The sequence below is a fragment of the Triticum aestivum genome, chromosome 3D (assembly GCF_018294505.1).
Source record: "Triticum aestivum cultivar Chinese Spring chromosome 3D, IWGSC CS RefSeq v2.1, whole genome shotgun sequence".
In the NCBI taxonomy this organism is placed as follows: domain Eukaryota; kingdom Viridiplantae; phylum Streptophyta; class Magnoliopsida; order Poales; family Poaceae; genus Triticum; species Triticum aestivum.
The window spans coordinates 288,113,990-288,185,745 of record NC_057802.1 but is presented as its reverse complement, the minus strand read 5'-3'; the positions used below and the strand labels follow the sequence as shown (position 1 = coordinate 288,185,745).

The 71,756-nt window shown below is 46.6% G+C and overlaps 3 protein-coding genes across 3 annotated transcripts; 2 read left to right on the top strand and 1 right to left on the bottom strand.

Annotated features, from left to right (window-relative positions):
• The first annotated feature begins 21,410 nt into the window (after positions 1 to 21,410).
• LOC123076270 (uncharacterized) lies at positions 21,411 to 25,425 on the top strand. The gene is made up of 3 exons (XM_044498611.1): positions 21,411 to 21,548; positions 22,119 to 22,495; positions 24,965 to 25,425. The coding sequence occupies exons 1-3, from the start codon at positions 21,411 to 21,413 to the stop codon at positions 25,278 to 25,280; spliced, it is 831 nt and encodes a 276-aa protein (XP_044354546.1). The 3' UTR covers positions 25,281 to 25,425.
• A 16,262-nt stretch (positions 25,426 to 41,687) lies between these two features.
• On the bottom strand, positions 41,688 to 51,567 carry LOC123076268 (DNA damage-binding protein 1). Its single transcript, XM_044498610.1, has 4 exons — positions 51,495 to 51,567; positions 51,151 to 51,203; positions 42,372 to 42,656; positions 41,688 to 42,248 (listed from the first exon to the last, which is right to left on the bottom strand). The coding sequence occupies exons 1-4, from the start codon at positions 51,565 to 51,567 to the stop codon at positions 41,688 to 41,690; spliced, it is 972 nt and encodes a 323-aa protein (XP_044354545.1).
• A 10,325-nt stretch (positions 51,568 to 61,892) lies between these two features.
• LOC123078469 (uncharacterized) lies at positions 61,893 to 62,855 on the top strand. Its single transcript, XM_044500994.1, has 2 exons — positions 61,893 to 62,202; positions 62,324 to 62,855. The coding sequence occupies exons 1-2, from the start codon at positions 62,074 to 62,076 to the stop codon at positions 62,762 to 62,764; spliced, it is 570 nt and encodes a 189-aa protein (XP_044356929.1). The 5' UTR covers positions 61,893 to 62,073; the 3' UTR covers positions 62,765 to 62,855.
• Positions 62,856 to 71,756: the final 8,901 nt, after the last annotated feature.

The following is a 71,756-nucleotide window of genomic DNA, read 5'->3' as shown; positions in this document are numbered from 1 at the left end:
ATATAGGTTGTTCACCTAGTTGCATATCTAGACAACCTAATTTGTTAAGAAAGGCTAAAAATTGGTAGTTGCCTATTCATCCCCCCTTTAGTCAACCATATCGATCCTTACAGTAACGATAGTCTCAAATAAACATTGAGAGTATGAAATTAGAAGACCGATCATATTGAATCAACCCAAACTTGTTTTTTATACTTTGAGATAATATCGTCATGAGTCAATTGCTATAGCACGGTGTGTTAACTTGTGATTTTAGTTCCTAGACCGTGAGAGTATCGTAGTCACTTCTTTCCGTATGATGAGCTTTGGGTTTGCTCAAACTTCATTAGTAACTTGTCGATCAGAACGACAACTTACAGGTTCATCAAAAAGCTTGACAAGGGACATGATAGCTCGAGAGTGGAATTCGCTCCTTTGACGATGGAGAGATATTTTTAGGGCCCTCTCGGTGTGATGGCATCCATCATCATCTGGCCAGACCCAGGTGAGTTCATCACGGGAATGCCAGAACATGACAACGAGAAAGAAGAAGAAAACCGATAACGAGGAGACTAGTATAGTAAGCATGTGTATGACTCGAGGGGATACCGATATATCTCACCTCAGGTTTTGAAAAGTATTGCGAAGCAAAGGGAACATTACACAGTAACCAAATGTTCGCTCGAATGCCATTTGTGTAATCATAGGGATCGATATGGACGTCCATGGTTCCGCTATCGGTCATTGAACGAAGGGGTTTTGTTCATGTGTATGGTTTACCAAACCTACAGGGTCACAAGCTTAAGGTAATCATGATCTACTGAGTGTTAGTAGGATGAGAGCATCGAGGATTTATTTGTGAAATAGTTACATTAATCTTTGGAATAGTTCCTAGAGAATCCGAAAGCGTTTCGGGGTCACCAGAAGGGTTTCAGAGTTTATCGGGCAATACCGGGTATTACCGATAAATAATATATAAGTGGAAAATGTTTTCAGAGGTGTTAAATTGTATAAAAAAGGCTCTAGTGATTTCAGGGGACTTTTATATTTAATTTAATATCAACGGGCCTTAAAAGGCCAAGTGGTGGAAGGAGTATTGGGCCATGAAGGCCCAATAGGAAGTGGTGCCCCCCTTTCCTTGTGTGTGTGTGGGGGGGGGTGGCGCGAATTGGACTAGGTGAGGAGTCCAAATCCTCCCCCTTGCCCAATGCCCCAAGGATGGACTTTCCCTCCTTGGTGGCTGCCCTCTTCTCCCCTTCTAACCTATATATAGTGGATGTATTGGCCCTTTTCTTCAGAAAAGTTTTAGGTGCCTCCTCTAGCCAAATACTAGTAGTTCTAATTGAGATAATTAAAGCTCGTGCTAGTTCCTCTAATCCTCATAATTAGAAGCCTCGAGTGGCTCTAATCTTCTCCTCCAATTCTCCAGCGACGATTAGTTCTGGACGGCAAAGCGCTGCCAGATCGTGAGACTGTATGCTTGCAAACCGTGTAGTTCGTGCTTTCGGTCTTCTGTTCGAGGGATCGTTCGAGGGCGGTTCACGGGATCGTGCATTGGCGGTATGTGGGACTCCAAGTACGATCTACACGGACCCGTCTGCTTCTGCCACATACTCGAAGTTGGTAACAATCATGATCCAATCCCCTAATGCACCTTCATATTATTCCTGGGTGTTTGTAGGCCGATTTTTGTTTGTTTTCTACTATGTTTCCCAATAGTGGCATCACGAGCGGTTTATGAGTAGGTGGCGGTTGCGATCTAGATAACATGTGGATGCGAGGGCTGATGTTCTTGATATGCTTCCCACGAGTGTTGCTATGATTCAGTTCATTGACGGCATGGTGTAGCTTTTGACAAAGTTCTGACAATCGACTCGGGGGGGGGGGGGGGGTCAGGTGTATTGACGAAGTTTAGTGTGGGGCTAGAGATTTTTAATTAAGTATCTTCCCTCACACACCCTGAAAGTTAATCTAGCAACAAGGATTATCACCTTTGTTTGTGGACGTAGGTAGCTAGTGTTGTGCGTAAACCCTAGCAGATTCATACTGTTCCTGGGTGGTCATAGGCTAGATTTTTTTATGTTTGCCAACAACGTGTGCCTTCCAACTAAGATTCTATAGGACTTCTCTTTGTTTTGTCACCTTTATAGGTACCCCCCAAGGCATGACTTTTTTTCAGACTCAAACCCAACCTATAAGCACTCTCACTGTGAGTAAGCCATTCTTATCAAAATTCCATGGGACATGGTCTTCCATTGGTCTTGATGGAAGATTAGTTTTTAGAATCTCCTCCGCATCAAAGCTATGAAATAGTGACTCAATCAGCGGCTTGTTCCAACCATTTGTTACACTTGAAATTAGTGGATTCACCCAACGGATTCTGGTTCTACCCTTTAGAGAGATTACATATAGACCAGGTTGCTAGGGAAGCTATTTTTCTATCAGAATATGGATGCTTCTACCTTTGCCTACACGCCAGATTATTCATTTTTAGTGGCTCAAGTCCAAATTTGATACCTCTCTAAACAGAGGAAGTTTCAAGACTAAAAACAGTGTCAAGCAGGTTTCCCTTCAAAAAATATTTAGGCTTGAAAACACGAGCACAAAGGTTATCCCACCTCTATACTGATCGGTAGGCTTGTCTGGCAAGAAAGGCTTGACTGGAGATTCTCATATCTCGGAAACCAATGCCACTATCATTCTTCTGTTTAGTCATATTGTCCCACTACATCCAATGGTCCTTTGCGCTGTTCATCTCCACACCAAAAATCACTAATTAATATTTCATACCATTCATAGAACTTTATGTTCATCCTGAACAAAGTTATAGTATAGGTCAGGATAGTTTGGGACACGTGCTTGATAAGATTATCCTTGGCCCTTCATACCACCCTATGTGGTGGGGAGGCCTCTCCAAAATTGGCTGGAAGTGTTCACCCTTCATATGACCCTTCAGGGTGGGAAGTCCTAAGTATCTTTCTTCAAATGTGGCAGAGGTGATATTCAATCTATTCTTGATGCAAACTTGAGTTTCTTCCAGAAACATTGCTAAAAATGATTGAACATTTACTCGGGCTAAGGAGCTGGCGGGTTCCTTTCTTAAAAACATTGAGAGCATTTTTCACACTTTTGGCTTTGTTTTTGTCTATGAAACATTTTTTTATTGCTGAATTATAATTGGTAGCATTTAGTCTTTGCCCTTGGATGTATTTGGGTTTTGTAACATAATGTTTCTTCTCGGTATCAGGAAAAATCATATATTTTTTCTATTCGTATGGAATATATCCTTTCCGGTCAAGTACATAAGTGTATGTACAATTGTTTATATGAAAGTTTTATCTATGTTTACCACATTATCAAATATAAGTTATACAATATATTATTTGTCTACATCATATCTTGCAAGTGGCTTTGTCAAGGGAAGCTAGTGCAAAGCAGCCCATGGACATCACTATGGATACGACACCAACACCCTAAGCACCAATGGGACCAATGACTAGCGCACACATGCTATTGAAACCGAGGTGAACTCGCTCATCTCCGAACTTAGAATGGATTCACATGAGACATGGCTACTACCTCATACGTGGATACTATGCATACTCAGGTGCCAAGGAATCGATCATGAAAAAGTGAGGAAGAAGTTCAAGTCATGACGGAGGAGTAGCAAGAAGGCAAGGAAAAGGGGATGCGAAAGCTACAGCGGTCGGATGTCCGGCCAACAACTCGGATAGTTTGACCACAACTCGGATGTAGGCTACTAGCCCGGACGTCTTATATGAGAGGCTCACGACATCAGAACCTGGAAAACCAAAGTCAGGTGTCGAAGCTCTGTAACTTAATGTTCGACCCTTCTCCGCCCTTGGCCCATATAGTCTGGCTTGGAGTCCAGATGTCTGGCCCCTAAAGATCATGCGCTGCCTAGAGCGTGCCTCTACAGGAACCAGGCCTACATCAGCCACCCGGCCCAGGCCCTGCCTGCGTGCAATAGGGGTCAAGTGGCCCTGTATCCCTCTCCTACTGTATTTCTCCCCTAGACTATATAAACCATCCCCCTCTCACTTTCTAGGACCAGAAAAGCATATTAGAACGTCTTAATAGAGATTTTCTAATCTGCCCCTTCTCCATTAGAGACCAAGACCTCCATTAGGAGAAGAATCCTAGGGGATTTCCAAGACCTCCATATCCATAGGATTGGGGAATGTCTATCTCTCAAGACCTTGCTTGGAGAGTTATCCAAGGAGACATTTTGCATAACTCTTTCATTGATCTTGGAGAGTTATCAAAGGAGACATTATGCCTTTATTCAAGAACTTACTTAATGGGGGACTTCGGTTGTTTCAGTTGAACTTTGGAACGATTTCCTTTTTTACTTAAGAATGAAAAGACTGTGCGAATTGAGAAATTTAGGCCATGTCCTCCCAATGTTAGCTTTAATTTATTTACATAGTGAGTACAAATACACTAACTATGGTTGCACATAATCTGCATGTCCAACTTAGTCTGCCTTCATGCCCTGATGGCAAATTCTACAGGGGGTGGTTATCCTGCTTGAAAGCATTCATGACTTCACTCGAAGCAATCTAACGAGTTATCTTTAAAGTGGATTTTGATTCAGCCTATGATAAAGTAAAATGGCCTTTCTCGCAACAAGCTCTACATATGAAAGGTGGTGATCATGCATGGAGGAAGAATGTGAGACTTTTTTTCTGGGTGGTAGGATTGGGGCTAAAGTTAATAATGTTACTGGGCATTACTTTCAAACCAAGAAGGAAATTTGGCAAGGAGACCTATGTCGCCAATTCTCTTTAACATAATTGCATATCTGTCGATAGTCTCATAGAAATGACTAAGGGGGGAGATCAGTTGGGTGGACTAATCAGGATTTGGTGGACAGAGGTGTGTCCATTCTCTGACATGTGGATGACATTATTATCTTCATGGTTTTCTATCTCCTGGAGCAACAGTTGGGGTCTAAAAATAAACTTTCATAAGAGTGAACTCTTCTGCCTGAGATGCGCCAAAGAGGAAGTGCATAATTATAAAGAACTTTTTGGTTGTGAGGGTGGTCAGTTTCCATTTAGGTATCTCGGGATACTTATTCACTTCCAAGAACATCCTAACAAAGAGTGGTAGTCTAATCAAGACCGAATTGAAAAGAAGCTTAATTTTTGGAAAGAGAAATTTATGCCTTACCAGGGATGTTTAATCCTTGTCAATTGTGTGCTCATGTGCCTCTCTCTCTCTGAAACGCCAAAAAGGGTCACAAAAGATTATCACTGCTCCAAATTCTTCTAGTAGAGTGAGGAAGTATTGCTTGGCGAAGTGGGGTATTCTCTGCAGTCCAAAAGACCAAAGAAGACTGTGAATCGAAGAACTTGGGAATACAATTAAATTCTTATTGAGCAAATGGCTATATAAGATGCTGAAGGGTGTATGCCTGGAGTTGTTGCGCAATAAAATGTCTACACTCCAAAACTTTGTCCCATGTCATGGCAAAATCAATAGACTCTCCCTTTTGAATCACTTTGATGCGGGTAAAGTTTCTGTTAGTTTTAAAGTTGGTGACGTGCGTAGAGGCTCTGGGATGATACTTGATCTTATGACATGACATTAGGTTTGCAATACCCACACTTTATAATATTGTACAAGTACAACGAAAAGAAAATTTGTTTCTATAGTATGAGGGACTGATCATTTGAATGTTCAGTTTCGGCGAGCCTTCATCAGAGATAAGTGGACTGTTTGAGTCGATTTAGTACGTAGGTTAATAGGGATCACCTTAAATAACGAACCCGATTCTTTGAAATGGTTTTTACATCCTACGGATGTTCTCTCGGTTAATATGTATGCGGATCTAATTAAGATTGGGCAATATCTTTTGGAGGATGTATATTTGGAAAATGAAGACCGTGTGCGTCGCAATGAAGCAGAGGTCGGGGTTTTTTATTCTCCTTTTATGGAAAAGAAAAGAAAATCTTGCAAGTAATGGTCACGTGCATAGAAAAATATGCAATGATTAAAATTAGGGTCCCGATAACGCCCACACGTGTGGGCGTTCAGGGGTCTGGCCACACGTTTCGTGTGGTATCTAAGAAAACCAGTCCACATGTCTACGTGTGGGCAAAACAAGTAATGGCCACACGCCTGGTCTTTTGCCTCGCGGACCCTCCCACATGCTTACGTGTGGGAAAAATAGATAACGCCCACGCGCCCGTACGTCCGGCCTCCTACCTCATGGTCCCGCACACCCCGCGTGACAATCACCAGGCGTCCCGGCAGTTGCCATGGTCCGGACCCTCTTTCATGTTCATTTAACTACAGTTGCCATGGTTGCTCAACTGCAGTTGCCATCTCAGGTCAAGTGCCAGATGCCATTTTTGGACAACTGCAGTTGTTGCCATGTATGGTCTGGTCTACTACAGTTATCATGATTTGAAAACTTTAGGAGTTTCCACCTACTAACACTAGGCAGTTGCCATGTAGCACTACAAAAAGACATTTTTTTCTTGGAAATGGAGGCGTGCCCCCGGCCTCTGCATCATAATGATGCATGCATCCATCTTATTAAAAAAGTCTCGAAGTAGCACAAAGTCATAAAGGTATTACAGCTCGCAAGCGGAGCAAAACAAAGAAAATAAAAGTACATACTCAGAATCACAACCGGTAAAGCAAAATAAAGGATAATCTCCCTAGACTCCTATCTTGTTATGCGACCGCCATCCGAACCGGTTGAATATAGCCCATGCTACCATCTTCCACTGGTTGCACCCAGTAACCAAAGGCTCCTTGGAGTCCATAGGAGTGAGTAAGGACCACGTACGGATCCATGCGGTAGCTCTGAAGAGAACCTGCAAGAAAGTTAAAGTGTGTTGTCTGTTAAAAATCAAATCATTCCTACAGTTCCATATAGCCCACAAAAGCGCACATATTCCAATCCGAATACGAACTGCAGTATTATGTTCAACCCCAGCTAACCACGTTCCAAACAACGATTCAATGTCAACTGGAGGATTAATGTTGAAGGCTATATGAATAGTTCTCCAAAGCAATTTAGCGAGAGGGCATTCAAGGAATAAGTGTTGTATTGTTTCATCATGATCACAAAAACAACAACGTGAACTACCTACCCATCGCCTCTTGATTAAGTTGTCCTTGGTGAGTAGTACTTGCTTGTGGACAAACCACATTAAAATTTTAATATGCAAGGGAACCTTAATCTTCCAAATATGCAACGATCTTGAGATTGGGCCAGAATTAATCAAACCCATATAAAAAGATTTCACCGTGAAAACCCCATTCTTAGCTAATGTCCATTGCGTCGAATCCGGCTGGTCGGAAAGTTGAACATCTATCAATCTGCGAACCAAGTGCAACCAGGCAGTCCATCGCTCACCAACTAACGCACGCCTGAACTGAATATTCAAGGGATCATTTGGAACAATGTGCCTACGTAATCCTCCTTGCGTTGTACAATGTTATAAAGGGCGGGATATTGTACGGCCAGGGGTGTCTCTCCTAACCACGTATCCTCCCAAAATCTTGTTGACATCCCATTACCAACCAAGAATTTGACCCTACGAAAGAACAAATCCTTCGTTCTCATAAGCCCTTTCCAGAATGGCGAGATAGTTGGTCTCATGGTAACCTGGGCGAGCGTTTTCGACTGCAGATATTTATTGCGCAAAAGTTGTGCCCATATGCCCTCCGGCTCTGTCTCCAACCTGTAGAGCCACTTGCTCATAAGGCATTTATTCTTGATTTCTAAGTTCTCAATACCAAGACCCCCCTGGTCTTTTGGCCGGCAAAGAATGTCCCATCATGCCAGTCAGTATTTCCTTTTGGCCTCATCTGACTGCCAGAAGAAACGAGATCTGAAGAAATCAAGTCGCTTTCGTACCCCTTTCGGAATTTTGAAGAAAGATAGTAGGAACATCGACATACTGGTCAGTACCGAATTAATCAGCACTAGCCGACCTCCATAAGACATAAGCTTGCCCTTCCAGCAGCTCAACTTTTTCTCAATTCGATCTTCGATACACTTCCATTCTTTATTAGACAACTTACGGTGGTGAATTGGTATGCCCAAATAACTAAATGGTAACGACCCTAATTCACACCCGAACAGTTGTCTACAGGTGTCTTGCTCGTCTTTGGCCTTCCCAAAGCAGAACAACTCACTCTTACGAAAGTTTATCTTTAAACCAGATAATTGTTCAAAGAGACATAATAGAAGTTTCATATTGCACGCTTTAGCAATGTCATGTTCCATGAATAAGACAGTGTCGTCAGCATACTGCAAGATGGAGACTCCTCCATCGACCAAATGAGGAACTAAACCCTCCATTTGACCATGTTGTTTGGCTCTGCCAATAAGAATGGCCAACATATCGGCCACTATATTGAATAAGAGAGGAGACATGGAATCTCCTTGTCTCAAACCCTTATGTTTCAGAAAGTAATGATCTATATCATCGTTAACCTTGATTCCGACACTACCATTGTGGACTTGAGAACCCACTTGGTTCGGCCAAGCCTCACTAAATCCTTTCATGCGCATTGCCTGCTGAAGGAAAGGCCATTTAACTTTATCATATGCCTTCTCAAAATCCACTTTGAAGATAACCCCATCTAGCTTCTTCAAATGGATTTCATGAAGCGTTTCATGCAAAACGACCACCCCTTCAAGTATGTGTCGCCCTGGCATGAACGATGTCTGACTCGGTTGTACCACCGAATGAGCAATTTGTGTCAATCTATTGGTACCAACCTTTGTGAAAATTTTGAAACTCACATTAAGAAGACATATTGGCCTAAATTGTTTGATCCGAACTGCTTCTTCTTTCTTGGGCAACATCGTAATCAGGCCAAAGTTAAGATGAAACAGCTCAAGATGACCGCTAAAGAAGTCCTGAAACATAGGCATAAGATCATCCTTAATAATATGCCAACATTTCTTATAGAATTCAACTGGAAACCCATCTAGTCCCGGTGCTTTATTTGGTTTCATTTGTGAGATGGCATTCAGAACCTCCTTCTCAGTAAATGGTGCAGATAGAATATCATTCTCCTCTACCTGGAGTTGAGGTATATCTCCAAAAACAAATTCATCTAGGGCCACCGTGCTTGCTTTCGGATGCCCAAAAAGTTGTTTATAGTAATTGGAGATATACGCTTTCAAATTCTCATGCCCCAGAATTGTCCCCTCGTCCTGTTCAAGCTGTATGATTTTCTTCTTCCTATGTTTACCATTCGCAATCATATGGGAGAATTGTGTATTATCGTCCCCTTGGACAACCTTAAGAACTTTAGCACGCAGTGCCCAGTTGAGCTCTTCTTCTCTTAGAAGAGCTCGTAAGCCTTGCTCAGCTTCGGACTTGGAGTTTTGCTCACTAATCGTAAGGAGATTGCTTTCGGCTTTTAAGTCTAGCGTCTCAATTAATTGAGTAAGTCATTCTTTCTCTTGTTTGTAAATCCCACTCTCATTTCTGGCCCAACCTCACAAAAACTGTCTCAGATGTCTGATCTTATTTTACCATCTCTCAATACTAGTTCTACCACTAACAGGTTTTGCCCATTCGTGTGCGATGATCTCCAAAAAGTTTTCTTTCTTGAACCAACCTAGTTCGAAAGAGAAAGCGGTCTTATTCGCGACGTGTGTAGCCTCTCCCGAGTCTACAAGAAGGGGTGTATGGTCTGAGATCGCTCTCTGCATCGCATGAACCGACACCAAAGGGTACTTTTGTTCCCATTCCACACTAGCCAGTACCCTATCCAACTTCTCATAAGCTGGAGTGGGCAACGAATTGGCCCAAGTAAATTGTCTACCGGTGAGCTCAATTTCTCTCAAATTAAGACTCTCAATAATCATGCTAAACATCATATACCAGCGCCCATCAAATTTGTCATTGTTTTTTTTCCTCTCTCCTCCGAATTATATTAAAGTCCCCACCAACTAGGATTGGCAAAGTTTCATCGCCACAAATCCGCACTAAGTCGGCTAAAAAATCTGGTTTGAATTCGGGTTGTGCTGCTCCATATACAGCCACAAGAGGCCATCGGAAGCCATCCAATTTTGATCTCACCCGAAACTTGACCGTAAAATCTCCCCTAACCACATTAAGCACCTCAAGTGTTTCACGCCGAACCCCTAACAAGACCCCACCAGATCTTCCTCTAGGAGGTAAGACATGCCAATCAAAATCAATTCCACCGGAAAGAGTTCCAAGGAACTGTGAGGTAAAGTTATCTCGTCGTGTTTCCAGAAGCACAATAAAATCTAAATGTTGCTCTATCGTTGTCTCAGCCAGGAACCTACGTTTAGCCAAGTCAGGTAGACCTCTGCTATTCCAAAAGATTTCTTTCATAAGTCATCATGGAATTTTTTCTTATGCTTGACCCTAGCACTTCTACGCACCGCCGAAGTAGGATAGATTTTCCGTTTCCAGGGTCGCTTGGGCTTCTCCTCGTCACCCTTTGGAAACGTAGGATCGGCAGAATACTGGACAGTGTCCTCCATCATTAGAGGCTCTACAGAGTCCGTATTCTCTGACCCCTGCTCATCTTCGGCCTCCTCGCTAGGTAAGAGATTATTACAAATGCTTTCAAGGCCTACAATTCCTAGATTGTCCATGTCATCGCCATTCATCGGTTTAACAGATGCGAGGTTGCGAATTATTTCAGAAGCCCGCTCTGCTTCTAAATCTAAAAGATCATTAACAGATTTCGCTATCTCTTTTTCATTTGAACCCAAAGTAACTCCTAAGTCGTTTGCCTTATCAATAATTTCATGCTCGGTGAAATGCATAATTGAACGACTCTTATCAAAAGACATACCTGTAGTTGCCTTGACATCACAAAGCATGGCCGCCCTCTTGGCGCGCGCTAACTGCAGGTCATCAGCGTCTGGCTGTCCCTGGATCCGACTGCTGACACGCCTGCCTGCCGTGACCGGATCCGAGATGCCACCGAAAGCGACAAGCTCCTCCATAGTCCTCTCCTGAGGCGTGTGTTCCCCGCTCCGACATCCTTCCCGAATTGCTGGTGAAGAGGGGCAAGACGCGGTCGAGTGGGTACCCCCAGCCGAAGTAGTGGGAGAAGGAGACCGCGGAGCCACCTGCTCAACAGTCTCATTCCCCCCAAGCCGTCAGCGCGACGTCGAGACGATGCCGAAGAAGGAGATTTGTGGGCCTCCTGCCCGCGCTCCTGGTCGTGTCGCCTGGGACTACCCCAAGGTGAGAGGACGCCGCGGGCCTCCAGCCCGCGCCCCTCCCCCATAGGACTAGGAACCGCCACAGGTAGGCTGGGACTGCGGGCCTCCTGCCCACCGCCCCCCCCCCCCCCCACACCAACGGTATAGCGCAGCCCAACGGGTCTTGTGGCCCGGAATCAAAACTTGGAGACGTATGCGACCCAACAGCAGGGGGCATCACTGCCGGTAACTTGAGTTCCTCTGGATCATCTGCCTCAACTCGGTTACTCCATAACCGACTAGGTGCAGACCGCGCTCCAAAAGAGCCAAACCAAAGTGAGTTCATCGATGTCGTGGAAGAAGGCGCCTCCTTGCGGATGTATCTGCCGTACCCAGCGACGCCGGCCCTTTAGCTGGCTCCCGTGGTGTGCTCTCAGGCCCCTTGTCTTGATTCCCAGGTGCACCATCACCCTCAGTCGTATCCATGTCCTGAATCTCATCTCCCTCGTGGGGTATCAATGTATCCTCAATCTCCAGCTCAAGCACGTATGTGACCCCGGCATGCATCCACTTGACCACATCCGGTACAAACTCCAAACTGACTACACTGACAAGCAACCTCGCTGCTCCATGTGCCCGAGTAAAAGGCATGTCAACCTGCTCCGTCTTACCGATGATAGAACCCAAACTCCAAGCAACCAAGAAGTAATTAATATATTTGCGTGGCGCACCATAGAAGCGAACCCAGACCTTCTCTAAAGGTGTACCCTCGGGGTCCTTCTCCTTCCACTCATCAAAAGCCAATATAATATTTGCACTCTGTACTCTGCACATGCCATACTTAAGAGCATGCAACTGATCCTCCTTAGTGGGAAAATCAACCTTGTAAGACTGGGACTCCAACTTGACAAGGTCCCACTGGTGATTGCCTGGTACTAAGTCCTGCAACTGTCGCACAATCTGTGCTTCTGTCAAACTCCCATTGGTAACCTTGGCAACAGCGGGGAAGGAGCTCTCTTGCACATGCGTCACAGGTGCCACATCAGGTGACTCAAAAAACATAAGCTCCTGACAACAAACTCCATAGATATTGACCACTGGCTTGAGGCCAGTAAGCAGCGGGCACTCACCGGTTTTATGCTACGATCTATAGCAATAATCACATAATTTTGTGGTACACTCTGCCACAAAATGTCCTGGCTCGCCACATCTATAACACGGTAGCTTCTTTTTCTTAATAGCCCACTTTGATAACTTTTCCCCATCCCGCTTGTCCGGAACCTTTTGAAAACCTTCGTCACCGACCTTAGCAACCGCGATACTGGTCACTGGAATGCTGACAGCTGCCAAGGCCCGGACTGTGTCTACAACCACCTCGGGAAGAGCAGTCGTGGCCGTCTGTGTCAGGACCGGATTTTTGGGATATCAATTTCCCAGAAAATGGCCCTTGCGCTCACCAGCCCCAGGATTACTGTTAGCTGATGAGGCACCAACTTGATACAGAAACTCCAAGCAAAATACATAATATGTAGTACAAGACCATTCTGGCCTATGAGTACAACAACTGGTTTCTAGTGGTTGATGGCGGAAGCGGTTTGTGGTTCATCAGTGGCCATGGGACTCCATTTCCCACAGGAACAGCTGACCAGGTTAAGTCCTATCTTCGCGAGGCTGTTGTCACCATTGCGTGGGTTCCGGGGCTGACATCGCAACGCTCCTCTCCAAGCAAGAAATCTGGCCAAGACAATAGCCAGGGACAAGCCAGTGAGTACTTTGAATGTACTCGCAAACATTATGAACACGGGTATAATATAACAAATGATAATCATGCTCTGAAATATTCTATGATCACAACGTCAGTCATGAAATCAAAACCCATGTTGCACGCAAGCAGGTTGTTCATATAAAACATGAATATGCAATCCGAGAATAGAAATAAAAATGCACCGATCGGGTGTCTGAAGCGACGCCTCGAAAGGACGACAACAGAAAGCGTGCCTCAGTCGGGCGTCTGAGCGACACCACATAAAGGGCTTATAAAGTAAAATAAGTAACAAGCATGCCACAGTTGGGCGTCTGTGCGACACCACATAAAGGGCTTATAAGGTAAACAAATAACAAGCATGCCACAGTCGGGCGTCTGAGCGACACCACATAAAGGGCTTATAAAGTAAATAAAATAACAAGCATACCACAGTCGGGCGTCTGAGCGACACCACATAAAGGGCTTATAAAGTAAACAAATAACAAGCATGCCACAGTCGGGCGTCTGAGCGACACCACATAAAGGGCTTATAAATAAGGGGAATAACAAGCATGCCGCAGTCGGGCGTCTCGGCGACACCACATAAAGGGCTTATAAATAAAAGGAATAACAAGCATGCCACAGTCGGGCGTCTTAGCGACACCACATAAAGGGCTTATAAATAAGGGGAATAACAAGCATGCCGCAGTCGGGCGTCTGAGCGACACCACATAAAGGGCTTATAAATAAAAGGATCATAGTGAATATCCAGGAGGTAGAACCGTCCCAGGGATACTCGATAATTCAAATAATATAATGGGTTAGTCCATAATAATAATAATAATCATAATCATCACAAGTCACAAGTCATGATCCAAGTTCTGGTTTAACAGTTTTCTCCTCCGAAGACCGACACTAAGACCGACACTTGACCCATCTCAGACTGTAGTCCTTACCCATGGACACGGCTATTCGAATAGATTTAACTGTTGGGTAACGTAGTAATTTCAAAAAAAATCCTACGCACACGCAAGATCATGGTGATGCATAGCAACGAGAGGGGAGAGTGTTGTCCACGTACCCTCGTAGACCGACAGCGGAAGCGTTGTCACAACGCGGTTGATGTAGTCGTACGTCTTCACGATCCGACCGATCAAGTACCAAACGCACGGCACCTCCGAGTTCTACACACGTTCAGCTCGATGACGTCCCTCGAACTCCGATCCAGCCGAGTGTTGAGGGAGAGTTTCGTCAGCACGACGGCATGGTGACGATGATGATGTTCCACCGACGCAGGGCTTCGCCTAAGCTCCGCAACGGTATTATCGAGGTGTAATTTGGTGGAGGGGGGCACCGCACACGGCTAAGAGATCTCAAGGATCAATTGTTGTGTCTATGGGGTGCCCCCCTGCCCCCGTATATAAAGGAGCAAGGGGGAGGCAGCCGGCCAAGGGGAGAGGCGCGCCATAGGGGGGAGTCCTACTCCTACCGGGAGTAGGACTCCTCCTTTCCTTGTGGGAGTAGGAGAAGGGAAGGGGGAAGGAGAAAGAAGGAAGGGTGCGCCCCCCTTCCCTAGTCCAATTCGGACCAGACCATGGGGAGGGGTGCGGCCACCTTTTGAGGCCTTTCTCTCCTTTCCCGTATGGCCCATTAAGGCCCAATACGAATTCCCGTAACTCTCCGGTACTCCGAAAAATACCCGAATCACTCGGAACCTTTCCGAAGTCCGAATATAGTCGTCCAATATATCGATCTTTACGTCTCAACCATTTCGAGACTCCTCGTCATATCCCCGATCTCATCCGGGACTCCGAACTCCTTCGGTACATCAAAACTCAATAAAACTGTCATCGTAACGTTAAGCGTGCGGACCCTACGGGTTCGAGAACTATGTAGACATGACCGAGACACGTCTCCGGTCAATAACCAATAGCGGGACCTGGATGCCCATATGGCTCCCACATATTCTACGAAGATCTTTATCGGTCAGACCGCATAACAACATACGTTATTCCCTTTGTCACCGGTATGTTACTTGCCCGAGATTTGATCGTCGGTATCTCGATACCTAGTTCAATCTCGTTACCGGCAAGTCTCTTTACTCGTTCCGTAACACATCATCCCGCAACTAACTCATTAGTCACAATGCTTGCAAGGCTTATAGTGATGTGCATTACCGAGTGGGCCCAGAGATACCTCTCCGACAATTGGAGTGACAAATCCTAATCTCGAAATACGCCAACCCAATAAGTACCTTTGGAGACACCTGTAGAGCACCTTTATAATCACCCATTTACGTTGTGACGTTTGGTAGCACACAAAGTGTTCCTCCGGTAAACGGGAGTTGCATAATCTCATAGTCATAGGAACATGTATAAGTCATGAAGAAAGCAATAGCAACATACTAAACGATCGAGTGCTAAGCTAACGGAATGGGTCAAGTCAATCACGTCATTCTCCTAATGAGGTGATCTCGTTAATCAAATGACAACTTATGTCTATGGCTAGGAAACATAACCATCTTTGATTAACGAGCTAGTCAAGTAGAGGCATACTAGTGACACTCTGTTTGTCTATATATTCACACATGTATTATGTTTCCGGTTAATACCATTCTAGCATGAATAATAAACATTTATCATGATATAAGGAAATAAATAATACTTTATTATTGCCTCTAGGGCATATTTCCTTCATTAACCTCTGCAGAGGGTGTACTCTTTACCCACGAGTAACGGATTTCTTTAGTCCATCGGGACTAATTCCGTCTATGGTCTTTTAATTGAAAACACACCTGACCGCACACACCAGCCTAACTTACCGGTGTCTGGAATCACCCACGACACCTGTTAAGCAAAACTCTAAGTGGGGAGGCTACAACCTCGCGTAGCATGGGATCAAATTTATATCGCGCGCTCTAAGGGGTGCCCCCCTCTCGGTCCCAACCGGAAACACCCATGCCCCCGGACCAGGTGGCATGCCTACCGGATGCAGCCGGTATCTTCCACCATGGCCTCTCTGTACGGTGTGTGCTAGGAAAGGGGTTGACAACTTACTGGGCCGTACCCTACCTATGGCAGGGACAAGTGGTAGTACGAAACAAGTATGGGGGTTACTGGAACAAGACTCGATCTATGGTCGACTCAGGAGGTTTAAGTATCCCCTGCATGATTAGCATAGCAAATATATTTCAACCAACAGACAGAATCACCACTCATCATACCTCATGATGCCATGCCGGACACAACCGTCTTGACGAGGAACTAGAGACAAGCTCGTGTCTACCCAAGACAGAGACTTTCCCGGCTTCCTTCCGGTAGGCATGAAAGGCATACGAAGATGATTACTATCACAAGCATATCCATTTCTAACAGCAAAGAATCTTCATTATGCACTCATGCGTATGATTGTATCGTCACATAAAATAACGAATGCTCCATGTCAAGGTGGTGTTGTAACCGTATCAAACAACACACAAAAATATTATGCCAGGGTTCAGAATGCTTGCCTTAAAGTTGTGGAGAGGCAGGGTGCATTCCAGAACTTTTTAAAGTTTTCTCCTCTCTCCAAAAATCCTATTTTTGAAAATATTCAAATTAACACATAGTTTCAAAACAGTACAAAAAGTTGTCTGAATTTTTTTTCAAATAAATATGAAAATAAGCTAGATGAAATTTGAGAGAGGTAGGAAAAAGAATCAACTCATTTGGAGTTTTATTTAAAAAGTTATAGCCAGTCAAATTTTAGTCAACTTTCTGTTAAAAAAATAAATAAAAGAAACAGAAAAGAAAAACGGTTTGAGGGGACAACGTACTCTGCACTTTACGTGTCCACTTAGCCAGCATGGACCGGCTCGGGGTCGCTGACAGTGGGTCCAGGGGGCCCACTGGTCAGGTTTGACCGGTCGCCCCCGCCTCCTTCCTCCTCTGGCCGAACAGAGGCGGGGCTCCGGCGATCAACGCCGGCGAACGGCGGCTCCTCGCGGGGTTCTGAGGGCGGGGATGGATCCGCCAGGCCAGGGCGGTCCTCCCGGTGGTCGAGGAGGTGGCGGGGATGGAGGGAGTCGCCGGCGGCGAGCTCCGCGGCGGACGGAAGCTTCGGGTGAGTTTGGGGGTTCGTGCTACGACGGTTCCCGAGCGAATTTGAGGTGTTGGGTGGCTCCGCGAGATCGAGGGGAAGGGGATGGTGGCACTGGTTGGACGGGGGAGGCTCTGGTTGCGACGAGCGGAGCCGGGGAGTGGCGGCGGCCGAACCTGCCGGAGATGGGGAAGACGGCCTTCCTCCGTCGATTGCGGGCTAGGGGGCTCCAGAGGGTTGGCTTGAGGTTGCCTGAGGTCCTAGGCGAGCTCGGGGTCCTATTTATAGCGCGAGTAGGTCGGTTCCGCGGCGGCCGGGGATAAGCTCGACGGCGAACCGCCGTTCTATAGCCAGGGGGCGCGTGGCGATGGCTGGCGGGGTCTGGCAGGGTGAGGGGATGAGCTCGAGCTGTTTAGGGCGAGCTGGCGCGCGGCTGTGGCTCGGGCGCCGCCGTCCAGGGCAGGGGCCTGCTGTGGCCGGCCGCTAGCGGCCACGGCCGACCTGACGGCGGCGTTGTGGAGCTCCAAGAGCGGCTCTGCGGCGAGGGAGGAGTCGGGGCGTGTCGGCTGCGAGTGGGGAAGGGCCAGAACGAGCGCGGGGCAACAGCAGTGGGACACGGCGACTCGGTGCGCGCGCGTGCAAAACGTGCGCTCTGGGCGCGCCCAGCACACGCACGCGAGCTGTTCGGCAAAATGCCATGGCATGCCAGAGGGCTCCACATCATGTGAGGTTTGGCAGGTCTAGGTTATTGTTTGCAAGGAGGTTAGTGGACATGGTGGTTAGGCAAAGTAAGCAGGTCCAGTGTGCAAACTAAAAATTATGTCAAATCTGACCATGCACACAAGGTGCTTGACAGAATGCTAAGGGCATCTAGGCAACTCTTGGGGTGGCCAAAATCTCCAGATCCTAGTCTCTTTAGATGAAAAGGAGGATGGCAAGGTTAGTCTGGCAAAAACAGAAACTTGGTAGTGGAAGTTTTTGAGAGAACCATTTCTGGACAGAAAGAAAAGGCATAGTTTCATGGACCAAAAATACTCTCATGGGTGCATTCTCCTGAACTTAAGGGTTTTGTAGGGTGGACTATAAGCAAGAAGAAGAATCATGGGCAACAGAGCAATAAAGATTGGAGTTGCAGTAGAAAAGGCCAATCTGGTCCAGAGAGCAAAAGAGGATGTTTTGCTCAAATTTTCCATAGAACACCAGTGGGTTTTTGCATAAAGTTGAATGATATACTCCTACTAACATCCCCAAATTTTGGTGTAAGTTTTAAAGAAATATTTAAATAGGTTGTAGTGCAAAAGTGCAAACTGGACCGGATTTGAAAACTTGGGGAAAAGCTCAAAATCTCCAAATGACTAAAGGGTATTTTTGCACAAAAGTGATCTAGGAACATCACATGTCATCCCGAAATTTTGGTGGGATTTTTAAATAAATCTATCAAAGGGTTGTAGTGCAAAAGAGGCTCTAAAGCTTAAGAAAAATCATTTTTAAAGATATAGAGCTCAAGGAAAATAATCATATAGAAAATTTCACTGATAAAATAAATGTTCAAGAGAGGGTATACAAGTCCAAATAATATCTTTGAAAAGTTTTTTTTTACTTGGGGCAAAAACTCCACAATATCAAAGAAAAGAAAGGTTCTGAAATCAAAGATAAATCCAGAAAAATAAAAAAATTCTCCTGGCAAAACTTAAATCAATAAATCATGGTTAAATTTTTGGGGTGTTACAGTCTGCACCGTAGCAACAGGTTCGGCCTGTGCCACTGCGGCCGTATCAACAGGCGGTGGAGGAGGCCGCGGTGGAGGCGGGCGCTGACCCCCTCCTCTCCCGCCTCGGAAAGTACGGTGAGCTCCCGGGTTATACCGGTCTATGGGGCCGGCCACCCCCTCGACAAAATTGCTGGGAGGACCTTGAAAACCATGTCCCGCTCCGCCGTCATTGTACCATCCAGAACCACGTCCACCGCATGACGAAGAGCCACGGTGTTACCCCTCGTCGTACGCATCGTATCCATCATCTCCCCACTGTCTATATCGGTTGTAACGAAAGCCGTCACCACTGTAGTTCCGTCCACCGCCGCCATAGCCATCACCCCCAGGGGCACCGCCCCGCCCGGCAACAGGGGCAACAGGGGCACCGCCCCACCCTGCGCCCTGGGCACCGTCCCGACCGGCGACTTGGGCGTCGCTCCGCCCGGCGGCAAAGTCGCCGCCCCGCCCGGCGGACTGGCCGGTCTGCGCCACCAGCTGTCTCACGACGACCCGGCCTGGGGCCGTGGGCACATTGGCTCTGGCTGGAACAGGTGCTGGGGGCGCGCCCCCTTGCTTGGTTGGCGGCAGATGTCCACGCCCCGCCATGGCGTCACCCGGCGGCCTGGTTCTCCTAGCGGCGCGCCCGACACCGAGCGAAGGAAACCCTAGAGTGGTAGCACGGAGAACCCTAGCGGTCTGTGGCGGAGGCGGAACGATCGATAAGGCCAGACCATCGTCTCTCGATCGCGCAGGAATCACGTAGGAAGGCTCCGTTACGGGGATCGCATGCTGAACCACATACCAAGACATGTCCGATTCCGTACCGGCCCTATCAACCACAGGACCAACTTGGCCCAATAGCTGATTCAAACGTGTTTGCCTGGCCGGCTGGATCTCAACCGTCCCGACGGCAGCCGGCGCCGGTGACTGCGCCGCCGCCCGGCCATTCATCTTCTTCTTTCTAGTAACTTTTGTCCAAGAATCCGGCATCCAGAAATCTGATAATGTAATTGGTGCAAGAAATACCTTGGGGATCGGACCTTTCCATGGCCGAATCGCAGATGGCGCCGTTCTCCGGTGAACTATCCGGCGAACCAACTCGATCTTGTCTTCAGATCGTAATCCTTGCCGTGCCGGATCGTCACTTGGAACCACGGCATCGACAATCATAGAAACTTCCTCCTCCGAATACCCCGGGTTGAAAGCCTCGCAGATCACATCTGAAGGTGTTGGTGAAGACTCCTCCGGCGAGCCGTCGGTGATCTCTCCGTCCTCGTCGTCAGTCTCCGCGAGAGACCAGAACCTGCCACCGACACGCCCACTAGGGCCGCCGGAGGCGGCCTCCCGTGACGCGCCAGTCACCGCGGGCGTCGCTCGCGTCGCCTGTGTCCCTCTCATGTTGCCTCTGTACTACAAAAAGACATGGCAAAATAACATGTTCAGATAAAGAGAGAGTTGCCATCTGCTTACAAGCACACTAGGGCAGTTGCCATGTACCCCTGCAAAACACATGGCAACTGACAGCTTTGGGTATTTGAAAACTTTAGGAGTTGCCACCTACTAACACTAGGCAGTTGCCATGTAGCACTATAAAAAGACATGGCAAAATAACATGTTCGGGTAAAGAGAGAGTTGCCATCTGCTTACAAGCACACTAGGACATTTGCCATATACCTCTACAAAACACATGGCAACTGACAACTTTGGGTGTTGGAGAGGAGACGGGCGTGTGGGCGAACTAATAAATGCCGACACATCAGCCCCTCTGTGTGCGTGAAAATTGACGTGTGAGCGAACTGCTAAACGCCCACACACCAGCCCCTCCGCGTGGTGAAACGGACGTGTGGGCGACTGGATGAATGCCCACACATCAGCCTAGTCCTACGTGGCATAATTTTTTTGGCAAAACATGCCAAGATTCGTGCAAACACAAACGGACGTTGATCCATGCGTGCGGGCGAGATGCAAACGCCCACACATGTGGGCGTTATCTTTTTCGTAAAATTAAATAAGTTAAGGTGAAATAAAAAGATACTATCTTATGCAATGGTACAAATTACATAGTACTTTTGGCAGAAAATTGGAGCTAACTATATACAAGTCGCCTGAAAATTTATTTTGGGTAAGTCAATTTTTTTAGCCAATAGATTAAGATTCAACCGTCATCCTTCTTTCTTTTTTTCTCCAGCTTTCTTCCTCTTCTAACCATCAGTCCCTCAGAAAATTGACTTACCCAAATTACAAATTCAGTCAATAACTTATATATACTTATTTGAGAAAAAATAACAGAACACCTAGTAGTAATAGCTATTGACCTACGTGTCCAATCATCAACAGGTAGAGTTACCATCACAAACCAGCAAAGTAATGTGTTTGGTATGACTCTGTGACAAGGAAACATACTTCTTTCCCCACAGAAAAGGAGAGAAAATGTACTTCTAGAGTTTATTAGGACACAAGCTTGGGTTAGCTTCTGGGTGGCATTACCAGTTTCTAAGACTTGTTTTGAAAGTTAGCAAAAGAGCTACTAAAATTTCATTAAGAGAAAGAAACAAATGGCTTAAAAACTGCTCGATTTATTGAGAAAAATCGGACACGAACTTAAGATCCCACGACTTCGACTTCGCCCCAACCTCATCAAAGTGCACTTTCCCGCCACATCGGCCATGTCTGCCACAAATTTGTTTAGCAACCTCGTCGACACCAGGGAGAAGATATATCTGATAAGTGCGCCGTTCTGTTCGCGAGAGGACGGTCGACAGGACTCGTCCGACACTTCCCACATGTCAAAAGGCTCCTCCCGAGTAATTCTCCCCGCAAAAAAGAATTTTTATTCGCTCGTTCGTCTCAACGATACATTGACGTAGGACTATCTCATCGGCACGAGTGAGTAGGAGTAAAACTGATCGCGGCGGCCGGAAATGATGGCGGCGTATTCGGTGGATGAGTGCATCCGCCGTACCTACACCCACCGTCTCTACACTACACCATGGGCGAGTGCGTGTTGGGTCCCTTCGGCATGAGACGGCAAGCAGCTGATTGATGGCCAGCTCGGCAGTGTTTTGCTTTTTGTCTTAAAGAGGGGACCCTAAGATCTCGGAGAAAAGTCTCGTATGGGCGGATTGTTTATGAGAGCCAATGGATCCCTAAACTTGTACTCTCATCACAAACACATTAAAAATATGTCTACATGCATTATTATTATTTTACTGCGTCTATATGCATTTGATTTATTTAGAAAAAAAAGAACATATTATGACCCAATTTGATTTAGAAAAAAATAGAACATATTATATTTGTGAACGGAGAGAGTATTATATAAGGCTAATTGTAGTGAGGAGTATTATATACTAGTATCATGCATATCAAACTAGTGTACCCGATTCGGCCGCTGGCTCGTCGGATTCAGCCGTTGGACCGGTCTCGCCGGGCGTGCGTCAGTTGGATCAAGGGGTGGGCTTGGCCGATGGCGAGTTTTCCGGGGCGTCCTGGAAGACCTTCAGCTCTGGAGGCGGAGATGTGGCGTCCGGGTGCGCGACCCCTGCCGTCGTCTCGCACAACTCCGTCCAGTCCAGCGGCCGCAGTGGCGCGGCGGATTCGTGCACGACATTCAGTTCTGGGTCGTGGTCCTGCCGTCGGCACGAGTCGGCGACGAGACGCCGGTCGCCGTCTCGAGCTGCGCCGTGCAGTCCCTACGTCACAGCGGCCCGGCTTCGGCTAACACCACCATCCACGTTGGCTGGAAGCGCAGGTACATACTAATTTTTCTATCGCCTAGGGCAAATGTGTATTTTCTTGATCGCATTCATACGAGCTGATGAGAGAAGTTTCATTAGTTTAGTCAAATTGGGGATAAAGACTGGGGCTCAAACATCACTGGCTGAAAAGTTCTTAGTTGTTTTCCTTAAGCCATACCCGGTCGTTCGTTTGCTGAAAATTATCATTGCCACTGCAGTAAAAATAATGGTTTAAGTTCCGTTGACAGAGAAGGATTAAACTGCTAGTACTGGAAACCAGTTGACTTGTATGGTTAAGTTACTTTGTCCAAAAATTTCATTCTCTTCAAGCCAAAGGATTTGGGGAGAAGTGGATTAATTGGATCAAGATGATTTATGGCACTGGCTATTCCTCTATCCTTCTGAATGGTGTCCCTGGCAAACAATTTTTATGCTTAAAAGGGGTCAGACAGGGAGATCCACTATCCCCTCTCATCTTTGTACTTGCAGCTGATATCCTGCAAAGCATGCTTAATGAAGCCATGAGAAATCACCTGATACAGCCACCATTGCAACATAACTCTGCTGCTGATTTCCCAATTGTACAGTATGCTGATGACACTGTACTTGTAGCTCAGGCTGATCTCAGGCAAGTACAACATATCAAGAATCTGCTTTTGCACTATGCTGAATTCTCTGGCCTGCAGATTAATTATGCCAAGTCCACTCTCATCTCAATCAACACTGCACATGAGAAAATGCTGGAACTGTCAGCTCTGCTTGGCTGTAAGATTGGCTGTTGGCCTCACACTTATCTGGGCCTCCCTTTGAGCTCTGCCAAACCCAAAGTTCAAGACTTCATGCCTATGTTGAAAAGAATTGAGAACAGATTGCTTAGTTGCTCAACTATGCTATCCACTGGAGATAAGCTTACACTTCTCAAATCAGTATTCACCAGCATGCCAACATTCTTCATGTGCACTCTCATGATCCCAAAGACTGTGCTTAAGCAAATCAACTCCTATCTGATGAATTGCTTCTGGAGAAAATATGGGACACAAGACAGAGGCATGGTTTTGATTGCTTGGGAAAAAGTCTGCCTTCCTAAATCCCATGGTGGCTTGGGTGTTCTAGATTTGCAGGCACATAATCAAGTCCTTCTCGTGAAATTTCTTCATAAATTCCTCAACAGAGAGGACATCCCTTGGGTCAATATTGTATGGGAAGCATATTACCAAGACAGTCTACCAGGAGATAGATTGATTGGGTCATTCTGGTGGAGAGCAATACTTAAACTTCTTCCTACCTTCAAGGCCCATACAAGGTGCAAAGCTGGCAGAGGAGACACTATACTTTTTTGGTCAGACAAGTGGTTAAACATGCCTCTGAACACCCAATTCCCTGAACTTCATTCTTTTGCTATCAATGCTTACATCACCTTGGCTCAGGCATAGCAGTATGACAACCTAAGCACCATTTTTCATAGACCTTTATCACTCCAGGCCTACAATCAGTTCAATGCTTTGCAGAACATTATGGCAACCAGGGCAGAAACAGCAAACAGAGACTCTTGGATCATGGCAGGAAACACTCATAAATTTTCAGCTATGACCATGTATAAAGCCATGGCTGGCCCTAGTTTTGCCCATGAGATCTTTCAGAAGGTTTGGAAACGGCATGTAGGCTCAGGCACAAAATTTTCTTTTGGCTTTTGCTGCATGACAGGCTGAACACAAGGAATTTGATTCAGCGCAGAAGCATGCACTTAGAAGATTACAACTGTGCCCTTTGTGCAGATTCCACTGAGGAAACCAACACTCATCTTTTTTGGGATTGCCAATTTGCTGGCTACTGCTGGAATAGAGTTGTTCCTGCTAAGCATAGAGGTACTTCTACCTATAATGAGGTTCTTTTCACTCTCAGTACGCTGCCTAAGAATATTGCAATGGAAGTGGTGATTATGGGCTGTTGGAGCATCTGGATGATCAGAAATGATAAAATCTTCAGAAAGGCACCGATGAGTTATGGATCCTGGAAACATTATCTCCGAGAAGGCATGGAAATGACTAGACTTAGAGCAAAGCAAAAGAAGGCTGATTTGATTACCAGTTGGATAGAGCATAATCTCTAATTTCCACATGATAGTTATGTTTCCAAAAACTGGTGTGGGTTGATTTTCTGTTTGTTGGCTCCCTAGCCTTTTTGTAATTATACTTTTATTTTTATTTATATAGAAAATACCGTAGAACGATTGTTCTACAGTTTCGGCTCAAAAAAAATTCATTCTCGCCGCTGAACATCCGTTTGTATGTTGGCATTATTGAGTGTTCAAACAATGCAAGGGGAAAGGATATACTTAGTACAGTCCAATTTGTAGAAGTTTGGTCACTTTTTTTGCATCAGTCTGAATGTGTGATATGGGGGAAAATATAGTCTGAATCAATCCTGGCGGAAAAAGGTCCTAGAAATCGTTTTTGTAATTATGAATCCGTGTTTGGTTGCAGGAGCACGCGTGCCCCGGCATTATGCATCCTGGTTATGCATCCCACAACCAAAAGTCGCACGGGCCTCCATCCTGCGTCAGTTCCAAAACTGAATGATGAACAAGAAAACACAACGCAACAGCAGAAAACGGCAACATCTGATGGATGGGTGTTCAAAAAACAGACTTACTCCCTGGTTCGGGCACTTGTAAAAACGGACGGCCGGGTTCCAGTCTGTCCCGGAGACAAACCATCTAGTCCTCGTCCCGGCACACCTCGGGCACAGGATCAATGGCAGCGGGCACGGGGGTGTCCGGAGATGACGAGCGGAAGATGAGCTCTGGGACATCGCGGCACGGCGGCGGCGACGGAACGCGGCAACTCGAGGTGCTTGTGTGCGTGTTTGAAGGAGAACGTGCAAAACGATCAGTACTGTCCACGGCTGGTGCATGGGCCTTAAATACATGCAGCTGGTAAAGTGTTTCCGTTATACAGTGTTCGTCACAACGGTAATATTGCGTCCTTCATCTTGCGCCCGCACAGTGCTCTGCAGGTGTGCGTCAGTCGCCCTGTCACTGCACGGTACACCGAATACAGGAAATACGCAGCACATCGCTCGCTTTCGCCGCTCTATACGCCAAGTAGCACTTGCAGCTGGTCCAAATCGCAACGCAGTACCAGCCGTGGATGCGCTGCGTGCAGCGCTGCATTTCTCACTCAACTCTCTCTTTCTTCATTTAAATCTACGTCACATCATCAAAATTATGTACTACACATGCATGATACTCCCTCCGTTCCAAAATATAGTGCTTTCTCTATTCCCGTGCTTCAATTTTGACCATAAATTTAACCAACGAGACCGATTGCATCGGGAGAAAAAGTTATACCAGTGAATTCGTATTCAAAAGAAGTTTTCAATTATATAGTTTTTTCTTCCGCCGCAGTTGGTCTCGTTGGTTAAATTTATGGTCAAAGTTGAACCTCGAGAAGCGCGAGCGCACTATATTTTGGAATGGAAGGAGTACTAGCTATGATACTCCCACTACGATCACCCTAAGGGCAACTCCAACACGGTGCATAAAAAACGTCCCTAAATGTTTGTATCACACCTTTTGTCGTCCAACATCATGTATCAGGAGATCATCGATCAGTTAGGAGTCTGAAATCCCACAACCCAAAAGCAGACAAGTAGGAGGTTTGCGCGCGTCCGAACATCCGCCACATAGGCGCCTGACTGACGGAGTCACCCAAAACCATCATCATGATTCCGCTCTAGAAGTCTTGTTGTGCATTTACTGCAGCGTAGAGCGGACACGACTTGACGGCCGCCTACCTGCATTCCTGCCAGTCAAACCGACATGGTCGGACGGCTTTCTGAGCCGCTTCAATGTGAACACGACAATAAGAAGCCTACTCTGGCAGCTGCGGTATCATTGAAGTGGCGCCGCTCCACCTAGCCCGGCTATTTAAGCAGGCCGGCCTCGCCAGCAAACCCCATCTCCACTTCGCACACCGCCGCCTCTCCTCCACACACCCCAGAGATGGGCTAGTCCAGCAGTGGCTCCTATTGGTTCTCTGCGCGGGCAGGTGGACCCCCGGGGTCGTGGCATCGCCGCCCACAGTCTTCAGGCCCGTCAGCGCCCACGGTCAAGGAGGAGGTGGTGACCTCCGACAACGAGAGGAGCAGAAGTAGCCATCCCTCCTCACAGAGGTCGCGCAGACGAACGAGAAGTACGTGCAGAAGCTCGAGTTGCTGCTCCAGCAGTCGCTCTTCGACTATGCTCCTATGGCCTTCACCGCCGGGCGACTGGTGCGTCAAGGAGGGGTCGGTCTCTCCGCCTCCTTAATTACTCGGTCGCAGCGACGACACCACGTCCTCATACACTACGACGACGACCGACAAGGTGGCAGCCAAGGATGAGCGTCAGGAGCAACACAACATGGCGCGTTGTTTGTCCTTCACGGCGTCAAATGTGGCACCATAATGGGCACGCACCAACTCAGACCTCATGTTGCCATGCGCCTACGACCGGTCCATGACTATCACGCCGACGTCCGCCCGCAGCCAACACCATATTAACGATCAACTCTACAAGATCAGGTTGCCCGAGTCCGGGCGCTCTCCCCCTCGTGCCCTCACCGGCAAGGGCGCGGGAAAGAGTCCACGCTCGACCATCATCACCAGCCTGACATGGTCGGTCGTCTGCGCGAGGCGGAGCAGCTGCACAACAAGTGTGCACTGGTGACAAATCAGATGTCGCGACCGTTGGGAGGCCGTTCGTTGCTGGAAGGACGATGATGATGAACCGGACGCTGACGGAGGTATCAGGGGCCTCAGAGGCCATGACTAGTTTATATTAAGTTGAAATTTCATTTGGTTTAGTTAAACTTCCTCAAATTTTGTGATTTTGGTCGTAAATGTATCAAAATTTAACAAATAGCATCCGGTTTGCATGAATTTCTCTCATTTTTGTAAAAGATCCATTTGAAATGGAGTGGACATTATGTTCATTGGGTTGGATGGCCTCCCCCTATGACGCAGGAGCAGTCGGTTCCGCTAGTGCTGGTTTGGGCGGCTGATGAAAGAAAATGAGAGATTTAAAAGCATGACAACCTTCGGATGTCAATCCAATGGCTACGACTCGCAGAATTGTTTGTTGACTAAGTTGATAGGCTTCAACCTTTGGGTCCCAAATGGCCTCAAAATCTATGACAGGCATATAGCCCATTTGTTTTATTACTTTAGAATTTACAACCCATTTGTTGGGCAGGCCAACCTATAGAAAAGAATACTAGAAGTTCCTTTAAGGCTCAAATCCATCCCTCTTCTTGAAAGATTTACAGCTAGTATGGGCAGAGAACAAAAAGGTTGGTTTGGGAGTTCTTGTAAAAAAAAACTAAAGATGGACCAGGCATTTTTCTCAAAAAAAAACTAGTTTGGGCATGTTCTAAGCAAGAAAAAAAATCCGGGTTGGGCAGGCCACAACCTAGTTGATAGCTGTGAGATCTAAAAAAATTGATGCCTCATCAGTCCAAGATATCAGTCTCAGAAATCTTCTAGGTCTCGTATGATTGTGTTCTAAACCCTAAACCTGGTAATCATGCCTCTAGCTAGAGACTAAAACCCATGGCTTATATACACACCGAGGGTACCTAGGTTACACATATGGTCGGTTGCCAATTAATTATGTCAGCTGGTGAGCCACCCTTGAAGTACACGGCAAGTCTTTGGAGGTTTCCATGTTGATTACACCGAGGTTCATAGCTTTCAGAGTCCTTCCTTGTGTAGATCGGTAGGCCGTAAGTTCGGCCCCTAGACTATGGGTCGTATAGGTTAGTACCCCTTAGTCCAGGACACCATCAATAGCCCCTGAACTGGTCTTCGAAGCCAAGGACGGTAGTTCCATCGTCGGACCATTGTATTCGGCATGATATTTTCGGCTTGAGTCATCGACTTGGCAGGCGAGTTCCTCCTTTACTAATTCAAGTTCGACTTTAGGATCTTCAAAACATCCTTGGTTTCCTCTACAAGAGTCCGAGCATCTACATACATCGAACCAGGTGGACTTCACTTCATGTAATTCGAAGACTTTCAGCATGGGTCCCACCATATGTGGCCCTTTGGTTATTATTTTAGGATTTTTCATGATCTTCATGCAATCTAGGGAACAAGCGCACTTATGGCTGGATGTCAAAGCATCTCCCCTCTCTTGGTTTAACGAGTATTTAATCAACTAAGGCCACAACAGAGACCGTACCCCAGCTTTTCCCCATATCGCCCCATCACGAAACTTTCTCCTCAAAGCTTAGCTTGAAAGCTCTGGCAATGGCAAGCAGTGCAAGTTCGTCGACGCGCCCCCACGGACCTCTCAAGGGTGACCGAGGAAGCTATTCAGTCAGCCATCTACAACTGAACCGACTCGTCACTCAAGGCTATCTGCCAGATTCAGATCTTACATCCATTCGCCCTGGCTTGAGGCGAGCGCACACACATAATCACCCCATTCCCCATGGGGAGGAACAAGTTTTCTTTGGCCCCTTCCTATTGCGGGGTCTTGGATTCCTCATGCACCCATTCCTCTGGGATTTGCTAGAATTCTACAGGATCCAACTCCACCATCTAATCCCCAACTCAATCCTACACATTGCGGGATTCATCGCCCTCTGCGAGATGTACCTCGGATGCGAGGCGCACTTCGGGCTATGGAGGAAATAATTCCACTTGATGCCATGTTCCCAAGATGGGAAAACTTCATGAAGTGGGAAAAGTCGAGGTGTGTCGTATTGCGAGGACTAGCTATCTTCAAGGCACCCCTAAAGAGGACACCGAGACATGGGCCATCGAATGGTTTTATATGGTCGACGCCTCGCTTTATGACCCGGTCCATTCCGGGCTTTCGGGCTTCTCCTCTGCGCCTCCGAAGAAGCGCTTCAACTGGCGGCCGAGGAGTTCCTCACAAAAGGACGACACCGAGGTAGCTCGTCTAGCCGCCCAAGTGAGATGCTTGGCACACAATAGGCTGACCATCATTGATGTGACGGCGACCGCTATTTCCCAAGGAGTCCAACCTCCTCAACCACGCATACATCCCCTGTGGAGGTACAATGGGACAAACGATGCTGCCCGATCAAGCAACCATGGTTGCCATTATAGCCGGCATATACAAGGGGAGAAGGAGGATTTTTCCAAGCGGAAGTTTATAGACGGGTTCTCTTATTATCGACCCGTCAAAGCGGTGAGTCTTTTTCAGATTACCTCGTCTATCCGAGCAGTGTATTTATATTTCTAAATAGACGTTTAACATATCTGAATAGAGGTGGAAACACTGGGTTGAAACAGTAAGTTGCCCGGCTCCAGAGCTAGAAATGTACGCTCGTGATGACAACCCTGGTTTTCACGAAGATGCCGAGCTCTCCAGCATCTTCTAGGATGAGATCTTTTACCAAGAGAGCAATGATGGCTCTAAAGTGGCTATTCTTCCCGATGTACCGGGGGTCCTACTGTCCTCTACGGTAAGAGCTCTTGTAGCCTCTTCTCGAAACAAATCAACTGCCCGCATGGCCCCGAGCACTCTGACTTCTCTTCCCAAGGGCCGACGTTCTAAACGTCAATAACCTAGTCCGACCCCTCAAAGGAGCCAAACGGTGGGCTCCCGAGGCGCAGCTTCGCAACCAGCTGCCGAAGAGGCAACACGTGTCGCTCCTACCTCAGACAGGTAAGCTTCTTAATAGCAACTCAAACAATTGCCGCGCTGGGTGTTTTTAACAGCCGAGTTTCAACACTATATAGGCGACCCGTCCACACGCCACCATCCGAGGATGCAAGTGACATGAGTGCATCTGTGCCGACGACAGATGCCGCGCAAGCGCCTACTCCAGGTGTTATTCCTGAAGTGCCTCAACCGGAGACTTCGGGAGCTTATTCTGCCACCAACTCTAAAATTGACAGCGCCATGAATCATCGGCGGAGAAAAACTTCTCTAAGGAATCCTGTTGTCATCAGCCAAGAATTTAATGCCCTCAACTCAATGGATGCCTATCTTGGAGCTGCTCGAGTGAGTCTTGAAGACACTCTAGCCCAGAGCCTCTAGGTGAAATCTTTTGTCCAATTACTTTAATAGTAGCTCTCTTAATGATCCCAGTATCCCTCTAGATGAAAAATGTGCGTTCCTCTTGGTGAAAACATGCCATCCGATCTCAAACAAATAGAAATATTTTAGTATTTCTATGGACTTATGGATGTGAAAAAACACTATGCACGCCAGTATCACCCGAGACACTGGTCGGGTGTGCCATCAGACAAGTGGATCCATATTTTAATAAGAACCAAAAAATAAGCGCGAAGCCCAGTGGCCTCTGAGCCTTAAGTTGGAACGGATGAACAAATTAAGGATACGCTTATATTTTAACAATATGCTAGTTTATTGAGATAGACCCCATGGAACAAAATAAATAGCTATCTAAAGAGTTGAAGCTAACGAAGACAAAGCTTGACGCTACTCAATCAGAGTTGGCGGATGTCAAAAAAATTACCCGTTGTTAAGATACCAGTGATCCTCTCTTGATCTAGCTCTCTGAAGTAGTAGCTTAGGTACAAGAGATTACATGAATTGGAGAAGAATTCTTCGGTACAGGACGAACACAAGAACAGGGGAAAGGGGAAAAGAGAGTAGGTAGCCGCCGGTGCCGTTCGCCTTGATCCTCTGGATGACTCTGGTCCCGTTCCTCCTGGCTTAAGTAGTCGATCCCTCCACCTAGACAGAGTTGGCCCATTCCGGCCCATGATAGCGGGAGTTGGCGCGGCCCAGGCGCCTGGGGCGTGTGCTGGTACTGGTGGCTGGGTCCTCCTGGGTGTGGACGCTGGTTGGTGCCCCCGGTACATCAGGGAGGCTGACATCCCCTTCTTCTTGTGTCACGGCTTGCCCCCAAGCCGTTGCTACCGGAAAGCGTGCCTGGAGTTCCAGACGATCCTCCCAGGAGTCGGCCAGAGCCTGGGGGTTTGAACACCTAATCAACACTTGCTCCCGTCTTGTGCCCTGTTGGTCACACCAATGTTTCTGGAGAACTTGCACCGGTACTGCAGGTATATCAGTGAGAGTGGGTAATTGGGAACTAGCATCCATACCTGGCAGAAGTGCACGTCGGAGCTGTGAAACGTGAAACACAGGATGTACACGAGCTCCCTCTGGCAACTGTATCCTGTAAGCTACCGGGTTGATCTGTTCGAGCACCTGGTATGGACCATAATATCTGAAAGCAAGTTTGTGATTGGCTCTGGTCACCACCGAAGTTTGTATGTACAGCTGAAGTTTGAGGAACACTTGCTCGCCCACTGTAAAAGCCCGAAAGGTTCTTTTCTTGTCTGCCTGTTGCTTCATGTATTGCCTGGCGCGGTTCAGATGCTGTTGCAACAGGTTTTGCACTGTGGCGCATTCGTCCAGCCACGAACGCAAAGAGGGCACAACACACATGTTGGTGGAAGTGACCCCCCAGTGACGAGGCTCATGTCCATACATTGCTTGGAAGGGAGACATACCTATTGCCGAATGCTCTCAAGAGTTGTACCAGAACTGCGCCAAGGGAATCCAGAAACTCCATCTCTTTGGGCATGCATGTGTGAAACAGCGAAGAAAGGTTTCCAGGCATTGATTTACTCGTTCGGTCTGTCGATCCGTCTGCGGGTGATTGGCTGAGCTCATCTTCAATGTTGTCCCAGCATACTTGAACAATTCTTGCCAAAAATGGCTTGTGAACACCGGATCACAGTCATATATGATAGCCCCGGGGAACCCATGGTTCTTGTATAATTGTGTCATATAGAGCAAGGTGCACTTGGAGGCCGTATATGGGTGAGCCAAGGGCAGAAACTGAGCAAATTTGGTGAATTTATCGACGATGACCCAAATGCAGTTATATTGCCCGGGTTGCGGCAATCCATCAATGAAGTCTAGAGATTAATTCCCACGACTCTGTTGGTACTTGTAAAGGTTCGAGTAATCCAGGATAGGCCACCCGCTCTGGTTTTGCTTGTTGGTAGACTTGGCAACAACATACATATTGCAAGATATGTGTCTTCATCTTAGGCCATGCAAAGAGTTTGCGTACTCTGCTGTAGGTGGCTGGAAACCCTTAGTGTCCGCCCATAGGGCTGTCATGAAAGGCTGATATAATCTGTTGCTGGAGTGCTGTGGTGCCGCCAAGCCAAATACGGTTGTGAAATCTGAGAATCCCTTGCACTACTATGAATCTGTTCTTAGGATCTGGTCGGATTGCCAACTGTTCCAACAAGCGCTGAGCATGAGGATTTGAGTTATAACTATGCAGAATATCCTGTAACCAAGTTGGTTGGCAGACAGACACGGCCCAGACGTGTGCTGCATGCTTAGCTCGTGATAAGGCATCTGCGGCCCCATTTTCAATCCCTCTCTTGTATCTGATATAGTATTGCAACCCAAGCAACTTAGTGGATGCCTTCTGTTGCCATGGAGTGGACAGGCGTTGTGCTTCCAGGTGAATGAGGCTTTTTTGGTCAGTGAGGATCGTGAACTCCTTATGCTGCAGGTATGGACGCCACTGGTCGACTGCCAAGATGATAGCTAGATACTCTTTCTCGTATGTGGATAACCCTCGAAACTTGGGGCTGAGAGGCTTGCTCATAAATGCAATGGGGTGGCCATCCTGCTGCAAAACAACCCCTACGCCGGTGTCACAAGCATCTGTTTCCACAATAAAACTCTTGCTGAAATCGGGCAAGGACAGCACCGGGGCATCCACTAGCTTGCTCTTCAGCGTCTGGAATGTCTCTTCCGTATTCGTTGTCCACACAAACGGCACACCTTCTTGAGCAATTGAAATAATGGTCGTGCGATGATGCCAAATCCTCGGACAAAACGCCTGTAATATCCAGCAAGGCCCATGAAGTTGCGCACTTCTTTGGCATTAGTGGGCTGTGGCCATTTCTGCACTGCGCTTACTTTGTCTGCATCAGTAGCCTCCCCTTTGTCACTGATTGTGTGACCCAGGTAGGACAGCTGCTGTTGTCCAAAAGAACATTTGGAAAGTTTGACTTTCCATTGATCTCTTGTCAGAAGCTGTAACACTTGGCGCAAATGAATCAAATGGTCTTCCCATATTTTGCTAAATACGAGGATATCATCAAAGAACATAAGCACACATTTGCGATCCAAAGGCTGCAAGGTATCATGTATGGCTCCAAGGAAAGTGGTTGGTCCTCTAGCCAATCCCATTGACATCACTTTGAACTCGAAGTGGCCGGAGTGGGTGTGAAACGTTGTTTTGAACTCCTCCCCTTCAGCCATTCTGATCTCATAATAACCTCCCGCAAGTCCAGTTTGGAGAACCATACTGCCACATGGAGTTCATCCAGAAGTTCTTCAATGACGGGCACCAGAAACATGGCCACCACAGTCATTGAGTTGAGATGGCGATAGTCTATACAGAGCCTCCATGTGCCGTTTTTCTTTTTGACCAGAATCATTGGGGATGCAAACGGACTAGAGCTCCTTTGGATTATTCCAGCTTTGAGCATTTCTTCAATTTGCTTCTCAGTCTCCGTTTTGTGCTCTGGCTTGTGTCTATACGGCCGAATATTGACAGGTTGCGCCCCTGGCATGAGAGGTATGTGGTGGTCACACTTTCGTGGGGGAGGGAGGCCTTGGGGTTCTGCAAACACATCAGGGAACTCTTTAAGCAGCATTGCAATAGCTTCTGGCGTGGCACGTTGATCTTCTTGTGTGAGCTCCACTTGGTACAAATGAACCACATGAGACACAGCTCCTTGCTTGAGCAGACTGAGGAGTTGGAGACTGTCGATTATTGAACTTGATCTATCTACCTGATGCCCCTGAATATGAACTGTACCGACTGGAGTGTTGATTATGGCAGATTTTGCTATCCAATCAATAGTCATTGGGTTGTGTGCTTCCAACCAGTCCATCCCCAATATGGCATCATAAGTGCCCAGCGAGAGAATTTTCATGTCAGTGGAAAAGTCATGACCTTGAGAGGACCAAGCACAGTTGGGAAGCCACTGAGAGCATGAGAGCTCGCCTCCATCAGCCAATTTTACTCGACAAGGTTTGCGCATGTGTTGAACACCCTCCATTTCCGCTGCCAAGCGACTGTTGAGGAAGGAGGTCGAACTGCCAGAATCAACGAGCATGAGCACCTCGTGCCCTTGGATCCATGTGTGCAACTGAAATGCTCGAGATGACACTTCTCCAGTAAGTGCTTGTTTAGAGATGGCACAAACTGTTTCATTGTCATGCTGGGAATCCTCTTCTGCACTTGCCTCCACATTAAAAAGTTCCAGTAGTTCCTCCACAACATGAAGCTGGACTGTAGTTGGGCATGTGTGGTCATGGCCCCATCGCTCACCGCACTTGAAACAGAGACCACGAGCTTGTCGATAGTCTCTAAGGGCCTTGATTTTTGCACTGTCCGCCCGTGCACCATCCACACCATGGCAATCTACCGCAGCTATATTTGTTGGAGTAGGAACTTGTCGAGGAGGCGGTAGAGGAGGCAGCGGGAGGGGAGCGCCGGCCCGAAATGTTGCATCCCTGGAACGCGGCGTCGCAGAAGGTTGGTGGTGGTGGTGGTGCGCCGAGTCCACCACTTCCTCTTGCAGCTGCGCCAATGAGCACGCCGTGTCCAAATCCGGCGGTCGTTGGATGAGTACCACCGCCCAGATATCAGCGCGAAGGCCCTCGACAAAACGAGTCAAGTAATAGTAAGGATGAATGGTGTCAGAATAGGATGCTAAATGATTAACAATAAGCTCAAATTTCTCAATGTAATCAGCCACTGATGTAGTCTGACAAATGGTGTAGAACTGACGAGTTAATAACTGGTGTCGATCGCGTCCAAAACGAGCACACAAGAGAGAAGCAAATGATTCCCAATCGATCCCCGCAAGCTTGTTTTGAATGGATTGCAACCAAATGGATGCTAATCCAGAAAAATTGAGGGCTGCCATCGGCACCCAAAACGAGGAATGGATCGAAAACATATTGAAGTACTACTCACACAATGTTTTCCAGAGTTTAGGATTCTCTCCACTAAATTGCGGAAACGCAACATAAGGATGTGCTTGCCCCAACCCAGCAAGCAGTTGACTGGCATGAGTAAAGGCAGAGGGCGCAGGGACAGGAGAGTGGGTCGAACACTGATCTATGCCCGGGAGGGTCACCGGTGGTGTCACCGGCGCCTTCTCCCGGTGTAGAAAAGCGTCGTTGTTGTCATCCGACCCGTGGGGCAGCTCCTGCACTCACCTTGCGACTTCTGGAGGGTCGCTGGCTGAGGGAAGGGAGGGCTCCTAGAGGGGAGGCCCGTAGCCGCCACACCAAGCGCTGCCGCTGCAGGCGCGCGCCTGTGCTGGAGATCCGCCACCGCGTCACTGAGCTGGTTGACGCGGCGCTCCAGATCGGGCCGCCAGGCGACCAGATCGTCCATCCTGGCGGTGTTTGCATGCACCGCCGCCGTGTTGTTGCGAAGCTCGATGCGGAACTCCTCCATCGAACTGGTGATCTTCTCCATGTAGTCTTTCATGGTGGGATCCATGGCTTCAATCTGGGCTCGAGCTTGACGCAGACGACGTGTTTCCACGAACAGAGCCAGATCGGGGTGTGAGGAAGGGTGGAGGATGGTCTCTGATACCAGATGTTAAGATACCAGTGATCCTCTCTTGATCTAGCTCTCTGAAGTAGTAGCTTAGGTACAAGAGATTACATGAATTGGAGAAGAATTCTTCGGTACAGGACGAACACAAGAACAGGGGAAAGGGGAAAAGAGAGTAGGTAGCCGCCGGTGCCGTTCTCCTTGATCCTCTGGATGACTCTGGTCTTGTTCCTCCTGGCTTAAGTAGTCGATCCCTCCACCTGGACAGAGTTGGCTCGTTCCGGCCCGTGATAGCAGGAGTTGGCGCGGCCCAGGCGCCTGGGGCATGTGCTGGTACTGGTGGCTGGGTCCTCCTGGGTGTGGACGCTGGTTGGTGGCCCCGGTACATCAGGGAGGCTGACACCCGTGAAGCACATGGTAAGTACATCTAACATGCCCATTTATTAGAAATCATATGGATTACACCTTAACACAGTGTGTGCTTGTTAGCAGTGGAGACCGTTGGCCAGCTGGAAAAGGATCTAGCAGATGCCCGAGAGGCTCTTCGTTATGCCGAATCACAGGAGCAAGCGGGTCATCGCGTGCTAAAGCAAAAAGATGAGGAAATCAACCAGCTCAAAGCTGGGAATGAGCGACAACGCTCGAGATTGAAAGGCTAAAAGCGCAGTTGTTCGCTTCCGAGGAGCGGAATAAGGAAATACATGGAACTATTGTTGGGGAACGTAGTAATTTCAAAAAAAATCCTATGCACACGCAAGATCATGGTGATGCATAGCAACGAGAGGGGAGAGTGTTGTCTACGTACCCTCGTAGACCGTAAGCGGAAGGGTTATGACAACGCGGTTGATGTAGTCGTATGTCTTCACGATCGATCGATCCTAGCACCAAAAGTACGGCACCTTCGCGATCTGCACACGTTCGGCTCCGTGACGTCCCACGAACTCATGATCCAGCAGAGTGTCGAGGGAGAGATTCGTCAGCACGACGGTGTGATGACGGTGATGATGAAGCTACCGGCGCAGGGCTTCGCCTAAGCACTACGACGATATGACCGAGGTGGATTATGGTGGAGGGGGCACCGCACACGGCTAAGGGATCAATGATCAACTTGTGTGTCTATGGGGTGCCCCCTGGCCACGTATATAAAGGATGGAGGGAGGAGGAGGCCGGCCCTCATAGGGCACGCCCAAAGTGTGGAGTCCTACTAGGACTCCCTAGTCCTAGTAGGATTCCACCTCCCACATGGAATAGGAAAAAGGGAAGGGAGAAGGAGAAGGAAAGAAGGGGCGCCCCATTTCCCTAGTCCAATTCGGACCAGTCCATGGGGAAGGGGCGCGGCCACCCTTGAGGCCTTTCTCTCCTTTCCCGCATGGCCCATTAAGGCCCAATACGAATTCCCGTAACTCTCCTGTACTCCAAAAAATACCCAAATCACTCGGAACCTTTCCGATGTCCGAATATAGCCTTCCAATATATCGATCTTTACGTCTCAAACATTTCGAGACTCCTCGTCATGTCCCCAATCTCATCCGGGACTCCGAACAAACTTTGGTCATCAAATCATTTAACTCATAATACAAATCGTCACAGAACGTTAAGCGTGCGGACCCTACAGGTTCGAGAACTATGTAGACATGACCGAGACTCATCTCCGGTCAATAACCAATAGAGGAACCTGGATGCTCATATTGGTTCCTACATATTCTACGAAGATCTTTATCGGTCAAACTGCATAACAACATATGTTGTTCCCTTTGTCATCGGTATGTTACTTGCCCGAGATTCGATCGTCGGTATCTCAATACCCAGTTCAATCTCGTTACCGGCAAGTCTCTTTACTCGTTCCGTAATGCATCATCCCGCAACTAACTCATTAGTCACATTGCTTGCAAGGCTTATAATGATGTGCATTACCGAGAGGGCCCAGAGATACCTCTCCGACAATCAGAGTGACAAATCCTAATCTCGATCTATGCCAACTCAACAAGTACCATCGGAGACACCTGTAGAGCACCTTTATAATCACCCAGTTACGTTGTGACGTTTGGTAGCACACGAAGTGTTCCTCCGGTATCCGGGAGTTGCATAATCTCATAGTCATAGGAACATGTATAAGTCATGAAGAAAGCAATAGCAATATACTAAACGATCAAGTGCTAAGCTAACGGAATGGGTCAAGTCAATCACATCATTCTCTAATGATGTGATCCCGTTAATCAAATGACAACTCATGTCTATGGCTAGGAAATTGATTGAACGAGCTAGTCAAATAGAGGCATACTAGTGACATTCTGTTTGTCTATGTATCCACACATGTACTAAGTTTCCGGTTAATACAATTCTAGCATGAATAATAAACATTTATCATGAAATAAGGAAATAAATAATAACTTTATTATTGCCTCTAGGGCATATTTCCTTCAACTATATCCGGTAAGTACGAAGTATTTCGACTGTCGTGAGTTATTGCATTCTAGCATGCTTTAAACCTGTCATATTTGCTTGTGTAGCTACCCTAACTTGCCGGCCGCAAGATGCCGATGACTTTTCCATGAAGGATATCATCGGGGAACTTGTCGAGCTACACGAATTGTCCCGATGATCTATGAATACCGTATTCAATGCCAGCCTCCAAAAAAACCACCACACAGTTCATACCGGTGCACTTGCCAGTGGCCGGCACTTATGCCAGCACACAAAAAGGGGTGGGAAATTTGACCACGTCATCTCAACCGTGGTCATGCCAGCACACTTGCCGGCATACAAAAAAGGGATGACGGTCGCTGCCATAGATCACTTGTCGTCGAACTTAGCATGTCGGCCTGCATCTTCTTGAACCATTGCCTCTTCCTCGGTGACACCGTGTTGAGGTCCACCTTCATGGTCTCCACCCTCGTCATCATGCTAGCGAGAGCCACTTGTTTTTCCTTGGTCTTGGCATTGGCGGCCTCGATCTCGAGCATCTTGGCTTGCTTCTCGGCCTCCATCTCAAGCATCCTCGCTTGCTTCTCTGCCTCCATCTTAAGCCTCCTCCTTTGGATCTCCATGAAGGCGTTCATTTGCTCTTCCTTGTCTTGTCGATGCTTCTCCTCCCTTGAGTCCTTCTTGCTCATCATGCCCTCCACGGTTGCAAGCAAGGCGATCGACGCCGCATCCCACTTGTCGTCCTTCTTGGAGTTGGTCTTCCACCGCGGCCGTGGCTCCTCGCCCTCCCCAACCTCCTCCACGACTTTCTCCCCCCCCCCCCCCCCCACGCGACATGAGGGCGGCATATTGCGCCTTGAATTTCTCCTCCCCGTTGATGACCATCCAACAATGGGAGAGGTTGAAGGACTTGCCTTCATGTTGGACCTTGAATGCCTCCAAAGCTTGGAATGCCTACAAATGAATAGCATGCAAGCATAACGGGAATGGAAACGAAGAGGGGTGCATGTATACCATGTCTTGCATGCCAATGCCGCTCATGGGGCGTGCCTTGATGCTCTTAAGGGTGGCACAAAACTTGTTGCGCTCTTGTTGTATCACCCTCCATCGCTTTGAAATGGACACCCACCCGCGCATGCTATGCATTTCGTACGGCGCAAACTTCTTGCGTTCATGAAACTCACGATGGATACGAATCCAAAAGGTTGTTGCCTTTTGTTCGGCCCCGACCTTGGGGTCTTTCCCAATGTCCCTTTGACACTCACAAAGGAGCTTGTCCTCAGACGACGTGTATGCCTTTGTCCGCTTGCTCTTGCACTTCGGCTTCGCCCCGACAGCTTGGTTGGCGAGCTCGTCCTCGAACAAAGACTCCCCGTCGATGTCCATTTCATCCTCTTCCTCGAGGCCGTAGTCCTCCGGGAACTCGTGGTCGAGCGGGAAGCCGTCCAGGCCGACCTGATCTTCCATGAAGGCGTCGTGCATGGCAGCTTGATCATAGGTCGCTGGCGTGAACGGCCCTCTGTCGTCTTGGCTTTGGGTCTCATCGGGATCGTAGCCAGCCGCGGCGGCACCGCGAGCGGAGCTACCGGCCGCTGCACCACCCTCGAAGATGATGCTCTCCATGAAACGGTTGGCAATTTCCTCGTCATCGTCCGCCGGCATTCTGTTGAACAGGTTGCAGGCGCCGGGGAGCACGCCGGCTGGCATCTCCCGCATGTGCTTCCTCGCGCCTCCGGATGATGAGGCACCGGCCACCGGTGTGGCGTTGATGTCGATGGGCACGGGCACGGGCGTGGAAGGCGCCACCACGCTCACCTCCGGCGAACATTCCCCGGAGAGCCTGGAGGCTTGCGAGTAGACGCGGAAGCCGGGAATCGGCTGCGTCGCCGACGCGCGCGACGACTCTGGCAGCACCATCCAAGAAAACGCGGATGAGCCAGTGCTGGTCGCGGCCACAGCGGCGTTGATAGCCCGTGCTGGCCAGGGTTTAACTCTAGGTAGATCAAGGCCTCCCTCGTTGCCGCCGCGACTCGGGCGTTGGTTTCCTCCTGCTGCGCGGCGGCGGCCGCTGCTTCGTCCCTTGCGTCGGCCGCATGCCTCCGGCCCTTCCACTTGGCCGACTCCAGGGGCCGCTCCTCGGGCGTCAGCTGCTTCTTCTTCTTGGGCGCCGCGGCGGTCTTGCGGGAGGCGTAGGGCTTGCCTTTGCCGGAGGGGGCGGAGGTGATGTCGGATGAGGCAAGGGAGGCGGGCCGGCGGGGGGCATCGAGGGCGTCGTCCATGGCGAGCGGCCGGAGGGTTTTGGGAAAGCGGAGGGAAATGATGGACGCTTTGCCACCGACTGGCGGGCCAGGGGGAGTAGTTGACGTGCGCCACGCGTGTCCGCCTCATGTCCGCGCAGACGCAAATCAGGCTTAAAATTGGGCCAGGAATGGGTCAGCAAGCAGGCGAAAAGCGGAAGTGCGCCCGTTTGGGTCGGCACGTTGACCTGACTTTTCTGTCCGCGTCGACGCGTTGGCCTGACTTTTCTGTCTGCACCGACCCAAACGAACGCGCGCGGACGAAATGGATCGGCACGTTGGAGTTGCTCTAACATGTGATTTTAGTAAAGTTTTGATCTATACGTGGATCTGTTGCGTCAATTGTAAACTTATGTAAATACAGGTGTACCCAAGCACGCCTTGTTTGGTGCATGAGCATGGCTTCACAGGAAAGCGCATGCTCATCCACAACAATTTTTTCCTTTTTATTTTGACGAAAAGGCTGCACAGCAAGTTTTAATTGAATATCAGAGGGGCGACGAGATCAGGGTTCAGAGGCCGAACGGTCCCATAAGTTTTCACCCGATGGCCGATGCATCACACGAACAGAGTGGTCTACAACAGTATGACTTTGTTTCAGAAGTGTAACCAAATGTACAATCTTCTTAGCTACAACCAAATTTCTCTCCAACAATAAAGCAAAAAGGAAGGAATTAGACTGAAGGCTGTTACCTGCATCTACAACATTGGGTTACCAGCAATTGAGCGGCCAAGTTGGGCCCAGAACTGGAAATATCACCTTTAGCATGCATCTATTCTACTGTACCACGCTGGCAACGAGTTAATAGTAGGAATATTCACTAGAGCTATACATGACGGTAGGCAGCTAGAGTACTGTACGTTGCTATGCTTGTTACTTATTACTAGTGTAGATTGGTCAACTCCTGCACTTTCTTATACAGCTCAACCGGAGGGACACCCATCGCGCACGCAACCTCCACCATCTGGCTTGGGCTCAGACTGAAGAAAGATTCAATCAGATCACCATCCACGAAGTTCCGGGCAGAACTGGTCCTCCTGGCGTTACAGAATGACCGCCATTGTGCATGGCTAAGGTTACCAACACCCTTGACGAAATTCACAAGGACGGACTGCAGCTTCTCTAGGAACGCATATAGGTCATAAGGAAGGGAGACAATCACACCGATGGCGCCATTGACCGTGCCAAAGATGACTGAAGGAAACTGGCCTGTCCCCGAATCTGCGTGGTGCATAACCAGAGAACCGTGATGCAACCTATTCACCACGTCCCCCAGATGGTACTCCCCAACGGCCTCAAGGAACCCATATGGGGACTTGCACACGGTAAACAGGTTACAGCAATTGTCTGCACCAATATAAATATCATCATCCAGCATCTCAACTGCAGTCATCCAGTTTGTGTTTAAATCCCTAGCCACCTCTTCAATCTTGCCTTCTTCGTGCTGCCCAATAAGAAAACAGCAGTAAACAGTGTGATGCAGAAACGTCGGTGAACTTATTTTAGGATTCAGAGGAATTGCAGTGATCCTTAAACAAGTACTATCAAATGAAAAGTGTGGCTATACCTTGTATATCAGCAACGATAATGATCTCATCATGTCTCCAACCAAGATGAAATCACCACGTGTTTGAGTATACAAAGATAATACGTGGCCATCATGGGCACACTCAAATTGTAGTACATGTGACCTATCATTTCGCTGCACCCACTTGTACAATCTGATCTTCTGATTAATAGCAGCCAATAATTTCCCATTGAATGATTTAAGCGAATAGACAGCTCCTTTGGTTTCCTTCGCTTTGATTAGTTGTAACTCCCCTTCTTTAACTAAAAAAACCAGGATCCGCCCCTATGTCAGGTTGCATTGGTACCAAAACGGAGAAGTTAAGTGCAGGAGAAAATGTTGGATCAATATAGGCATAAAAAACAGTTCTAATGCTCGATGTAATTTTCTGTATTCTGCAAAACTACTCACCATTGGTTGACTACATGCACCTCCGTGTAACAAGAATTAAAAACAAAGGTAAAGGAAGAGCAGTTTCTGTGGTTCATATTGCACAGCACCGATACTTGACAAGTGACTAGATACAAGTCATAAGAACCTAAAACTTCTACCAGAAAAGAAAAGGTAATCCACGTTGCTGAAGTTTGACATGATTCATTCCATGCAATCAATAATAGGTACTCCCTCCGTCCCATAATATAAAAGCGTTTTTGACACTACACTATTGACAAAAACGCTCTTATATTATGGGACGGAGGGAGTATGTTATGTAGCGACCAGACCTCAAATGGTCTGTGCTGCTGTGCACTAGTGTCATCCCTGGATCAGTAATGCTGACACGCACAGTACAAATGGAGGATTTATAACAGAGTAGCAATCACACACTTATTACATCGAATATCTCCAAAGAGAATAAGTATGATAAATATGGCTTAAGGCCATCTAAACGATAACAGCGGAAGACTAGGAAGATAAGTGAGTCCATCAACTCCAGCGGCATCACTGAGTATAAGACCACGACCTAAGGCACCTTACTCGTCGTCTGAAAAGTCTGCAACATGAAACGTTGCAGCCCGAAAACGGGTCAGCACATAGAATATGCTGGCAATGTAACACATAGAGAATAATGAACAATAATAATGCTATACTACATGCATATATGGCTGGTGGAAAGCTCTATGGTTACATTTTTGCGAAAAGCCAATTTTATCCTACTTCAAAGGAATAAATTTTATTTAACTATCATGGTGGTTGTGAAACATTGAGATGGTTGACAGCATCTCAATCCCAATTAAATGTCATCAATAACCCAACAAAATTAATTAGAAGTAACATAGTGATGAGATTCACATGATAATCCAAGTACTAGATACTCAAGTTGTCCATAACCGGGGACACGGCTAACCATGATTAGTTTGTACACTCTGCAGAGGTTTGTGCACTTTTCCCCACAAGACTCGATCTCCTCCGTTGGATTACTCGCACTACATGGTGTTTGAGTAACGGATGACCGAGACACAGTCTTTCAGAAGTGTTTGCACCTTACGTATGGGTAGACAGTTACACCTACTTTCCCCTACATCTGCTAGTCTACCACTGTAAGAGTTCACACAACTTAGTCAACTATGCTAGAGCCCATAATAGCTTGCGGCTGCACACGGAAGTTTCTAGCATGAATAATCTCATGATCCCTTTGAACCTGGGTGGCGGTCCAAAAGAAAAACAGGCAATCCTGGAATACCCAGGTACCTCAATCCACCCAGATGTGAGTTTTAGTTGCCACCTTAAGTAAACCATTAATTAACAATCTCACATCTGTCATGGAAATCTCTCAAACCCAATCCACGTCTACGAGCATAGCATGGCAATATAATAGCAAACGTAGAAGTAACTCCCAAGGGTTTGAAAGTAAAACAGGTAATAGGTACTACCTCAACTACTTCCCAATACCCACAATTTAATTAGATCCTAATCATGCAATTGTTTGAGGAATAGATCTAATGCAATAAAAACTGGGTATGGAAGGTATATGATCAAAGTGTTACTTGCCTTGCTGATGATCCGCAAAACCTAGCGATTCGAAGTAACAAGCGGCACACTCCGGGTACTCTATCGCAAACAAACAAGCATACAATCAGTACTCATCTAATGCACAGGTAAAACTCGAATGAAAGATCCAACCAGAAAGTTCAACTTAAGAACTCCGGTTTGCAAAAAGAATCAACTCGAAAGAAGCAACGAAAGTCAAACGGCGAAAGAAACATGCTTCGTTTACTAATCTGGATCTAGGTCAAATTTTACTGTAGCAAAAACTTGTTTGAGTAGGTTAAACGGAAAGAGAATTTCGAGACGAAACTCTAGGCGCTTGAATCGCCTGATTCCGATAAACGAGCGAGAAGTTAAACAGAAACGAAGATTCGATCAGAAATCGAATCTGAGAAAATAACGGAAAAATCCGATGAAAAAGAAAAACGGACGAACGGTTAAAGAACGGACGTTCGTTAACAGAAAAAAACCGACGAACGCGTTCGTTAAAACGAACGGTTCGGTGAACGCTCGCAAAATAATAAAACCGAAAAAAAACTGATTTAGGGTTTTTTTTAAACGAAGGGTTTTTTTTAATAAAAACCGGCAACGAACGAGGCGAGGCAGTACCTCGTCGGGGGCGGCTCCGGCGGGGCTCCGGCGAGGGCGGCGAGGGCGGCGGGGTGCGGGGTGCTCGGGAGGGCGAGGGACGGCGAGGGGGCGGCGGCAACGGCGGCGGCGGCGGCTCCCGTGCTCAACTCCGGCGGCAGCGGCGGGCAAGGCGGGCGGCGGCGGGGTGAGAGAGAGAAGAGGGGGGGGCGCGGGTATACAAAGGGGGGGGAAGAGCTCGGCTTGGAGGAGGGGGCAAGCTCCGGCGGCGGCTCGGTCCCGTGTCCATGGAGGACACGGCGCGGCGGCGTCCCGTGCTGGGGAAGGAGATCCCGCGGGCGGCTGGGCCTCGGCTGGGCTTCGGCCCGGCGGGCGCGCGCGTTTTTTTTAATACGTTCCGCGAAAAAATTCCTAGAAAAATAAATAAAAGTCAGAAAAATATAAACTAAATTTTCCCCGTCTAGTTAGAAAATCTAGAATAGGATGAACATTTTTTTAACACACAATAAATATTTTGAAAACATGCAATATTTTTAATGCAATAAAAATTGCAAATAAAATCCGAATAAATTCCAATAAATGATTTTAACATTTTTCCTCCAGTATTTCAATTGTTTTGGAGAAGTCATATTTTCTCCTCTCGTTTATTTTTAAAATGAAATATTTTTCCGGAGAGAAAATAATTAAAACCAAAATCCTCGTCTTATTATTTGATGAAAATCAAATTTGAAAATTCGAGAAAATCCCCAAATCTCTCCGAGGGTCCTTGAGTTGCTTAGGATTTATCGAGGATTTGTCAAAAATGCAATAAAATATGATATGCAATGACGATCTATGTATAACATACCAAATTAAAAATTTGGGATGTTACAAACCTACCCCCCTTAAGATGAATCTCGCCCTCGAGATTCGGGTTGGCTAGAAAACAGGTGGGAGTGGTCCTTCCGTAGATCTTCCTCTCGCTCCCAGGTGGCTTCATCCTCCGTGTGGTGACTCCACTGGACTTTGCAAAACTTGATAACCTTGTTGCGGGTAACTCGGCTGGCATACTCAAGAATCTTAACTGGTTTCTCCTCATAGGTCAAATCACTTTCCAGCTGAATCGCTTCCAGTGGCACAGTATCTCTCAGTGGTACCTCAGCCATCTCTGCGTGGCACTTCTTCAACTGGGAAACGTGAAATACATCATGAACTCCAGACAATCCTTCGGGCAATTCCAGCTTGTAGGCAACCTCTCCCATACGTTCCACAACTCTGTATGGTCCGATAAAACGGGGCGCTAACTTTCCCTTAACTCCAAAGCGCTTCACTCCTCGAAGTGGTGATACTCGAAGATACACTCGGTCTCCGACTTCATAAACTGTCTCTTTTCGTTTAGAATCAGCATAACTCTTCTGCCTGGACTGGGCTACCTTGAGCCTATCGCGAATCAACCTCACTTTCTGTTCAGACTCCTTAATCAGATCTGGTCCAAACAACTGACGGTCTCCAACTTCGTCCCATAACAACGGTGTTCTACACCTCCTTCCGTACAAAGCTTCGAAAGGGGCCATCTTCAAACTGGTTTGATAACTGTTGTTATAAGAAAACTCTGCATATGGCAAATTATCGTCCCAACTAGATCCATAATCTAGTGCACATGCTCTCAACATGTCCTCCAAAATCTGGTTGACTCTCTCGGTCTGTCCATCTATCTGCGGGTGAAAAGCTGTACTAAATTCCAGCCTGGTTCCCAATGCTTCATGTAACTGCTTCCAAAACTTCGAGGTAAATTGGGTTCCTCTGTCTGATACAATGGTCCTCGGAACTCCATGCAAACATACGATCCTGGTCATGTATATCTTTGCCAACTTAGCACTGGTGTAAGTGGTCTTTACTGGAATGAAATGATCCACTTTCGTCAAACGGTCGACTACAACCCATATTGAGTCATAGCCTGAACGAGTCCTGGGTAATCCTGTGATAAAATCCATGCCTATCTTATCCCACTTCCATTCGGGTATCGGCAATGGTTGTAGCAATCCTGCTGGCTTCTGATGCTCTGCCTTCACTCTCTGACACACATCACAAACTGCTACATATTCTGCAATATCCTTCTTCATTCCGGTCCACCAGAAAGTATTCTTCAAATCCAAATACATCTTCGTATTCCCTGGATGAATCGAGTACGGTGAATCATGGGCTTCTTGCAAAATCAACTTCCTGATCTCCGGATCATTTGGCACATATACGCGGTCCTCAAACCATAAGGTATCGTGCTCATCCTCACGAAATCCCTTGGCTTTACCTTTGCTCATCTTCTCCTTTATCTCTTCAATCTCCTTGTCTGTCTTCTGAGCTTCTCTGATCCTTTCCATCAAGGTAGACTGAATCTCCAATGTTGCTAAATAGCCTCTTGGGACTATTTCCAAACATAGCTCGCGAAGGTCCTCGGCTAACTCTTGAGGTATCTCTCCTGTCATGAGGGTGTTGACATGACTCTTGCGGCTCAACGCGTCTGCTACTACGTTAGCCTTTCCAGGGTGATAATGCAATCTCATATCATAATCCTTAATGAGCTCCAACCATCTCCTCTGACTGAGATTTAACTCCTTCTGCGTGAAAATATACTTCAAACTCTTGTGATCCGTATACACCTCATAATGGTTTCCGATGAGAAAATGTCTCCATGTCTTCAACGCATGCACCAGGGCTGCTAATTCCAAATCATGCGTAGCATATTTCTTCTCATGGGGTTTAAGTTGTCGTGAAGCATATGACACAACTCTTCCTTCCTGCATAAGCACTGCTCCAAGTCCTCGACAAGAAGCGTCGCAATAAACTTCATAATCCTTGCGTTGATCTGGCAGAATCAACACTGGTGATGTAACCAATCGTTTCTTCAACTCTTGGAAACTAGCTTCACATTCCTCAGTCCAATTGAACTTGGTGTCCTTCTTCAATAGCTCAGTCATGGGCTTAGCAATCTTCAAGAAATTCTCGATGAATCTCCGGTAGTATCCTGCAAGTCCAAGAAAACTCCGGATTTCTCCAACTGTCGTGGGTGATTCCCAACTTGTCACTGTGTCAACCTTGGCAGGGTCCACTTCTATTCCTTCTCCAGAAATAACATGTCCAAGGAATCCAACTTCCTTCAGCCAAAACTCACATTTGCTGAACTTGGCGCATAACTGATGTTCTCTGAGCTTCTCAAGTACCAATCGTAAATGCTCCTCATGCTCTTCCTCATCCTTGGAAAAGATTAAAATATCATCAATGAACACCACAACGAACTTATCCAAAAACTCCATAAACACTTTGTTCATCAGGTTCATGAAATAGGCAGGTGCGTTAGTCAGACCAAATGACATAACGGTATACTCATACAATCCATATCTGGTGGTAAATGTCGTCTTGGGTATATCCTGCTCTCGAATCTTTAACTGATGGTTAGCTCCTTGTAGGCGGTCAAACAAATCATTGATCATCGGCAGTGGGTACTTGTTTTTGATGGTCACTTCATTCAATCCTCGGTAATCAACAACCATCCTCAGCGATCCATCATTCTTCTCCACTAGAAGTACCGGTGATCCCCAAGGTGACGAACTTGGGCGAATATAGCCTTTATCCAGTAACTCCTTGATCTGCTTCTTAATTTCCTCCAAATCCTTTGCGGGCATCCTGTACGGTCTCTTAGATATTGGGCATGTGCCTGGCAAAAGTTCAATCAAGAACTCAATGTCTCTGTCTGGTGGCATGCCTGGCAACTCTTCTGGAAATACATCCGGTTAATCCTTCACCACTGGTACTTCCTCCTGTACAACTCCTGATAAGGAATTTACTTGAGTCCTCTTCGGCATATGCCGGGATACGTACTTGATCCTTTTTCCTTCTAGGGTGGTAAGAAAAATTGTCTTGCTGGCACAGTCGATGTTTCCTCCATACAACGATAGCCAATCCATTCCCAAAATCACATCCAAACCTTGCGATTCCAAAACAATGAGGTCTGAGGAGAAAACATGCCTACCAATGGCCAATGGTATCTGAAAACATCCTTGGGTGGCCATATACTCTGCTCCTGGCGAGGTTACGAATGCGATGCACCAGTATCGAAAAGAACGGTTGCAGTAAATGACTTAACTAAAAACTTACCTATTACTGCATCAGGCTGAGCTTCAACCTCCTCCACGCTCACGTGGTTCACATGCCCTTTGTTGAACGGGTTCGGCTTCTTCCCAGAGCTTCCATTGCCATTTCCATTTTGGGCTTCAGGACATTCATTGGCATAATGTCCATTCTTCTGGCACTTAAAGCAAGTGACTTGACTCAGGTCCCTCTTGGCTGGGGTAGATGGGTTGGTGCGGTTCTGTCCGTTGCTTCCTCCATTCCCATTACCATTTTTAGAGCCATTATGGTTGTGCGAACTACCTCCTCCATGGGTATGCTGAAACTGTCCTCCCGGCTTCGGGGTAAATCGTGGCTTCTGCTGAGCTCCTGAGTTATACTTCCCTTGGCCATACTTCCTCTTACGGTTTTCAATCTGTTGTTGCTTTCCTTCAATCATGAGAGATCTATCTACCAGTTCCTGGTAGTTGTTGAAAGTTGCTACCATCAACTGCATACTCAGCTCATCATTCAGTCCTTCCAAAAACTTCTCCTGCTTGGCTGCATCTGTAGCAACGTCATCTGGTGCATAACGTGCTAACTTACTGAATTCCTCAACATACTGGCCTACGGTGCGTCCTCCTTGGCGTAGGTTGCGAAACTCACGCTTCTTCATAGCCATAGCTCCTGCTGAAACATGTGCTGTACGGAAAGCTTGCTGAAACTGGTCCCATGTGACAGTGTCAATAGGGTGCGTGGCTGTATAATTCTCCCACCATGATGCTGCGGGTCCATCAAGCTGATGTGCGGCAAAACGCACTCTTTCCGCATCTGTGCATCCTGCAGTGGTCAACTCCCTTCCAACTTTGCGGAGCCAATCATCTGCAACAATTGGCTCGGTGCTACTGGAAAACACCGGCGGGTTTAGCCTTAAGAAACGGGCTAAGTGATCAACAGGTGGTGGTGGCGGTGGGTTGTTGTTGCCTTGGTTCTGCACTAACACTTGCATCAGGGCATTCTGTTGCTGAATCAACTGGGTGATCTCTGGTGGGAAAACAAATCCGGTATCGCGTCTCGGAGGCATCTGATAGGTTAGAAAAGATGAGAGTTAAGAATAGAATGAGGTCTAGAGAGAAAACACTACCCATATGCTCATGAGACAAATACAATCAATATCACTCAATCAATTCAAACAAGGCAAAACAATCGATCTAACTAGCGTTACAAAGTGCTTGAACTATACTATTAAATGGGGGAAAGCTACTACTGATATGGTGGTCTAATAAAATTCTAATCCGTTGAAGACTCCATGATGTCTGCTCCGGCTTCATCAACCCAGTCATCTTCACTTGGTTCCGAGTCGGTGTCGTCGATGATGATGTAGTTATCCGGACAAGTGCATTCGTCGACTTCTGCTTTTGGCACTGGATTTCCCATGAATACTCCAATCTTCTTCTCCAGGTTGTCATTCTTCCCTACTAGTGCGTTGATTTCCTCCAAATAATCTTCGCGTGTAGCTTTGAGTTCTTCTTGGAGCTCCTTGATCTTGGTTAATGCCTTCTTTAGTTCTTCCTTGTCCGTGCACATCTGGTTCTCCTGGCGACGAATATGTTGGTTTTGCTCCTGGATGAAAGCTGTAATTGATCCATCCTTCTTGGTTCTGATCATCTCCCATTGCGCGTCTCGGCGTCCACAAATTTGATAAATTGTATCCTTAAGCTCCTGGTGATAGACTTCTCCAATGCGTCCCATGGCGATGTGTGCGGCCATGCTCTTCCCTAAACTCCAGGTTGGTGCTTCAAAAACCAATCTTATGGGTTCAGTAACTGGCACAAACGTCCTTCCTGGAATGAGAACTTGAATCTTCCAGCTCTCCTCTTCAGGTAATGTGGCGTTGTAGGTTCCGGTGATGCTTGGTATTCCTATGTTCAAGTACTTGGTGACTTCCTTCAAGTGTCGACCAAACGGCGTGTCTTCATCTGGTTGCATGAACTTGCTCCTTGCATCCGCCATTCCTAAAAGAGTAGAAAGTGGAGAGAGGTCAGAAATGAGAAGAGAGAAGCTTTCTATGGCTTAAACTTAGTGGTCATGTCCTACAGTCAGCGTGTGCTCTGATACCAACTTTGTAGCGATCAGACCTCAAATGGTATGTGCTGTTGTGCACCAGTGTCATCCCTGGATCAGTAATGCTGACACGCACAGTACAAATGGAGGATTTATAACAGAGTAGCAATCACACACTTATTACATCGAATATCTCCAAGGAGAATAAGTATGATAAATATGGCTTAAGGCCATCTATTAACGATAACAGCGGAAGACTTGGAAGATAAGTGAGTCCATCAACTCCAGCGGCATCACTGAGTATAAGACCACGACCTAAGGCACCTTACTCGTCGTCTGAAAAGTCTGCAACATGAAACGTTGCAGCCCGAAAACGGGTCAGCACATAGAATATGCCCGCACCTGCCTCGTCGCTGCAACCCCGCATCCTCTCGTGCTTCCCGCGCGCCGCCGCGAGCAGCACCAGCGCCTGCATCCCCGCCGGCCTTAGGCCCTGCAGCTGCCTTCGCCCGCGAGCACCCGAGGCCCCGTCCTCCCGAGCACTCCTGCGAGTGCAGGTCTGAACCCTGCCGTCCTCGTCTTCTCGCGCGGTCAACCGCCTGGAGCCTGACCTCGTGCGCCACCTCCTCGCTCCCCTCGTCAGCCCGAAGCCTCCACCGCCACCTCCTCTGCTTCCGGGGCCCGAGCGTCCTCTCGTCCAGGAGCACGAGCCCCTCGGCACCGCGCCACCCCGGCGAGCCTGTCAGCCGGCGACCTCGACCTCAGGTCGTCCTCCCTCGCGCCCTCTCTTCCTTTCCCTCCCCCCTCTCTCTGTCTCACCTCTCTCTGTCTCTCTTCGTCAGGGACAGGAACCAGCCGAGGCCTCCCTGCCGACCTCGCCGTTCCCGCAACGCCCCAGCTCCCTGCACCCCGGCCTCGTCCCTGGATCCGGCTCCTTCGTCCGCCCTCGCCGGAGAGCGCGCCAAGTCCGGCCGCGGCCGTCGCCCCTGCATCCTCTGCTTCGTCTCGACCGCGCCCCTGCCTCGCGTTGACTCGCACAGCGCCCCAGCGCCCGCGCCTGGGCCACCGCTGTTTCGGTCCAGCGCCCCCCCTCCGTTGCGCCAGGCCCAGTGCGCCCAAGGCCTCCTCTGTAGATGGGCCAAGGCCCGCTGGGTGAGCCTCCAGCGCCCACCCTCCTTTTGGCCCTGCCAGATTCGGCCTGCCATGTTTTTTTTCTGCTCTGGACGAATTTCTCTATTATCCAGGAGTTTACAGTCTTACAGAAAACCCCCTGTGCTTCATGCATTTAATAACTAATAAACCGTGCTTCGGATTAAAATGATTTAAACATGTAAAATGCTTAGAATTTTGTGTAGTTTAATAATATGCCACTTTCACCCATGTTAAAATTGTTTAAAATGCTGTTTGATTAAATTTGCTCAAATAACATGTTAAAATGATTTATTTCATAACTAAATAACCGTAGCTCGGATTTTATTAAACTTTATATGTAAATGGGGTAGAAAAATGCATAGATTAACATGGTGCACCTTGTTTTACTGTTTAACAGCAATAAAATATGGTTTTAGGCAGAACAGTACCAAATCTAAAATATGGACATGAGGATTTTCCGAAATTGTTGTTTGTTGTTCCGGCCTCATTTAAACTTGCCTAGATAGATAGTCTCACAATGCTTCACCTCTTGCCATGTTTAATAACATTTAATATTGTTGGGTACATAAACGAGAGAGAACTAAATAATTGATGTGGTGTTTTGTCAATATGCAACTCGTTGCATATTGAGCTCCACTTAATTTGTAGTATTGTTTGTTGCATTTTGTCATGCCATGCCTCATTAAAACGGACATGTATCATACTTGTTTGTGCATCATGCCATGTTTATGTGATGATTGTTTACTATGTTGTTTATTTCTTTCCGGGTTGCTTCTCTCGTTACCTTCGGTTTCGTTCCGGAGTTGTGAGGATTCGTTCGACTACGTCCATCTGTCTTCTTCATAGACTCGTTCTTCTTCCTTGCGGGATCTCAGGCAAGATGACCATACCCTCGAAATCACTTCTATCTTTGCTTGGCTAGTTGTTCGTTCTATCGCTATGCTTGCGCTACCTACCACTTGTTATATCATGCCTCCCATATTGCCATGTCAAGCCTCTAACCCACCTTTCCTAGCAAACCGTTGTTTGGCTATGTTACCGCTTTTGCTCAGCCCCTCTTATAGCGTTGTTAGTTGCAGGTGAAGATGAAGATTGCTCCATGTTGGATTATGTTTATGTTGGGATATCACAATATATCTTACTTTAATTAATGCATCTATATACTTGGTAAAGGGTGGAAGGCTCGGCCTTATGCCTGGTGTTTTGTTCCACTCTTGCCGCCCTAGTTTCCGTCATACCGGTGTTATGTTCCTTGATTTTGCATTCCTTACGCGGTTGGGTGATTTATGGGACCCCCTTGACAGTTCGCTTTGAATAAAACTCCTCCAGCAAGGCCCAACCTTGGTTTTACCATTTGCTACCACCTATCCCCTTTTCCCTTGGGTTCTGCAGACTCAAGGGTCATCTTATTTTAACCCCCCCGGGCCAGTGCTCCTTCGAGTGTTGGTCCGAACTGAGTAGACTGCGGGGCCCCCTTGTGGAAACTCGAGGTCTGGTTTTACTCGTAGGATGTCTCATCCGGTGTTGCCCTGAGAACAAGATATGTGCAGCTCCTATCGGGATTTGTCGGCACATCGGGCGGCTTTGCTGGTCTTGTTTTACCATTGTCGAAATGTCTTGTAAACCGGGATTCCGAGACTGATCGGGTCTTCCCGGGAGAAGGTTTATCCTTCGTTGACCGTGAGAGCTTATAATGGGCTAAGTTGGGACACCCCTGCAGGGTATTATCTTTCGAAAGCCGTGCCCGCGGTTATGTGGCAGATGGGATTTTATTAATATCCGGTTGTAGAGAACTTGACACTTGACCCTAATTAAAACGCACCAACGGCGTGTGTAGCCGTGATGGTCTCTTGTCGGTGGAGTCCGGGAAGTGAACACGGTTTGAGTTATGTATGACGTAAGTAGGAGTTCAGGATCACTTCTTGGTCATTGCTAGTTGACGACCGCTCCATTGCTTCTCTTCTCGCTCTCTTTTGCGTATGTTAGCCACCATATATGCTTAGTGCCTGCTGCAGCTCCACCTCATTACACCATCCTTTCCTTCAAACTTAAATAGTCTTGATCTCGCGGGCGTGAGATTGCCGAGTTCTCGTGACTCACAGATACTTCCAAAACAGTTGCAGGTGCCGATGATACCAGTGCAGGTGACGCAACTGAGCTCAAGTGGGAGCTCGATGAAGATCTTGTTCGTTGTGTTGTTTCTTTTCATGTTGATCAGTAGTGGTGCCCAGTTGGGACGATCAGGGATCTAGCAGTTGGGTTGTCTTCTTTTATTTTGGTTCCGTAGTCGGGCCTATGTGTGTACTCTGATTGATGTATGATTTATTTATGTATTGTGTGAAGTGGCGATTGTAAGCCAACTCTTTATCCCATTCTTGTTCATTACATGGGATTGTGTGAAGATGACCCTTCTTGCGACAAAACCACAATGCGGTTATGCCTCTAAGTCGTGCCTCGACACGTGGGAGATATAGCCGCATCATGGGCGTTACATGACTCCAGGCTCACGGTGGCCGAGCTGTGCCCCACGGTGGGGAAGTTTCAGCACCGCATCGAGCCCTCGCAGGGCCGGTGGCTCTGATACGTCTCCAACGTATCTATAATTTTTTATTGATCCATGCTATTATATTATCTGTTTTGGATGTTTAATGGGCTTTATTATACATTTTTATATTATTTTTGGGACTAACCTATTAACCGAAGGCCCAGTGCAAATTGTTGTTTTTGCCTATTTCAGTGTTTCGCAGAGAAGGAATATCAAACGGAATCCAAACGGAATGAAACCTTTGGGAGAGTTATTTTTGGAACAAACGCAATCCAGGATACTTGGAGTGGACGTCAAGCAAGCAACGAGGCGGCCACGAGGCAGGGAGGCGCGCCCAGGGGGTAGGCTCCCCCCCACCCTCATGGGCCCCTCGTGGCTCAACCGACCTACTTCTTTCGCCTATATATACTCATGTACCCCGAAAACATCTGAGAGCACCACGAAACCCTATTTCCACCGCTGCAACCTTCTGTACCCGTGAGATCCCATCTTGGGGCCTTTTCCGGCGCTCCGCCGGAGGGGGAATCGATCACAGAGGGCTTCTACATCAACACCATAGCCTCTCCGATGATGTGTGAGTTTACCACAGACCTTCGGGTCCATAGTTATTAGCTAGATGGCTTCTTCTCTCTCTTTGGATCTCAATACAAAGTTCTCCTCGATTCTCTTGAAGATCTATTTGATGTAATTCTTTTTGCGGTGTGTTTGTCGAGATCCGATGAATTATGGGTTTATGATCAAGATTATCTATGAACAATATTTGGTTCTTCTCTGAATTCTTATATGTATGATTTGTTATCTTTGCAAGTCTCTTCGAATTATCAGTTTGGTTTGGCCTTCTAGATTGATATTTCTTGCCATGGGAGAAGTGCTTAGCTTTGGGTTCAATCTTGCGGTGTCCTTTCCCAGTGACAGCAGGGGCAACAAGGCACGTATTGTATTGTTGCGATCGAGGATAAAAAGATGGGCTTTATATCATATTGCTTGAGTTTATCCCTCTACATCATGTCATCTAGCTTAATGCGTTACTCTGTTCTTATGAACTTAATACTCTAGATGCATGCTGGATAGCGATCGATGTGTGGAGTAATATTAGTAGATGCAGAATCATTTCGGTCTACTTGTCACGGACGTGATGCCTATATACATGATCATGCCTAGATATTCTCATAACTATGCGCTTTTCTATCAATTGCTCAACAGTAATTTGTTCACCCACCGTAAATTATGCTATCTTGAGAGAAGCCACTAGTGAAACCTATGGCCCCCGGGTCTATCTTCCATCATATTACTTTCCTATCAATTTACTATTTCTTCCGTTATTTATTTTGCAATCTTTACTTTCCAATCTATATCATAAAAATACCAAAAATATTTGTCTTATTATCACTTTCAGATCTCACTTTTGCAAGTGGCCGTGAAGGGATTGACAACCTCTTTATCGCATTGGTTGCAAGGTTCTTATTTGTTTGTGTAGGTACAATGCGACTTGCGTGTAACCTCCTACTGGATTGATACCTTGGTTCTCAAAAGCTGAGGGAAATACTTACGCTACTTTGCTGCATCATCCTTTCCTCTTCAAGGGAAAACCAACGCATGCTCAAGAGGTAGCAGGCTCTCGAAAGCAGCCCGGACGGTGCTCATTAATTCGTCCCTCTCCAGCCTACTCTTATTCATCATGAGCTTCTACAGCCTCCTTCAGACTCTCCATCATGAGATTGCCACAGTTCAGGGGCGTTTCTTCTGGGCCGGCGAGGGCGATAAACAGAAGTACCACATGGTTCGGTGGTCAGAGATCTGTAAACCTCGTGACCAGGGCGGTCTCGGTATCATGTCCTCCAAACGCATGAACATAGCCCTCCTGACTCGGTGGCTCTGGCGGATTACCAACGGAGAAGGTGGCATGTGGCTTCGCCTCATTCAGCAGAAATACCTCCGTGGCCAGCCTCTCGCCTTCTGCCAGTGGTCTGGGGGCTCCCAGTTCTGGCAATCCATCATCCAGCTCCTCCCAGTCCTCTGGATCGGTACCTCGATCGTGGTGGGGTCTGGCACCACCATGTTGTTCTGGTTCGATAGATGGACTTGAGACATGCCCCTCGCGGCCCGCTTTCCTGACCTGTTCTCCATCGCGGTTGATCCGCGGATTTCTGTCGCGACGGCCCTTATTGACTTAGGGCAACTCGCGTTCCAGAGACCATTTAGCCCGGCGGAGAACGTGGATTGGCAGGAATTGCTTGACTGCATCGCGTTACACGAGCCTGATCTCGCGATTGGAGATGACCGCTCCACATGGCGTCTAGAGCGTTCTGGGCAATTCTCCACTAAGTCTCTCTACCAGGCCATCGCCCCATCGCTAGGCCATGAGGCGCTCACCACCATCTGGGAAATCCGCCTCCCCCTGAAAATTAGGATCTTCTTATGGCAATGGATTAGCGGACGCCTCCCGTCCAGTGTGGAGGTCCTGAAACGCAATGGCCCCGGTGATGGGCGTTGCACGCTCTGCGGGCCTGAAGAGGTTTTGAACCATATCTTCTTCACCTGCGTGTCCGCACAGTTCCTCTGGAGCTGTTTCCGCGAAATAGTGGGTGGAAGATGGGACCACAACAACTTCCCCGCTCTCTTCGCCGAACTCCAGGCGCTACCACCCTCGGCTCGTCACATTAGGTGGCTGATCATTGGGGTGCTTGCCTGGACACTGTGGACCGTTAGGAATAAACTTGTGATTCGGCGTATCCCTCTTCGTCGTGCTACTGACGTTTTGTGCAAATGGCCTGGTTACTTGCAGCTTTGGCGGCCGCTTAGCCGTCCCAGGGAGAGAGACGCCATCACCTCCATCATCACCCAGCTTCGTGCGATGGCTCTCTGGATGGCTCCACCGCTTCCCCCACCACCACCGTAGCTGGATTAGATCGTCTTTACCTCGCCGCCACCGCCGTTTATGTGTTGGGCTTGTTGTGTTGTGCCCACAGCTGGACCTGGGTATTGTTTGTGTGTGTGAGTGTTGGACCTTGCCTGCGGTGGCGTTGTGTTTGTGTGTGTGGGTTGTACGGTTGGTACCTTGATACTTTGTGCTTGGTGGTTGCTTTATTTATAAAGCGGGGTGAAAGCCTTTTTGGTAATACACTCTTATCTCCTTTGTGGTTACCTTTAGAGAAAAAACTTGTGGTTACCTTTAAAAAAAACTTCGCTGTATGCACGACACGTGTCACGACCGATGAATTTTATGTTTTTATATTTATTTTTCAAATATTTTATCTCTTAAATCGTGTGTCCAACTCACTAATTGTTTCCAATGTTGTGTTTCTCGCCTCAATATTTTTTAAATTTGATCCCATGTTGATCACATTTGGGAAGTAGAGTTGCGCTTCATGCAGAAGCACTGATGTGCTTCACCGTGAACACAACCGTGATTTTCCCTTTTTGGAAAGCAGAGTTGTGGGAAGTATAGTTGTGCTTTATCATGAAGTACAACTAAAGAAGTACAACTGTGCTTTTCATTTTTTGAGAAGCACAGCACGGAAGCACAACTGTGCATTTCACATGATGTTCTTCATATGCGGAAAATAGAAAACCTCCAAAAAAATGCACATTTTTCAAAGAAAACGTAGAAAAAAGCAAGCAAAATCTGAAAAATCAAAAAAATGCTTAACAACTTATGCAAAAAAAGGAAAAATAAATTATGCTCCCGCATTTGCACCCAGCGCCTGACACATTTTCTTAAATCTAGCACACGACACGTGACGGCAGCTGGACGCATCATTTGGCAGCGGCTTGTGCGCCCTCGAGGGGCCGCTAACAGCCCAAACCAGAGGGTACTCTCTAGTTGCTCCCCTGGACAATTACAATCATATTTAACATTCAATCACAACCATATTTGGCACTCATGTACTTTAAGAAGATTGATCGCATTATTCAGCGTTTATATGTAAAATGTTGATCCTTTTCTACAGAAATCAGCATATGTTGATTTTTTTATCGTGTATCTAAAAATATCAATCATTTATTTAAATTTGTTGATCAATTTTTCAAAAAAAAAATCATCATTGTATTAAAATATTCGTGATGTATGTATAGACTATTCATTGTTTATTTTATTTTTAGAATATCAATTTTTTCTGTTTCTTTCTTAGAATATATTACCTTTTTTGATAAATACGCTGACACTTTTTTAATATGTGATAAAAATCATTTTTATTTGACTTTTTTTAAAAAGTCACGATGACCATATTTATTACATGATGAACCTTTTATAAATACACAGTGACCATTTTCCAATATATGATAAACGTTTTTTAACTATAGTGTAAATATTTTTTATTCACACAACGAACGGCTTTTAAATACACGATGATCAGTTTTTAATGTGTGGCAAACATTTTCTTAGTACACAACTAATATTTTTCTAAAAGTGTTCACACATCTACAAACAATTCATGCAATAAAAAATGTGCAAACACATTTTTTAAAATGTTCATGTAATTTCAGAAAGATGTTCACGCTTGTAAGCAACTTGTTCATGTAATTTTCAAAAAAGTGCTTGCGTATTTAAAAATGAATGTGTATTTACCAGCAAATGTTTATATAGTTTTCCAAAGTCTTGTTTAGAAAAATAATTGTTCATATATACATACATATCGAATATACGTTCAAAGCTTTTTATGAAATGGTCATAGGTTCAAAAAAGATGTTCGTGTATCACATAAAAAACAGAAACAAAAAAGGCAAGAGAAACATCAAACAAAATAGAAAAAAAAACAGTTTGTTGTTCCGTTCATGTTGCAGGGAATGATCCCTAGAAGAAAAATGCAAAGGCTAATGTTTCTATCCGGCTGACTGACCGAAGCACGCTTCGGTCGCATGAACGAAATCGGATCCCACCCAGTCGTGCGTTCCCCTTTGCTTTCTTTTTCCCCAGCCTTATCTTCTTCCCCAACCTTTTTCTTTTTCTTATCCATAAGCACCACTCATTCTCCCTTTTTTCGAGACGTGCTGCTCGCTGCGGCTCCACTCCTCAATCTTCAAACTCGTCGGGGGTGAGCTGGGCGGTGCTGCTGCTGCAGGCCAATCACCGCCACCTGCTGATAGGGCAAGCCACCGCGGACAGATAAACAGCCACAACAAGCGCCTCCTTCTTTCCTCTCCCTCTCGGGCAACCGTCACCTCTAGCACACACGAGCTGCAACAATGTTGGGGATACATGCTGCAACGATGACGAATGAGTGCTGGAATGGAGACTCGACATGGTGGGCCTACAAGCTCCTTTGTGCAGCGACCAACGGCGAGCGTTGGCGCACGGCTGTGAGGTGATGCTGGAACCGCCATAAACAGTATTGCAATCATTGACAAAAAAGTTTTAACCTTAGATGGAAAAATCTTCATCTGGCAATAGAAAAAGCTTCATTTGGCCACTATCCAACTGGGAAAAGCTTCCACCGGGGCACTGCTCAACGAAAAAAGTTGCATCAGTTGACAGAACAAGTTTCGACCATAGTCCATAGATGAAAAAAAATGTTCAACCAGCAAAAGAGAAAGCTCAACAGGGCACTGCACAATCGAAAAATTGCAACCGTTCACAAAGAAAGCTTCAACAGTAAATGAAAAAAGCTTCAAACCGGCAAGTGGGGATAGGAAAAGTTGCGGGGCGAGCCGACGATGTGCATGATGGTTTGCACCCACATGCTACGACGGTAGTGAGCCAACGAGCTCGGGCGATTGGCGGAGAGGAGTTAGACACATCAACAACCATGCACGGGAAACGGTTTAGCCATTCCATTTTATGATGCTATTTATACTCAACTAAATTTACATCTATCCAATTATCAAATATTATAACCAAACATCATTGAAATATATTGCAACTAATTTTTATAGCAACATGCGGGATATCATCTCTGGTCGCAAAAGTTTTCACCGCACTTTCATCTCAATGGCTTGGCGGCAAGCTGAATTACGGCTGAGGTGTTTGAGTAAATTGCAAAAAACCACCACAATTGGGGACCCTAATTCAAAAAACCACCACCATTCAGTTTTTTTTCAAAAAACTTCCGGTATTCAGTAATTAATTTGCAAAAAACATTAATAGCATGATTTACAGCGTTGACGCTGACTCTTAACAAGTAGGGCCCGCTGCATCTGATGACATGGCGTGACGGTGACAGACATGGGAGACGGAATTGTTGCTGAACAAGTAACTTCTATTACACAAGTGGGTCCGACTGTCATTGAAACAAAAAATATATATAAGTGAAAAAAAGCACGTCCAGGCAGTGGCAGCCCGTGCGTGCGCTGGATCCTGGCGAGCAGATAGCGTCGCGGCGCCGCCGGGACGCACGGGGCCGGCCGGCAGCTCGGGCTCCGGGCACACCTCGCCGGGCACGTGCGCCGCCGGCATGGCGACCTCGACGGAGGGGCTCCGGCGCCGCCACCTGGGAGCAGATCAAGGAGGTGGGCGAGGGCGACTCCGGCGACTTGGGAGCAGCTTCTGCTCCATTGCGCCACCACCCCGAGCAGGAGGTGCCTCGCGGCTGGCTAGCTGCTGCTCTGACGGCGGACGCGGAGCTAGTCCGTGCGCGAGAGGCGGCCGACGCAGATGGGGCGGCGTCACACACCGGCTGCGGGTTCGCTTGATGCGGCTCCTGAGCGGCGCACGGCTTGGGGGATTTTGACCTCGTCTTGGATTCGGGTTGGATCCAGCGACGGTGCTCGCCGGAGCTGGAGCGGCGCTACTCGCCGTTGACCTCGCCTGCCTCCCTCGTCGGGCACCAGCGTCCATGTCGTGAGACGCATGAGACACTGACGAGTGGCCCCCTGCTTCTAGTGTAACGGGCAGGTGCAACGGTGTCATGTTAATTTTGCCACACCAGCACTTACGGCGGACCCCATCTGTCAGAAGCGATGTCAATATTCGTTTAGTGACAGATCAGTGTTTTTTGAAAACTGTCAGCACAATGTTGGCGGTTTTAAAAAAAAAATCGAATGATGGTGGTTTTTTAAAATAGGGTCTTCAATTGTGATGGTTTTTTGCAATTTACTCGAGGTGTCTCTACGACCGACGGCAGGAGATCCAACGCTGACATCGTAACACATCGCCCCCCATGACATTTTTTGTGGCTCAGTTTGTATCTCGTGGCCCTCGGGGCCATCCCAAAGATAAGCCGCTGCTAACCAGCGGCCACGTTCCAGTTTCACGTACAACAAAAGCCGAGAAAGCAGACAAGTCAAAAAAGAACCTGTGCTTCGTATCACCAGAGGAGGAAGAAGAGAGCAGGGGAAGAGGAGGCAGAAATGGCTGCAATATCAGCAGCAATCTCCGGCTGCTGCTCTTCGTCCTGTCTGTCCCAGTCCCAGCGGGGCCTACCGTCCCCCGCAAGGAGAAGGCACTTCAAGGTCACGGCCATGGCTCCCAAGAACAAGGTAATCGGACTCGTGACTCCAGCTCTGTGAATTCTCTTGTTGCCATTGCCAAGATCCAATTTCGTGTCCATGTTCAGTTCCACCACATGCTCTAGTAGTATCTTAAAAATTGGTCTTGAAGGTGAACAAGTACGACGATGGGTGGTCCAAGCAGTGGTTCGGCGCGGGGATCTTCGCGGAGGGGAGCGAGGAGGCGTCGGTGGACGTGTTCAAGAAGCTTGAGAAGCGCAAGGTACTGAGCAGCGTGGAGAAGGCGGGGCTGCTGTCCAAGGCGGAGGAGCTCGGCGTTACGCTCTCCTCGCTGGAGAAGCTCGGACTGCTCTCCAAGGCCGAGGACCTGGGACTCCTCAGCCTCGTCGAGAGCGCGGCCACGGTGTCCCCGGCCGTGCTCGCGTCACTGTCGCTGCCGCTGGTCGTCGCCTCCATCGCCACGGTCGTCTTCGTGCCGGACGACTCCACACTGCTCGTGACGGTCCAGACGGTCGTCGCTACGTTGTTCGCGGCCGTCGCTGCCGGGCTGTTCGTCGGCTCCGTCGTGCTCGACGGACTGCAGGACGATTAGCGCCTTCACTCCGTTAATGTTTGTTTTGTAGTAGGATAGACCACCAGTCGACCACTGCTACTACGAATAATAGTGAGTTATATTCGTTCAAGGGCCTCGTATTTGCTTTTCCATTGCCCCACTTTTGATTATTTTTTTCACCCACACAGCTACTACGATACCAGTGTTCCAAAAAATGGGCTTATGGCTTACAGTTTTATACTTGGGGATGACCACATGAGGGATGCTCTGTAGCGAGTAGGACTTGTTTTTCTATTTTGTTTTAGGGAATCTTGTTTTTCTATTTGATCTGTAACTAGCCTGCTTGCTTTTTTTTTGAAACACCTATAACTTTTTCTATTATAGGTACACTGATTTGAACCTAAAATCTAAGAAAATAAAAAGTAAAAGAATTACAACGAAATCTCTTGAAAACATCTTCTATGTGATTCAATCTCTGCTCGAAGAAATATTCCAAAGCTTTCGACAAAAAAGCTGCAATTGAACTGGAGCAATGATGTTGTCATTCTTTCACCCGCATGAATATTACGAATAATGGTTTTTCAAAGCGATTTGAGTCGCCCATCCAAAATGACGGGCAGCCTTAATCAATGAACGTACTTGGGCCGGGGATGATCCCCTAAAAATGCAGGCAGTCAAATCACTATATCTTCACCATGATCTCAATGAAAGATTTCACGTCCACAAAGAATCAGACCGATAAAAAAGCTTGACACAGCAACATAAAATCATCATATCCGAATAATCCATCAGATCCGAATAATTGGATTTGCGAGGACATAAAACTCTGCAACCTCATGGCACCGCCAAAAAAAGAGAAGAGATTTATCTAGACATTGACGAAGAACATAGAGGTCTTGAAGATCCAAGCTGTCCCCCACCTCTCAGTGCCAAGATGATAGCTGGAAATGAGGAGACCTAAATTTTTTAAATGACGGCAACGGCGGCACGAGGCCTGCTTGCTTTTCTATTCAGCCTCTTACAAACCGGGCCAAAGGGGGAGCGGGAAACCAGTACTAGGCCGACTGGATCTGTTGGCTGGGTGCCTGGTACGACCGTACGAGAGACCTTGTTGTATGTCTCTCCATAAAAAAGAAACCTTGGTGTAACGTGCGTGTACTACTCGCAGCGGCGATAGGATGAGGCGATCTAGCCAGAAAAAGCCAACTAGCATATGGATCGGAGCGTTTCCTAGTTTTTTCTCCGGTTGGGGCGCGTACGATTTTGGGGTTCCTGTGCGATCATACAAGTCACACACCCTTGTCGATAGGTATGTACGCAGACTAAAAAGAATCGAAGGGAGTATAAAAGTCACAACAACTAAGGTGTCCCGTTGGTTACCATTGTTTGTATGTTGTGATGGTTTTGAGTACGAATCACTGCAGGTGCGGATTTCTTGAATTTTAACTTGGAGTAAAAAAAGGCGTAAATGGGCTGGCCCATGGCGAAGGTGGACGCTCTGTGGGCCAGCCCATGACAAAGGTGGACGCTCGGCGCATACAACGTACTTTCAAAAAAGACCATCATGCCTTTTATTATGAAGAGGTACGGATTAATCCCAATCGTCAATGTGTTTAGGGGGAAGGGGTGTAGCGGTCAACACAGGTCAAGACCAGTCAACACGGTTCAAAGGAAGAAGACCCTAAGAAAGAATAAGTCAAAGGAGAAGCCAAGGGCGCAAAGAAATCCAAGCCCAGGCAAGGAAGCATGCTCATAGTGTAGCGATTCCCCCCTCACTACAGGAATCAGGCACATTGCCGTTTGCCATGGCTGACGGCAAAGGCATGCCTGGCGGACGGCAAAGGCCTTTGCCGTCAGCCAGCAGACGACAACATGTTCGGCTGAATAAGCTACGGCAAAGGGCACTTTGTCGTCTGCTGGCGGACGACAAAGATGAAATGGTTTGCCGTCCGCCAGCAGACGACAAAGGATTTGGACGGCACACGTGGCGGCTTAAGGCCGTTAAGGGGTTGACGGCGTGCTTTGCCGTCTGCCAGCAGATGGCAAAGCTGCCAAATAGGTCAGCCCAGTGCAACCCAGGTTTCACAGGTAGCTGCCACGTGGCAGCTTTGCCGTTAGCTGGCTGATGGCAAAGAGCCTGGACAGCCCCTGTTTTTTCTGTTTCTTCTTAAATTCATTTAATTTGACAGAATTTCACAGACAATATATGCACATTTGAAAATAATTTCAACAAGCATACCAACAATAAGTTTCCAACAATATATCCAACATACAATGATTTCCAACAAGAAGTTTCCAACAACGTATTCATATATACATACATATCCAAAAGAAGTTTCCAACAACATATCCATATATACATACATATCCAAAACAAGTTTCCAACAAGTTTCCATAAACAAAAAGGAAGCACAAGGAGAAGAGTACATCCCATCAATGCAAGCTTCCTCATCTAAAGCAAATCTGCAAATTGGGAAAGATGAAAGTTAGAAGAAGAAGAAGAAGAAGAAGAAGAAGAAGACTAGCTAGAAGAAAAAGAAGAAAAGGAAGAAGAAAAAGAAGAAGAAGAAGAAGACTAGCTAGAAGAAAAAGAAGAAAAGGAAGAAGAAAAAGAAGAAGAAGAATTTATCTTCTCTTTCTTTTTTCCTCTCCTCTTCTTTATCTTCTTCTTCTTCTAACCAAGGTAGGTAAAAATGGCATTTTTTAGCTAAGCTAGGTAAAAATGCTAAGTGTGTAGGCCATTTTAGAGCTAAGCTAGGTAAATAGGTCATTTTGGTGCTAACCTAGGTAAAATGGATCATATTGGAGCTAACCTAGGTAAACTTGGTCATTTTGGAGCTAACCTAGGTAAAATGGATCATATTGGATCTAACCTAGGTAAAATGGGTCATTTTGGAGCTAACCTAGCTAATTATGCCATTTTTGAGTTAACTAAGCATATTATGCCATTTTTGACATAAGTAAGCTAAGTATAGGTCTTTATTGAGCTAACCTAGGCAACTAAGCATATTAGAGACAACTTAGCATATTAGAGCTAACTTAGGTCATTTTAGAGGAAACAAAGCTAGGTATAGATCATTTTGGAGATCTGACATACTTGACATACTTAACATTGTCTTGATTTTCTTAAGATCTTCACTCCTCCTTCTTCTCCTTCTCCTTCATCATCCTGATGCGCTTAGAGCGGCGAGGCAATGGGATGTACTCTTCTACCACAATTGGCATGGTCCTGTCGCCCAGCTGTGGGATCACCGGCGCCAGCACCATCGCAAGATCATTGTCAGGCACCACCACCATCGCGAGGCCATCTTCAGGCACCACCATCGCTAGGTCATCGTCAGCCACCACCATCGCTTGCCCATCATCAGCCACCACCATCGCTTGCCCATCGTTAGCCACCACCATCGTCTGCAACCACCATCGCTTGCCCATCGTCAGCCACCACCATCGCGAGGTCATCCTCAGACAGAATAGGCTGCTCATCCCCACTTTGCCCCTCTACTTCCCCACTCCGTTCCTCCTCATCCTCGCTGCTGCTTTTGCTGTAGCCAGAGTCGCTGCTGCTTTTGATGTAGGCAGAGTCGTTGCTGCTGCTCCCATTGCCTGACCAAATGCAACAAAGTTTTTTTAGCAATCGGTGTGAGACAAAGCCAAATGGAGAGGAAGAAGAGGCAGAGCGTACTGGCATCATCGTCGTCCTGGTAGCGCATGCGGCACATAGTCGTGTTGAACACCTTCACGGTGAGCATGGCGTTGCGGTCGTACCTGAGGACAAGGAAGTACCCGTGCCGCAGGTCGTAGGCACGGACGAACTGCTTCCAGCCACGACACAGGTACATGTGGCGGTCGGTGTCGAACACCACCTCCACGTCCCACAGCCTGCAAAGCCCGCTGCCGGCCTGTCGCAGCTTCACATTCTGTGGCCGACGGTCGTCCAGCATCTTCACAAAAGTGTCAGGCAGCCTCTACAGCGTGGATCAAGCAGTGATGTAGCAAACAACAGAGTTAAGATAAAGAGATGAGTGAAGGGGAGATCTCTCCTTTTATATACCTGCCTGCTGGAGGAATTCTCAAGTATGATTGTGAAGAACTCAAAACCTTCCAAGTCGGACTCCGGCATGGCAGAGCGTGATACGTCTCCGACGTATCTATAATTTTTGATTGTTACATGTTGTTATATTATCAATCTTGGATGTTTTATAATCATTTTATATCATTTTTTGGTACTAACCTATTGACATAGTGCCAAGTGACAGTTGCTGTTTTCTGCATGTTTTTTACATCGCATCAAATCAATACCAAACGGAGTCCAAATGCAACGAAACTTTACGAAGATTTTTTTTGGACCAAAAGACACCTAATGGGCCAAGGCTGCGCCTGGGGGGTGCTCCGAGGAGAGCACAAACCACCAGTGCGCGCTTGGAGGCCCAGGCGTGCCCTGGTGGGTTGTGCCCACCTCGTGTGCCCCCCGGACTGCCTCTTTGCTCTATAAATACCCAATATTCCAGAAACCCTAGGGGAGTCGACGAAAATCAATTCCAACCGCCGCAGAGTCCAGAACCACCAGACCCAATCTAGACACCATCTAGGATGGGGTTCACCACCTCCATTGGTGCCTCTCCGATGATGCGTGAGTAGTTCTTTATAGACCTTCGGGTCCGTTGTTAGTAGCTAGATGGCTTCCTCTCTCTCGCTGAATTCTCAATACAATGGTCTCTTGGAGATCCATATGATGTAACTCTTTTTGCGATGTGTTTGTTGCGATCGATGAACTTTGAGTTTATGATGAGATCTACCTTTTTATATCCATGAAAGTATTTGAGTTTCTTTGATCTCTTTTATGCATGATTGCTTATAGCCTCGCATTTCTTCTCCGATATTTGGGTTTTGTTTGGCCAACTTGATCTATTTATCTTGCAATGGCAAGAGGTGCTTTGTAGTGGGTTCGATCTTACGGTGCTTGATCCTAGTGACAAAAGGGGAACCGACACATATGTATCGTTGCTACTAAGGATAAAATGATGGGGTCTATCTCTACATAGATAGATCTTGTCTACATCATGTCATCGTTCTTATTGCATTACTCTGTTTCTCCATGAACTTAATACACTAGATGCATGCTGGATAGCAGTCGATGTGTGGAGTAATAGTAGTAGATGCAGGCAGGAGTCGGTCTACTAATATTGGATGTGATGCCTATATAATGATCATTGCCTGGATATCGTCATGAGTATTTGAAGTTCTATCAATTGCCCAACAGTAATTTATTCACCCACCGTTTGCTATTTTTCTCGAGAGAAGCCACTAGTGAAACCTACGGCCCCGGGTCTCTTTCTCATATTATTTGCCTTTGCGATATATTTTCCTTTGCTTTTATTTTAAGATCTATTAAACCAAAAATACAAAAATACCTTGCTATGTTTTATTCTTATTTATTGTATTTGGCGTTCGATCTATCAACTACTACAATTTTATCTCCCGTCCACGTGCCAATTTCTGGCGCCGTTACCCGAAAAGGATTGACAACCCCTTTAACACGTCGGGTTGCGAGTGGTTGTTATTTGTGTGCAGGTGATGTTTACGTTGTTTTGCTTGGTTCTCCTACTGGTTCGATAACCTTGGTTTCATCACTGAGGGAAATACCTACCGCTGCTGTGCTGCCTCATCCCTTCCTCTTTGGGGAAATACCGACGTAGCTTCGAGCCGCATCAAAAGGAATTTCTGGCGCCGTTGTCGGGGAGGATCTTCAACATATACCAGGTTCCTAATCACAAATCTCATCTCCTCGCAATTTACATTATTTGCCATTTGCCTCTAGTTTTCCTCTCCCCCACTTCACAAAAATTTGCCGTTTTATTCGCCCCTCTTTTTCGTTCGCCGTTTTCTTGTCAGATCTATCCTTTGCTTGCAATCATGAGTGATTTCGGTATGGCACCAACAGATGATGGACTTACTCCTAAGATTGGACGTACGGGCAATCTAGATGCTAACATTTTTATCTTGGGGCAAGGGAATGTTATGGGGAAAGAACGTATTCGAGAATATTTCAATTGTGTTGGAAATTTGAGTCTTGAAGATGCTCCTATACTTAAGACTACTAGATCTTATGCGGATGCTATTTCAGCACTAGTTCTGAAACTTGAAAGCAAATTTATCCGTACTCATCCTACTTTGCAAAGATTGTTTTTTGAGCTACCCATTATAAAGAATCCTAAGGCTAAAAAGTTGGCCACTCTCGTTCTTATGAATGAGTTTGACTACATAATACGGGAAGCTAGGGAAATGTTTGATTTTTATGGTATGAATCATGAAAAACCCATGATAGATGAAATCCTTTACAATAGTGATTATGCTTAAGGCATTTCCTTGGGGATAATAAAATCTTTGATGAGAATCTTAAAAAGGAAGTCCCCGTTTTAGATATAATCCAACAAGTTTTCAATAATGTTAATCAACATCACTCTTGGATTGTTGCGGGATATCAAAGGGGTTATGATGAAAACCAACTTAGAAATGCTAAGGTTGCTATGGATAATATGTTTTATGTTGTCTTTACAAAACCGCATGATGAAAACACCTCTAAGAAAATTAAGAACAAAGATGACAAAACTTAGATCCTTGCTTTATGCCTAGCTAAGGGCGTAAAACTATAGCGCTTGTTGGGAGGCAACCCAATGATTTTTTTTTGCTTTTTACTTTCTGTCCTTGAGTGTTAGCACAATTATGCTACTGTTATGATTGTGTTTTTTGTGTTTTAATTAGTGTTTATGCCAATTAAAGCCTTTAGGATCTTCTTGGGTGATAGTTGTTTGATCTTGCTGAAAAACAGAAACTTTTGCTCTCACGAAAACAATTCTCTTTTTTCACCAGAGCGTGATAAAATGCCAATTCTTTTTGCAGTAGATTAATATACAATTTCTCAGGTCGTCCCAATTTCTCAGAATTTTTGGAGTTCCAGAAGTTTTCGAAATAGTCAGATTGCTACAGACTGTTCTGTTTAGACAGATTCTATTTTCTTTGCGTTGTGTGCTTGTTTTAATGGCTCTATGGTTTTCTTTGATGAGTATTTGCCATAGGAAAGTTGCGATACAGTAGATATAATGCAAAAACAAAATATGAGTTGGTTTGTACAGTACTTATAGTAGTGATTTGCTTTCTTTTACTAACGGATCTCATGAATGTTTTGTTGAGTTTTGTGTGATTGAAGTTTTCAAGTTTTGGGTTAACTTACGATGGATGAAGGAATAAGGAGTAAGAAGAGCCTAATCTTGGGGATGGCCCGACATCCCAAGCTATTATCCAAAAGAGAGCAAGCAACTAAGCTTGGGGATGCCCCGAGTGGCATCCCCTCTTTCTTCTAACGACCATCGGTATTTTACTCGAAGCTACATTTTTATTCGTCACATACTATGTGTTTTGCTTGGAGCGTCTTATATGATATGAGTCTTTGCTTGTTTTTTTGTGTTTTAAGTTTTGATTCCTTGCTGGACACACTTATTTGAGAGAGCCAAAATTATGTCATAACTTGTTAGAATTGCTCTCTATGCTTCACTTAAATTTTTTATGAGCTATGGACTCTAGTGCTTCACTTATATCTTTTTGAGCATGGTGTGCTTTAGTATTTTTTAAGAAATGCTCTCTTACTTCACTTAGATTTATTTGAGAGTTAGTATTTTTTTTTGAAGAAATTCTCTCTTGCTTCACTTAAATTAATTTGAGAGAAAGAAATATTATGCTCATGATCTTCACTTATATTTGTTTGAGCTTGTCAAAACCAACATATGTAAATTAGTTCCAAAGTGATAGATATCCAAGAAGGATATAATAAAAACTTTCATGAAGATCATTGGACAAAATAAACTTGATTCTTAGTAATAGTTTTGAGATATGATGATGTGATATGTGAGTTATGTTGATGAGTAATTATGCTTTAGTAAGAATATTGGTGTTAAGGTTTGTGATTCCATATGCAAGCACGAAAGTCAATAATTATGCAATGAAATTATATCCTATTTGTGGTGCATTATTCGGTGTTAATTATGCTTAATGCTCGCTTATGAGATTATTCGTTTCTTGGTTGGTCGCTTCTCAATCTTTTGCTAGCCTTCATTTTGCACTAAGTATGATCACTACTTGTGCATCCAAAAACCTTTAAACTAGTTTTCCCACATGAGTCCACTATATCTACCTATATGCGGTATTATTTTGCCGTTCTAAGCAAATTTGTATGTGCCATCTCTAATTTTCAAAATAAACTTCTCTTTGTGTGTTCATTTCGCTCGCGCATTGATGACCCACAAGTATAGGGGATCAATTGTAGCTCTTTTCGATAAATAAGAGTGTCGAACCCAACGAGGAGCAGAAGGAAATGACAAGTAGTTTTCAGTAAGGTAGTGTCTGCAAGTGCTGAAATTGTAAGTAGCAGAGTAGTTTGATAGCAAGGTAATTTGTAACGAGCAAGTAACGATAGTAGTAACAAAAGTGTAGGAAGGTAGCCCAATCCTTTTGAGGTAAAGGACAGGCCAAAACGGTCTCTTATGACAAGCAAAGCGTTCTTGAGGGTACACGGGAATTTCATCCAGTCAATTTCATCATGTTGGTTCGATTTGTGTTCACTACTTTGATAGTGTGATATGTGGGTGGACCGGTGCTTAGGTGCTGTTCTTAGTTGAACAAACCTCCTACTTATGATTAACCCTCCCGCAAGCATCCGCAACTACGAGAAAATTATTAAGAATAAATTCTAACCATAGCATTAAACTTTGGGATCCAATCGGTCCCTTACGGAATAGCGCATAAACTGGGGTTTAAGTTTCTGTCACTCTCGCAACCCACCATCTAATTGCTACTACATAATGCATTCCCTTAGGCCCAAATATGGTGAAGTGTCATGTAGTCGACGTTCACATGACACCACTAAGGGAATCACAACATACATACTATCAAAATATCAAACACATATCAAGTTCACATGATTACTTGCAACATGATTTCTCCCGTGACCTCAAGAACAAAAGTAACTACTCACAAA

What these genes read in the sequence shown, in the direction of transcription:
- LOC123076270 (XM_044498611.1), top strand. Translation starts at nt 21,411, where the DNA reads ATGTCTGCCACAAATTTGTTTAGCAACCTCGTCGACACCAGGGAGAAG. An exon ending in TGTCAAAAGGCTCCTCCCGA is followed by an intron (nt 21,549 to 22,118) that starts GTAATTCTCCCC and finishes ATATCAAACTAG; the next exon opens with TGTACCCGATTCGGCCGCTG. An exon ending in CACGTTGGCTGGAAGCGCAG is followed by an intron (nt 22,496 to 24,964) that starts GTACATACTAAT and finishes GTTTGGTTGCAG; the next exon opens with GAGCACGCGTGCCCCGGCAT.
- LOC123076268 (XM_044498610.1), bottom strand. Translation starts at nt 51,567, where the DNA reads ATGCAGGCGCTGGTGCTGCTCGCGGCGGCGCGCGGGAAGCACGAGAGG. An exon ending in TGAGGTCTGATCGCTACAAA is followed by an intron (nt 42,657 to 51,150) that starts GTTGGTATCAGA and finishes AACCTGACATAG; the next exon opens with GGGCGGATCCTGGTTTTTTT. An exon ending in TATCGTTGCTGATATACAAG is followed by an intron (nt 42,249 to 42,371) that starts GTATAGCCACAC and finishes CTTATTGGGCAG; the next exon opens with CACGAAGAAGGCAAGATTGA.
- LOC123078469 (XM_044500994.1), top strand. Translation starts at nt 62,074, where the DNA reads ATGGCTGCAATATCAGCAGCAATCTCCGGCTGCTGCTCTTCGTCCTGT. An exon ending in CCATGGCTCCCAAGAACAAG is followed by an intron (nt 62,203 to 62,323) that starts GTAATCGGACTC and finishes TTGGTCTTGAAG; the next exon opens with GTGAACAAGTACGACGATGG.